Raw genomic sequence first — 72,089 nt, 5'->3', positions numbered from 1 at the left:
GTTTCCCTTCTCTTGAATGCTATAGGAAAGGTGCGGAATGTGGGGAAATGGGTTCCGCATCAACTGAATGAAAGACAGAAAGCAAATCGAAAGACCAATTGTGAAATGCTACTATCCAGGTACAAAAGAAAGTCGTTTCTTCATCGAATAGTCGTCGTCGTCGGCGGCGGCGGCTGATACTCGTATCCGAGTTTTCATTTCTCTCCTGAGATTTCCTTTGTCACGGTTCAGGCGTGGAAGTGTCGTTGATGGCTTAGCAATCCAATCCTAGAGTGGAACAGGCGGCCACAGACATTACAGCTGATGGAAGGTGGAGGGCGTGGCTGAGCCTGGAGGAGTTTAAGTCTCCGCCGTTTGTCGTTCTCCATTATTCGACGTTCCAGCTCAAAGTTTTAAAGAGCGTTTGAGGCAACCGAGCGCCAGCGACTTCGATCTTCTGCTATTGCGGACCAGTTACTCGGATCGATGTTCAAGTTTTTCAGATTTTTCTTGTACTGATCCTTATAACGTTTGAGAGGGGCACCTCGTGGCCTTTTACCTGTGCTCACTTCGCTGTACAGCATTTGGCGTGGAAGTCTGTCATTTTTCATCCGCTGGACATGTCCGACCCATCTGAGTTGATGCCCAATGATAAGAGCTTCCATGCTATGCATTTTTGCTTTCTCAAGAACAGCCGTGTTCGATATGAAGTCATCCCATTTCAGGCTCATGATATATCTTAGCTTCTGTTGGTTGAAGCGTTCTAGTTTCTTCAGATCACAGCAATATAATGTCCAGGTTTCGCAACCATATAGCAGGGTGGAAATGACTACAGCTTTGTACACCATCAGTTTGTTGTACGGTGTTAGGTCTTCATTCAGGAAGACGCGCTTTGTAAGACGTCCAAATGCTACATGGGCAGGACGTAATCTATTCTCCACATCTTTTCAAGATGAGCAGTTAGATGACAGTATACTTCCTAGGTAGAGGAAATGGTCCACTTGTTCCAAGGGTGTATCATAAATGGATATGCTGGAATCAGGAACGGAGGAGCCAGGAGTTGGCTGTGCCATCGCCTTTGTCTTTGGAATATTGATGGAGAGACCAAATCGTTCGTACGCCCTGCTGAAGCAATCAACTGACAGCTGCAACTCTGCAGGTGAATGAGCTGGAGAAGCATTGTCATCAGCATACTGCAGCTCTGCCACACGAGTGGTACTGGTGAACCTTTTTGAATGGAGTCTGGACTGGTTGAAGAATCCTCCATCGAACTTGTACTTTAGTTCTATTCCTGCATGACTCGTAAAGCATAGCTGCCAGATACAATGCAAATAATGTAGGTGCAAGAACGCATCCCTGTTTAAGCCCACTTGTTATTGGGAATTCACGTGACAAAAACTGGATATATTTTGAGAATCCTAAGCATCGTAAATCATGGTTGAATCCCGACAAAGCATCGACATCCACTGCAAGACGAAATCGCCTTGGAAAGAAGATAATGCTCCGTGTTTGATGGGATCAGAAGGGGGTCATTTATTGTGAGCTACTAAAACCTGGTGAAACCGTCAACACTGATCGCTACCAACAGCAAATGATCGATTTAAATCGGGCATTAAGTGAAAAAAGGCCGGAATAAGGAAGAATGCAACTCAAAGTCATATTGCTCATGATAACGTCCCATCACGCACAGCAAAACAACTCCAGAAAACCATCGAGGAGTTCAGTTGGGAAGTACTACGGCATGCAGCTTATTATCCAGACCCGGCTCTGTCCAGTTATCATCTGTTTGCATCACTGGGACGCGCTGTGGCTGAACAACGCTTCAATTGGTATGAAAATGTACGAAAATGGTTCACTGACTGCCTCGCTTCAAAAGAAGAACTTTTTTCGCGTGGCATTTATAGCCTGTCGGACAGGCAGGGGAATTGTATAAATAGCAATGAAGATTATTTTGAATAAAATATTGTTCATCACTTTCAAAAAACAGACGTTTAATTATTGCAACCAAATTCCGGTTTCATACATCGACACCCGGTATATACAATTCGAGACACTAAGCATCTTTTGACAATGTTGACTGGAGTACTCTCTTTCAAATTCTCAAGATGGCAGGGGTAAAATACAGGGAGTGAAAAGCTATTTGCAATCTGTACAGAAAGCAGATGGCAGTTATAAGAGTTGAGGGACATGAAAGGGAAGCAGTGGTTGTGAATGGAGTGAGACAGGGTTGTAGCCTCTCCCAGATGCTGTATATTGAGCAAGCAGTAAAGGAAACAAAAGAAAAGTTCGGAGTTGGCATTAGAATCCACGGAGAAGAAATAAAAACTTTGAGGTTTGCCGATGACATTGTAATTCTGTCAGAGGCAGCAAAGGACTTGGAAGAGCAATTGAACGGAATGGACAGTGTCTTGAAAGGAGGGTATAAGATCAACATCAACAAAAGCAAAACGAGGATAATGGAACGTAAACGAATTAAGTCGGGTGATGCTGAGGGGATTAGATCAGGAAACGAGACACTTAAAGTAGTAAAGGAGTTTTGATATTTGGGGAGCAAAATAACTGATGATGGTCGAAGTAGAGAGGATATGAAATGCAGACTGGGAAAGGCAAGGAAAGCGTTTCTGAAGAAGAGAAATTTGTTAACATCGAGTATTGATTTAAGTGTCAGGAAGTCGTTTCTGAAAGTATTTGTATGGATGTAGCCATGTATGGAAGTGAAACATGGACGATAACTAGTTTGGACAAGAAGAGAATAGATGCTTTCGAAATGTGGTGCTACAAAAGAATGCTGAAGATTAGATGGGTAGATTACATAACTAATGAGGAGGTATTGAATAGAACTGGGGAGGAGTTTGTGGCACAACTTAACTAGAAGAAGGGATCGGTTGGTAGGACATGTCTTGAGGCATCAAGGGATCACAAATTTAGCATTGGAGGGCAGCGTGGAGTGTAAAAATCGTAGAGGCAGACCAAGAGATGAATACACTAAGCAGATTCAGAAGGATGTAGGTTGCAGTAGGTGCTGGGAGATTAAGAAGCTTGCACAGGATAGAGTAGCATGGAGAGCTGCATCAAACCAGTCTCAGGACTGAAGACCACAACAACAACAAAAAGCATCATGGACTTCAAAGCAGTGCAAAAGTGTCTCACCGCTGGGGCCTAGACCATCCCCATGATACTTCTGTACAGTAGTTACATCGTCTTTACTGGAGTCAGAGTTCATATAGTTTATAGATAGATAGTTGAAACTGCATGCAAACATAACATAGATGATGAGCCTTTCTCGGGCTGCAGTATGTGGAAGACTTACATGTACACCTGTCAATTTTCGGATATTCTTATTACCCCAGTCCACAAACTGCAGAACACAACAATTGTTCTGTAAGTTATCCGTTAACTGGTGCTACGTGCAAACAAATGGAACAGATTAAAGTGGAACATATTCTAGTCCGCAGCTCGTGGTTGTGCGGTAGCGTTCTCGCTTCCCGCCCCGTGTCCCCGGTTTGGTTCCCAGCGGGGTCAGAGAGTTTCTCTGCCTCGTGATGACTGGGTGTTGTGTGATGTCCTTAGGTTAGTTAGGTTTAAGTAGTTCTAAGTTCTAGGGGACTGATGACCATAGATGTTAAGTCCCATAGTGCTCCGAGCCATTTTTGGAACATATTGTAAATACTGTTTGTTGACATCTAATACATGTAAACACTGCAGCACAGGGTCGAATATACGACCCATTCTGTCGTCGTTCACATAATAGTGCTTTGTCTTCGACTATGTTGGCGAGTCACTTGCTTACCGCTTGTAGTAAAGTACTGATGTCTCACCTCCGTGCGCGTTTGTCTACCTGAAAGGAACTATGAATCACACGAACGCCCAAAAAGGGCTTGAAATGTTATGTGATGTGGTTGGGGTTTGTGATAGTACTTGCTTTAGTATATCTGTGCAGGCAGTCAATTGTCTCTATCTGATCAGCGGTAGAGGAACACCATCTAGACCCATGCTGCTTGATGTATGCTGCATCAATTACACAGTCTGCAATGTATAAGGAACATATGGCAAGTGGTCGGAGGAAAAGTCGTTCATCAGCGCCACCTATCACGGAAACGATGCGTCTCCACATCTTTCTTCCTCCACTTGCAGTCAGGAATCTGTCCCTGAAATTTGTCGGTTTTATTAATGTTGGCCAAGTAACTATCTCTCTCTCTCTAAGTGTATATGTGTGTGTGTGTGTGTACTTTCTTTCTTGCGCACCATATGCATGAATAATTTTTATTGTGCACCATGTGTGTATTAGGTGTATTAGCTGTACAGTAGGGCAAGTTTCACTGCTGCAGGCCACATCATCAGTTTGGTGTCATGCCTCACGGGGAAGCTATGAATGAATATTTCATGTCAAGTATAGTTAAAAAGTATAACTCATTCACCTGCGCTGCAAGTATTCCAAGCTACTGGAAGGGGGAGTTGTAAATAAATATTTTATGTCAAGTGTAGTTAAAATGTATGTATCTGTCAACTGTGTTATGAGTATTGCAAGCTACTGCAAGAGTCAAAGTGCATCAACTGCTTGTAAACTGTGTTACAACTATTCCACGCTGTTGGAAAGCATATCACCTGAAGATGAATACATAACCTGCGAGATACACTTTGGATACTGTAAACTGTAACTTTAATTTTCGTAAATATTTTTTATGAACAGTTTTTGTGCCTGGAAAGAAATATATCATCGAAAGGTCAGACATGTGAGGCATATTTTTTTCTGATTGGAAAAAATGTATTATGAGCTAGTCCAACATGTAGGCCACATTTTTTGTAAGAAAAAAACAACATTATCTCCAATTAATTTTGAAGAACAAATAAATAAATTTGGTAAACTGTACTCATTTGCTTTTTTTCATTCTGCCCTGTCATATACAAAATGGTTTACAATGTGCAGTTACATCTGTATTACACGTATCCTGCCTATCAAGAGAGATGCATTCACACTTCGTTGAAACTGTTGAAATATGGAAGCCTACACCTAACTGTCAGACAGACAGAGGAGTGGGCATGGCACTATCTCTGTAAAGCAAGTCACACGTGAATTGGTCCCCTGATGGCTTGGCCCTGTCGTAGCCGACAGCGCCACACATCACTCTGTTGCCTGGCCCATGGCAGGCACCAGTTGACACTGCGGCAGCCCTGCAGCACGTGTTCAGCTACTGCAAATGTTGGAGGGTCCTTACCCTCTCGATGCTATGTTAAAGATGTAAAGCGAAAACATTGAAACTTAGCCATAGGTGAAGCAGTATGCAGGAACTGTGTGAGTAACCATATATCTCTGAGTAAAGAGCAGCCTGGCAAAACATGTTATCAGCTGATTGGCATGTTTTGTCTACCAGACAGGCCTGGACCAGTAGGAGGAACAAATGGCCTCTGTCTTATGTGGGAATCTGGCATCATAGTGTCAGTATTCCAGGACCTTGTCTCTGACATCGTAGAGCTAGTGCCAGTATTTCAGGAATCATCATGGATTCTGATATTGTAGCGCCTATACCAGTCTTCCACATCCGCCATCTTGAATTCTATACTTAGGATAACAGCCCTACTTTCAAAGTGACGTTGGAGTGGTGGGAAAACCCATTAGTGAAATTTGGCAATTTTTTTTAATTTCCTACAAATTTTTAAATTTGCCATCATTTTTTTATACAAAGGGCAATTGGCCTTGTCAAAAACCTGGCAGCAATGTACTGTGTATTCGAACACCCATAGTCTACCTATTAATATGTTTCCAGAGGAGCACACACTGTGCCTGGGCATAAATCTAGCAGTAAAGTTGTAACATTCCCTCATCAGTCGAACAGATGTTGACAAACATAGTTTGGCGGACTGCCAGCTTCTAAGGTGAGAGTGCTGTCGGCAGTGGCACCTGTCCGGCCATCACTGATGCATCCGTGTGTTCTGTGGTGATCGACAGAAGGCAAATGTGAAAGGTCCGATAATTAGCTGTGGCACCCTGTAATATCAGAGTGAACATGCAAATTACAAGACAATGCTAATGTCTTTCGCAACACTAGCATTAAATCTTTGTGATAACATAATGATTGCGGGTGCATCTTTGATTGTCTAATTAAAGATAAATGGATGATAGATGAGTTTTTGACTCTCTGATTAAAGGTAAACTGATAGTACACTATGTGCTCAAAAGTATTCGGACACATCCAAAAACATACGTCTTTCATATTAGGTGCACTGTGCTGCCACCTACTTTTATTAAGTACATAATGTAGAGTGAATACTGCTCAAAATGTCACACTGTAGTAGTAATTTCATAAAACATTACAAGTGCCCATGGGTTTTACTCCATCACAGTGGAGTATGACACATGTCTCATGTCATATGACTGCACTAATTTGTAACATTCCACCATCAATTGTAGAGTTGATGAGAGATGTATTTCGGCAGATTGACAGCTTGAATGGTTAGACTGCTACCAGCAGCAGGTCCTATCTGGCCAGACTCGATATTTGAGGTGTTCTGTGGTGGCCCATACTGGCATTCTGCTGGTATGACATCTATGCAAAAAGCGGAGATCGACAGAAGGGAAATGCGGAATATGGGACAATATCCCGTGGCATTCTATAAGATCAGAGCGAACATGCACATTACACGACAGATGCCAGTGTGTTTGGCAACATCAGCATTAAACCTTCGTCGGAAAGCTATCATTAGAGGTTAGTTTTTGACTCTCTAATTAAAGGTAAACTGATAGTACACTATATGCTCAAAAGTATCCTGACACAACGAAAAACATACGTGTTTCATATTAGGTGCATTGTGCTGCCACCTACTGTCAGGTACTCCATATCAGCGACCTCAGTAGTCATCAGACATCGTGAGAGAGCTGAATGGGGAGCTCTGCGGAACTCACGGACTTCGACTGTGGTCGTCTGATTGGGTGTCACTCGTGTTGTACGCCTGTACGCGAGATTTCCACACTTCTAAACATCCCTAGATCCACTGTTTCCGATGTGACAGTGAAGTGGAAACGTGAAGGGACACGTGCAGCATAATAGCGAACAGGACGACCTCGTCTGTTAACTGACAAAGACTGCCGACAGTTGAAGAGGGTCTTAATGGATAATAGGCACACATCTACACTGACCATCACACGGGAATTCCAAACTGCATCAGGATCCACTGTCTAAGACGTATGCGTTGCCGGCGATGGGCAAGGCATAGGAGAGTCTCTGACCAGAGAGCAGTATGTAGTTAGTTGTTGCTTGTCGCTAGTCGGCAGTATAGTCTGGGAGACGAGTCTTTGGTATTGACAGCTCGGTAGCGTCTTTCCATTGCCTAGCGACCGCAGGCAGGCAGCCAATGACGGCCTGACTTTGAGCGGGTAGCAAGGGCCACGTTGTCGCTCTGAAACCCGGTCGCGCGCGCTTATGAAACTTACCAGTGCCTCGCGTGCAGGCGGTGCGGTCGTTCGTCGTTTGTCTGAAGCTGAATTCGCAGTTTATTTCATTTTTGTTGTTTTTAGTGTTTCTTTGTTTATGTTTCGTTGTAAACAATGTCTAGTGCTGCGGGTAGTACCAGCCCAACACAAGAAGTGAAACGGAGGAAGAAAAGTGTGCTACACACCTAGGCCCGTGAATTGGTGTGCTCTGTGAGGGATTACTTTGAGAAAGAAAAGGACAAGGGTGGGCCCTTAATTCCTATTGTTCAGGTTGTGAAGAGAACTGCAGCAGCATTGAAAATAAGTAAGAACACTGTTGTAAAGATTGGGAAAGAACAGTATAGTGTAGATTGTGACGAGAGTGGCACAACAAAGCTGCACACACCAGGAAAGAAGCGACCGAGAAATAAGCAGGTGGCAGCTTTGGACGATTTTCAGAAAGACGCTATTCGTCGTCATATATACAGCTAATATAAGAGAAGGGAACATCCCACTCTATCTAAATTACAGGTGTCGCTTCAGAAAGACGATCTTTTTAAAGGGAGCAAATTTTCATTGTGTACAGTGTTGAAAGACATAGGCTTCAGCTATTCACTGTTTAACGGACGCAAAATATTAATGGAAAGGACAGATGTAGTTGCATGGCGGTGCAGATTTCTGCGCAGGATCATGGGTGTGGAATTAAAAAGTATAGTGTGGTTAGATGAAACTTGGGTCAATGCCAGCCATTCTTTACGCAGAGGCTGGAATGATGGAACGCCCGAGGAGACAATGGCAGTGCCTGTTGGCAAAGGAGGGCGTATTATTGTCTTACATGCAGGAACATCGAAAGGTTTTGTGCCAAACTAGTTGAAAATGTTTCGGTCAAAAAAGACGGGAGATTACCATGAAGAAATGAACAGTGTAGTATTTCAAGAATGGTTCGAGACATCGCTTATGACGAATCTGACAAGTCCATCAGTGATTGTTATGGACAATGCGCCTTATCATTCCGTTGTTGACGATAAGGCACCAACCTTGGCAACAAAAAAAGACGATATCATTCAGTGGTTGAAACGGCGAAAAGTAGATTTCAGAGAAGATTTAAGGAAGGCGGAACTGCTCGAAATTGTGGAACAAAAGAAACCCCAATTTCCAACATATATAATTGACGAGATTGCTAAAAGGCACGGGCATGAAATCGTTCGGCTTCCTCCATACCAAGGTCACTTCAATGCAATTGAAGGAGTGTGGGCGCAGATAAAAAATTACATTGCTGCAAACAATAAAAAATTCACGATCTCTAAAGTGGAAACTCTCCTTCCAGCAGCTATCAATAAAGTGACAAGCGAGACGTGGGCTAAAATTGTAAACAGCACTGCAAGTGCCATCAGAGAGGCGGCCAAAACCGAAGGGGTTGTGGAAGAATGCATCGAAAATTTAATTATACATCTGGGAGACAGCAGTGATAGTTCGAGTAGTGCTGAGGAAGACAATGTCAAATCAGATTCTGACAGTGATGTGAGTGGTGTTTTTTCATTACAGTAACTACAACGTATTCAGGAATGTAAGGAGGGAGTTTGCTATCGATCTACAACCAGATCATCATATTGTGAGTACTTTCTTCAGATTATAACTCTTAATACACTGACCAATTATTCTGTAGCTTGTAGTAGAACAAATTAATAATGCTAATACTTAACAATGGAAACAAAAACTGCTAATGTTCAACAACTTGCGAAAATAGTTTTCATTTCAGTTGTGAAGTTTAACAAATAATGTTTCAGCATCTTAGATACTTGTACTAAATAGCTTTTATCAGTTTTCGAGTTATTTCAACCATCAACTTTAAATAAATTCACGCGTACCAATACGACTTGCATTTTGTCTCGCTTTTATTTCTGCTGCTAGAGAATGCGTGTAGCAGATAGGGCGCCGCGTGCTGTGAGCCACGTTCGGCAACAGCGCCGTCTCCCCGCCGGAACTGTCAGTACCAATCACTCGCCTCACGGACTATAGTCTTGTGTAGTCTGCGTGGGTGGGCAGTAGTCGGCAGTTGTGTGTGCGTGTCGGCGCGTGTCGGCAGTCTGCTCTGGTCGGGACTCTGGAGGATGAGTACTATTGTAGGAGGTAAAGAAGCAGCCTCGCGCATATCTAGTAATGTATGTTAAATGTCATCAATTTCTTTTAAAAAATGCCCCATAATAATTTTTATAATATAAAGTAATTTTTTAAAAAAAGCATTCATTTCAATTTAAAGATTTTATCCAATGAATAATTAATTCCTTTCACGAGTCACAAAGCATAGGCCAGCATTGCACGGAGCTGTGCAGTTTTTACTGAGGTAAGAATTTTTTCCTTTTTTTTAATTCAGAATACAGGGCCGTGGCGCAGCACTGCTGTCGTCATAAAATTTACCAGGTTACTGAATTTTTTTTATTATTTCCGGCTTTAGGAATTGAATTTTGTGGTTACATTAAATGTGAATGCATTTCTGCACGGAGACTATAAATGGGAACCAATTTTTGTTCAGAGGTTACAATATTTAAAATTCATTTAATTATTATTGTGTGGAGGTTACACTTGGTTCATGGTTCATCATTCATTTAATTAATATTTTTTTTGTGGGGAGGTTACACTTGGCGACATCCGGCCAGGATCGTATTTCTTTGTGAATCTTCTGAGAAGTGGTCATATATCTGCTCTTATTTACTTAAATGTAGTTTGCATCTGGTGCAACGCATTTACTAATTTGTCATTCTTTTTTTCACAGATCATCGGCAATTTGTTGCTCTTTCTTGTAATTGTGTTTGTTGCATTTTTTGCATTGTCCTTGTTTCATTTGTGCTTAAGTTTGATTTGTGAAAAATGCCGCGAAAAACTGTTAACAGTACATCGCGATGTGCAATGAGTGAAATAGCCGACTCGAATAATTTGACCGATAATACTTGCGACACTCAGTGTCTTAATGATAGTCCTCCATTTACTGACAATCCGTGCCTACCGACCACTAGTAATGATTTTGATCCTAATGATGAGCAAATAAATTCAATTGTGTCCTCTGTTAATTTAACGACAATTGATGATGCGGGACGTTCTATTACTATGAACGCTGCCCAGTTTAACACACCTGATTTGCAAAATTTGAATTGTGAACAGATAAATTTTTCTAACGAAAATGAACAGTGTACTCAAATTACGACAGATTTATTTGATTCCGATTTAGTGAGCAACAGTGCACATTCGATTGGCAAACCTTTTCAAGAATTACAGAATAACCAAATGGTTACACAAAACGTGACAATTGCAGGTATGCCATCAAACAGCACAGAGAATAGAGTAGGTAATATTGGCCTGGATATTGCAGTATTGCTACAAATTAATGAAACTCTCAAACAGCGGAATGAAAATTTCGACAACCATTTCAAACAACTTAATGAACTAATTAATGAAAGTTTCGGACAGTTGAATGAAAACTTAAACAACAATTTCAAACAGTTTACTGAAAGTTTCAAACAGTCGAACGAAAAACACGACAACCTTAATGAACAGAACAAACAACTTAGTGAACATATTACAGCCGTTACCGTGCAACGTCATGATACTAAAGAACAATTACGTGAGGATACTAAGACTTGTGCTAGGAAAAGTAGTGAAGAAATTAGATCTGTTGCTCAAGAATTAAGGAATACGCAAGCAGCTACAACAGAATCACTTAGAGACGAAATTAGTGCAGTCGGTAAACAATGTTCTGAAAACGCAACACAGTTACGCGACGAGTTTAAATTAATGTCAGCAGAACTTTCACGCACACTGGATGCAAAAGTAGACGTGAAATTCGACCAACAGAACAGTCAAATTGACGAACGTTTTAATCACCACCTACAAAACAGTGAAACGCGTTACCGTAAATTTATACAGGAACAGAATAAAGTAAAGCGACAAGTGATGGAAACAATTACCGCACAGAGACAGGGAGATAAACGTAAATTGTTTACGAAAGCAAAAACATACGTAGACAACAATATTGTTACAGTATCAGACGAAATTAATACTATCAAACAGTTGAACACCGGATTGCGTGATGAAATTTCCGATATTAAAATCAGAAACAGATACACACACAGTAGACATTCAGACAGTGACCGACAGACTTGAACAGTTAGAACTAATACAGGATTCCGATGTCATCAAAGCAGATGTTAAGAAATTGAACGAAACCATACGTAAAATACAAAAACAAATTAATGCTTGTGACACTAAAAACGATGATCAGGTAAAATACTGACTGAAAAATATGATGAATTGGCCAGTCGTATTGACGTTATTGAAAGCAATAATGACAGCAAATCAGACGATACTTCACCGATTTCGTTTAATCAAAAACCTGAATTCCAAAATTTACAGCAGACGATCAGTGAGATAGATTCGTCCAATAATACATTATGTAGAAAATTGTCAACTTTACAGCAAGAAGTGACAGAGATGAAAAATGTTTCAGTCAATAACACGTCACAGCATACGGCACATTCTGAACATTTGTCACACTCACACAGCCAGTATAATTTAGGTAATTTACGGAGACTACGTGACTTAGATTCCGAACAATCACAGACAGATAGATTCTCACATAATCCTGAACCTGTTCAGACGTACAGAGACGATAATTTTGATTACAAACATTTTCTATCAGTGAGAAAATTTAGAGTATTTAATAATGACAGAACACAGAGTCACGCTTTGGACTGGGTATGACAATTTGCTTTTGTATTTTCATCAGCTTGGCCTATAATGCAGAAACTAGAATTGGCATGGATACAGCAAATTGCTTTTGAATTTTCACCGGCATTACTTGTAATGCAGAAGCTAAAATTTATTTGTAGCGCGTAATTGACCTCAGGGGATTCATTACTCTTTAATGAATATGTGCCGTCGCATGCACAGGGCCCCGAGCCGTAGTAGTGCTATTTCATCCTTAGTTTTCTGCACTGCTGCCTTCTCTTTTACTATCCTTTATATCTATTAAAACAACTCTTTAACTATCGATATATCTACAATTATGAACGTGTGAAGAAAACCTGATAAGACAAGTTTTACCGAAAATGACAATTTTTTATTAGACACTCCAGAAATGACAACCACGAGAACTTTAATAACAGACAAAAATTTAAGTATCAGTATCGTCAAAATTATCAGCAACAGGAGCCACATTTTGGTAACAATAGACGTTTTTCACCGCAACAGCATGAAAGCCAACCGGTTAGCATACCTAACCAACAATGCGGTCTGCAAGGTCAACCAAGCTTTAATGTTTCGCCGCCTACGCGTATAGCATCAGCTCCAACAAATAGTAACGCACAGCAACAAGGAAACCAGTACGTACAGAAAACACACCATTTCAATTCCTATCGCAATGCACCGTATGGTAATGGCTATCATGACAGACGTAAAAGTAATGAACACAATTTTCAGCGTATGTTTAATAACAGTCGGTCTTACCAACAGCAAAATCATCCGCAACAACATATTATCATGAATGAACCAGACAGTATATATCATCCCGAACGTAATACGTCAGGAAGAAATAACAGAACAGTACAAATAGTTGAAATGCCACAGCATCCTCCCGAAAATAATAGCACGTCAGATAGAATTTGACTAAATACAGTACAGGTTGCATCTTCCAGTAAGGCAAGCAATACTTTTGACCCAGAGAATCTTGTTCACGAAAATGTTATTACTTTTGACGACATCGGAGACACTCTTTTGCAGGAAAGACCAGTTATTCAAAAAACCATTTCACACCCTGTCATCGAAGTAAAAATTGGATCATCCAAATTTTCAGCAGTAATCGATTCTGGATCTCCTATGTCAGTCATAAATGAAGAAACTTTCAACGAATGTAACAAAGAGAATAGCTATCCTACGTTACCATTAGGCAAAACTAAAGTAAAGGGAGCAGTATCTGGTAAAGGAGTAGATGTAAAATTACAGACACATTTATCATTTTGTGTTGCAGGTCATACATTTCACTCAAATTTTTGGATTGTTCCCTTATTGACGACAGACATTATTTTAGGTACGAATTTTCTGGTACAACACGACGCAATTATTGACTTTCAAAATTCCTATTTAATGTTAAAGGATGAAAATGCACAACCGGCTTTAGAATTTCAGCACTCTTTATCTGCAGAAGAACAAACAATTAATCGTACAGAGGTTATTTTCGCATCACGTAACACAGACTGTCATTCCACATTGTTAACAGATACGTACGTACACAACTATAATACTCCAGACGAAGCCGACTATGACGTTATACAGATGATTTCTGATAAGGTTAAACAGAGCAGTGCAAATACAGACGACGAACGCACGCAACTACGCAAAATTCTTTTACAGCAAGCTCCAGTTTTTGACAACGTTCCTGGTACCATGTCCGGTTTTATGTATGAATTTCAAGTTAAACAGCACGACACATTTAAAGCCAAACATTATCCCATTCCGTATATTCACAGAGAACAAGTTAAGAAAGAATTGCAAGCTATGCTTGACCAAGGAATTATTGAACCGGCAGTTAGTCCGTACATAAACCCGCTCCATATTGTTAAGAAAAAGGATGGTTCACTTCGCCTCGTACTTGATTCGCGGCACATCAATTACATTATTATTAATGAAACAGATCGCCCACAGACACTAGAAGAACTTCTACAGAAAATTCATGGTACTGCTATTTATTCCACATTAGATTTGAAATCGGGATTTTGGCAAATTCAACTCCATCCGGACTGCAGAAAGTACACGGCTTTTCTCTGTTTTGGTGACTGTTATCAATTTTGTAAATTACCGTTCGGTTTAACTATTTCTTCAGCAGCATTTATTCGCGGTTTGAATACAATACTTCCGACAGAACTTAAAGACAGAATCACAACGTATGTAGACGACATTCTTATTGCAGAAGGTAACTGGTCTGAATACGATCTGATTCTTGAACAACTGTTGCAAACTTCTCGTGCACAAGGACTCACAGTTAATCTCAATAAATCGCACTTTGGCAAAACTGCTATAAAATATCTTGGACATGTAATTTCAGCAGAAGGCATTACGCCTGACCCGGAAAAACTTCAACCTTTACGTGACATTACAGTTCCTACAACGAAGAAACAACTGCGCAGCTTTTTGGGTTTAATTAACTTTTTTCGTAAATTTATTTATTCCTGTGCTTTAGACACCCCTAGATTGTGTCAATTGATAGGTAAAAACACTATTTGGTCCTGGGATAGCCAAGCACATTCTGAATTTATGAACCTGAGACATGCTTTGTTGAATGCACCACTTTTATCGCACCCAGATCTTACTAGAAATTTTTGCATTGCCACCGACAGTTCTAACACCGCTTTAGGCGTACACATTTTTCAGGAAATTGTAGAAGATGGCACTACAGTAATTAAAAACATAGCCTTTCCGAGTCGCATTCTGTCACCTGCTGAACGCAATTATTCTGTTACAGAACTTGAAACACTATGTGTTGTTTGGGCATTTACGAGATTTCGACATTTTCTTTATGGAAGACACACTACCGTTTACACAGATCATAGAGCGATACAGTTTTTACTTTCGGCTAAATTTACACACGACAGATTAAGCAGATGGAAACTTTATTTGCAGGAATTTAATTTTACAATTGTTCACATTCCCGGTACACAAAATATTGTAGCAGACGCACTATCCCGTTCTCTCAGCAACAATCAGCAAGACATCGCAACCAACTTCTGCAAAGCAAATTTCAGCGTCATGACAATCAACAAGTTGCATTTGAAAATTTCATTTCGCCGTCATTACAAGACATAGCACAAGAGCAGAGTAAAGACAACGTGTGGAAAGAAATTAAACACCTTTGGCAAGATAGGAATACTGTTACCATTAGAAACCATTACACTGTACGCAATAACATTCTGTTTCGCCGCTCTCACCCTGACAGCAACAATTGGTTATTATTCATTCCTGACGAGTTTGTTAACAAATTAATCTGGTATACTCATTTAAGTTACGCACATTACGGAGCCAGAAAATGTTTCCTTATACTGAGACATAACTGTTATTTTACCAACATGGAGAAATGTATTCGACGAGTTTTAGCGTCATGTAAAATCTGCCAGAAAGCTAAGCCAGATACGACTTCACATATTCCTCCATTACATTCCATTGTACCTGTTAAATTGAGACACATGGCCGCTGTAGACATTTTTGGTCCGATTCCCAGAACTAATAGAGGTTTTTGCTACATCTTTGTCGCTGTTGAACACACTTCAAAATTTGTTACCTTCACTCCGTTACGCAAAGCTACTGCTAAAACTGTTTCGAAAGCATTTGTAAAACATTTTCTATTTCATGTAGGGCATGTATTGAAAGTAATTTCCGATAATGGACCACAGTTTCGATCTGCTATTTGGACACGTATGTTACGAGCTAGAAACATTTCTCCGATCTATATATCCAGGTACCATGCTTTTTCGAACCCTTGTGAACGATTAATGAAAGAAATTAGTAAACTGTGTAGAATATACTGCCATAAAAAACATATGTAACCTTTCCTACATCTCGTCGACTACGACACCATGAAATAATTGACATTGCGCTGAACAACATCAAACGTGCCGCAGAGCGCCGGAGAAGACAGCAAAAACAGGTTTGTACACGCCGTGACTTTCACATTGGACAGAAGATATTAGTACGTACACATTATTTATCTAATAGAGGAAAGGTAGATGTAGTAAATTTGAGCTTCTATATGCAGGTCCATATCGAATTCGCAGTATTCCTCACCCCAATGTAATACACGTCGAAACTCGAGAACCACAAAAACCGAAGGGCATCACCACGTCTCCAACATCAAACCCTTTATTGAATGAACATACTTTATGATTTATCACACTGTAATGCCATTTCCTGATTTTTTTTATAACCACTTATGCAATTATATTCACATGAACACTTACTGATGATTATCGTATTTTTTTTGGCAAGTGCCCGGCAAGGTAAGGTTAGCAGGTCGCTCTTCTTGTCGTTACACATCAGACCATGCACATTTTTCCGGATAAACTTACACATTTTATGACCACTTATGCAATTATATTTATGTGACTACTTACTGATGATTATTATATTTTTTCTTGGCAAGTGCCTGACAAGGTAAGGTTAGCAGGTCGCTCTTCTTGTCGTTACACATCAGACCGTGCACATTTTTCCAGATGAACTTACACTTTTTATGACCACTTATGCAATTATATTTATGTGACTACTTACTGATGATTATCGTATTTTTTCCTGGCAAGTGCTCGGTAAGGTATGGTTAGCAGGTCGCTCTTCTTGTCGTTACATATCAGACTGTGCACATTTTCCATTCTTCATGTATGTATGATTGTTTTCCTGTTTTGTTTGTATGCACTATGAAGTATTTAAGATGTAACAAACACCAGTTGATTTTGACATTTTTGCCTTGTGATATTTCAACATCGTGACTATTTTACATTTTTTTTGATGCTACATTGTGATACTCTGTGTGCATTTTTTGCATCTGAACACTGTCTATGTTTTTGACATATTACGTTTTCTGTCATGCTATGCTGTATGCTCAATTATATCACTAGAAACCAGCTTTTATTTAATGGGTATATGATTTAAATGCAAGACATTAATCATTGTTCATCATTTTCAGAAAGAAATAACGTGTAAAAGAAATAAATTAAACAGAAATGGGAATTTCATCTCCGGAATGAACGAAAGAAGATGCAATACCTCGTCACGAAGAGTAAATGGATCAGAGTTAACAAGCATTAACAAGAATATACTATACACATCGTATGATAGCAGTCTTAACTAATTTTTTCTTTCAGAATACGAGGCGATTGATGCAGACTGTCAGACAGAACTACACATCTTAGTTTTAGTGATGAAATATGCTAGAAATAAGGAACTCTATACTATGAATAGTTGTATAATGAATAATGAAGTGACTTTTTTGCAGATGACAATGAGTGATGATGAATAGTGATGAAGAATATAGTGATATGGATAATGAAGTTTTTCTTTATAGGTGATGATAATAATGGAATTATGTTGATATGGATAATGAAGTTTTTCTTTGCAGGTGATGCTAGTAATGATAATGAAGTTTTTTTTTGCAGATGAGGATAATGTTGAAGTTTATGTATTTATGCTATGTAGTTATTTAAGTATTTGTTGCATTTCGTTTTGACAGTATGTCTTATGTCGCATGGTATGATGACTGAGGGTTTTGGAAAGGACAGCTAGAGAACACATATATTTAATACACATTCCATTACCTGTTAATTCGAAGTTCACTACTTTTCAGCATAATATGCACTTCTTCTTTCAGCTTAATAATCCATTTTGTATTTTTTTGCAGGAGAAATTATTCATGAAATTAATGTGCTATAAGCAGTTGGTCATTAAACCTGTGTCATTCATGAATGTGATTACATATACTCTATTTGTTTCATAACCTTGCTACAGCTGACTCATGACGAATGACGTTACCCATCTTCATTTGCAGCAATAAGTCAAAAGCAAATATTGTTATGCCCCAGCAATTAATTATCGATCCCAATGCAATGCATTGCTAGCACAAAAATTGTATTACCAGTCCCAAATAATGATACCAATTTAAAAGAGTTATGAGTAATACTGAATAATTTTTTTCCAACCACAGACTTTGAGTAATAGCTACAGAGTGTTACATTTTAAATATGTTATATGTCACTTGAATGATGAAAAACGTTTTGTAATATTCAATACTTGCTGGCCAACGAATGCCACTGTTTCTTATACTTTAAATTTGTATTATGTCACTTTCATGCTATATATATGAATACCAGTAGCTTGATGCTACACTCATTAGTTCATGTTTTGAATGATGACTTCTGATGATTTGTAACTGACCACTGAGTGCCAGTAATTATTTTTAAATATGTAATATGTCACTTGAATGATGAAAAATGTTTGTAATATTTAATATTTGCTGGCCAATGAATGCCACTGTTTCTTATACTTTAAATTTGTATTATGTCACTTTCATGCTATATATATGAATACCAGTAGCTTGATGGTACACTCATTAGCTCCTGTTTTGACTGATGACTTCTGATGATTTGTAACTGACCACTGAGTGCCAGTAATTATTTTTAAATATGTAATATGTCACTTGAATGATGAAAAATGTTTTGTAATATTTAATATTTGCTGACCAACGAATGCCACTGTTTCTTATACTTTAAATTTGTATTATGTCACTTTCATGCTATATATATGAATACCAGTAGCTTGATGCTACACTCATTAGTTCATGTTTTGAATGATGACTTCTGATGATTTGTAACTGACCACTGAGTGCCAGTAATTATTTTTAAATATGTAATATGTCACTTGAATGATGAAAAATGTTTTGTAATATTTAATATTTGCTGGCCAATGAATGCCACTGTTTCTTATACTTTAAATTTGTATTATGTCACTTTCATGCTATATATATGAATACCAGTAGCTTGATGCTACACTCATTAGCTCCTGTTTTGACTGATGACTTCTGATGGTTTTAACTGTTCAATGAGTGCCAATGTTCTCTGTAAAAAAATGACTTATGAACATTATTCTGTAATACTTCATACATGGTACAGAAATGTTCAATAACTGGGCGATGAGTGCCACAAATTACTGAAATTAGTTGTTAGACTACTGTAATTCTCAATGAAGACTAGCATGTGACTTCATGTCCTTCACCTTGTGACCTAATTACCAGAAATTACTGTAATATCCGTTTGTCCTGTCTATCCTCATGCTCATGGAGCACTATATTTGGTTTTTGCGCTAATTCTACGTTGGTGTACCTTACAAGAATGTGGTGTTGACACGTCATGCTGCCCACCACTTCGAGTGATGGAGATGTTATTATGGTCCCACTGTTTGGTGTATGTAATGTACTGCCAAAATGATAACATGAAATATTAATACGACATTTCAGTGTCTTGGCTACACTGATTAATACTTCAGGGAACAGAACTTCAGATTGTCTCACTTGGTGTTGTGCTTCTGCAGAAAGAAATGGACTTTCAGTGCAGCTGCGTGCAACCTTATGTGCTACAACCATGATGCAATCCTTCCCTTTCCTAGCCTAGTTCTCGTAAAATATGTCATTTGTTAATATGATTTGTACTCATTCCGTATACATTTTGCGATTTCCTGATATATTCTGAGCTACTGTGCGTGTGCACTTTATGTCATTTATTAATATGATTTGTATTCATTGCGTATACATTTTGTGATTTGCTGATATATTCTCAGCTACTGTGCATGTGCACTTTATGTCATTCTGTTAATATGATTTGTATTCATTGCATATACATTTTGTGATTTGCTGATATATTCTCAGCTACTGTGCGTGTGCACTTTATGTCATTTTGTTAATATGATTTGTATTCATTGCATATACATTTTGTGATTTGCTGATATATTCTGAACTACAGTGTGTATGCCCCTTATGTCATTTCTTAATATGATTTATATTCATTACATATGTACTACAGTGCGTGTGCACTTTATGTCATTTGTTAATATGATTTGTACTCATTGCCTATACATTTTGTGATTTCCTGATATGTTCTGTATTACAGTGCGTGTGCACTTTTGCCATTTGTTAATATATTTTGTACTCATTGTGCATACATTTTGTCATTGCTTGATATGTTCTGTACTCAGTGCATGTGCACTATAATTTATTTCATGTTCTGCACTTATATATATGTATATATTCTGTGATTGTAAACTTAGTTAATTAAGAAAAATTTGTTGCTCATGGCAAGTCCAATTGACTCACCATCGCTGCCATATTTTTGCCCACCCCCAGTGGAGGGTTATGTAAGACGTATGCGTTGCCGGCGATGGGCAAGGCATAGGAGAGTCTCTGACCAGAGAGCAATATGTAGTTAGTTGTTGCTTGTCGCTAGTCGACAGTAGTCTTGTGTAGTCTGCGTGAGTGGGCAGTAGTCGGCAGTTGTGTGCGCGTGTCGGCGCGTGTCGGGAATCTGCTCTGGTCGAGACTCTGGAGGATGAGTATTATTGTAGAAGGTAAAGAAGCAGCCTCGCGTATATCTAGTAATGTATGTTAAATGTCATCAATTTCTTTTAAAAATGCCCCAAAAATAATTTTTATAATATAAAGTAATTTAAAAAAAAAGCATTCATTTCAATTTAAAGATTTAATCCAGTGAATAATTAATTCCTTTCACGAGTCACAAAGCATAGGCCAGCATTGCACGGAGCTGTGCTGAAAATTTTTTTATGTAAGAGCAGATGTATTCGCAGTTTTTACTGAGGTAAGAATTTTTTCTTTTTTTTAAATTCAGAATACAGGGCCATGGCGCAGCACTGCTGTCGTCATAAAATTTGCTAGGTTACTGAATTTTTTTTATTACTTCTGGGTTTAGGAATTGAATTTTGTGGTTACATTAAATGTGAATGTATTTCTGCACGGAGACTATAAATGGGAACCAATTTTTGTTCAGAGGTTACAATATTTAAAATTCATTTTATTATTATTATTGTGCGGAGGTTACACTTGGTTCGTGGTTCATCATTCATTTATTTAATATTCTTTTTGTGGGGAGGTTACAACTGCAAGTACTATGACAGTTAGGTGGGGGGTGATAAAACTTCGACTTCATGGTCGAGCAACTGCTCAGAAGCCACACATCACGCCGGTAAATGCCAAACGACGCCTCGCTTGATGTAAGGACGGTAAACATTCGACGATTGAACAGTGGAAAGACGTTGTGTGGAGTGACGAATCATGGTACAGAATGTGGCGAACCGATGGCAGGGTGTGGGTACGGCGAATGCCCGCTGAACGTCATCTGCCAGCGTGTGTAGTGCCAACAGTAAAATTCGGAGGCGTTGGTGTTATGGTGTCGTCGTGTTTTTCATGGAGGGGGCTTGCACCCCTTGTTGTTTTGTGTGGCACTATCACAGCACAGGACTACATTCATTTTTTAACCACCTTCTTGCTTCCCACTGTTGAAGAGCAATTCCGGATATGGCGATTGCATCTTTCATCACGATTGAGCAGTTGTTCATAATGCAAAGAATGTGGCGGAGTGGTTACACGACAATAACATCCCTGTAATGGACTGGCCTGTACGGTGTCCTGACCTGAATAGCATAGAACACCTTTGGGATGTTTCGGATCGCCGACTTCGTGCCAGGCATCACCGACCGACATCGATACCTCTACTCAGTGCAGCACTCCGTGAAGAATGGGCTGCTTTTCGCCAAGAAACCTTCCAGCTCCTGACTGAACATATGGCTGCGGGAGTGGAATCTGTCATTAAGGGTAAGTGTGGGGCAACACCATACTGAATTCCAGCATTATCGATGGAGGATGCTAAGAACTTCCAAGTCATTCTCTGCCAGGTGTCCAGATACCTTTGATCACATACTGTACAACTGCTGATGTTAGGTGTATGATGTGGCCTTCTCCACCAGACATCACGGCGCCTTGAGTATCGGCGACCAAACTGACAGCCTGCAGCCGCGGGTCGCCCGCTTCGCAGGCACACCGAAGCACTACACAACCGATAGGAAATATTGATGAACGGCCACAGCAACAACAACAACAACACAGAAAATACACCAGCGGCCACCAGGGGTCACTACCGGCCCACATAAACATGAGGAAGAGGTCGCTGCAGACCCCGAAACTATTTTCACACGTCGACCACGTGATGGAAAATAGTTGCGAGGTACTCATCCGCCGAAGCGCTATGAAGGCCGGCGCTCGGCCGCACGTCGGCAGTTCATCGACCGCCAGCAGACTTCGATAGCTGCCGCCCCGGCAGCACGGCTCGGGTCTTCTCGCTGGTCTCTGGATTAGGCTGGGTATATCGGAGAAGTCTCTGGCGGACACTAGTAGGAAATTATTCGTCTTGTTTTCTATATTACTCTTGTATGTAGTTGTGATTCGAAGACGGATCACTATTTTGTGTTGGTGTTATACTTGGAGAAGTTGTTTTGATTAATTGAACAGTCCAATAAATTGTTTTGGACTTTGATCGTTAATTTCTTCTGCTTACGCAGACATATCAATAACAAACGCCATTGTTTCATTCTTGCAGAGTGGAGTAGCATTCATGTCTCATGTGACATATATAGTTGTGTGTTATGATTGCACAAATTTGTAACATTCTCCCATGAGTTGTAGAGTTGATGAGGTACGTTTTCTGGCAGACTGGATGCTGAGATGGTCAGGATACAGTCGGCAGTGACTGTGGTGACTCCTGCCACTTCACTGCTAGTATGAGAACTAGGGAAAAGCAGAGGTCGACAGAAGTGAACAGTGGAAGGTGTGCCATGCCTGTTGTATCAGAGTGAACACTCACCTTACATCACAGTTGCTAGTGTGTTTGCCATCACCAGCATTAAAGCTTTCTGGGATAGTATTGGTTAGAGTTGGTTCTTTGACTGTCAAATTAAAGATAAATTGATAATACAATTGCAGATGTAAGGTTCATACATGTGTGATTATTGCTTACGGCGAGACATTGTAATTAAATGGGGAAGGTATTCCACCATCTACAGTGAAGTTAGTTTTGTCTGATATTTCATACTCAAGATTCTTTCTAACCATTCGGCTTAAATGATATTAATCTGTATAGTTCGTAGTTTGTGCTTGTTCGCATAGCATCGTATATGCTCCCACCAAGGACATATTAATAATCAAATATTGTGGAACATTAGTTCAAACAACTCATAGGCTTTGAGCCAGATGACTTCCTTGACAGCCACCATGTAACCATCTGTGCACTGAAAAAAAAGACTGTGTTCTTCTCCCAAAATGTTAGCGGCTGATGAAGAAACCACATAACTGCATTTGCATCAGCTATTTGAGCAATGAATGCACCAGGTGAAACTTGAGTTTCGGAGAGAGAACTGCTGTCTTTTATTATTGAAGGCAATATTTATCAGTTGCTGTTGAGTTCCTAAAGTTAGCTCAGGAAATATTTTTTTGAACTGTTTCGTCTAAAGAAAGGTTTGTTATATTGGTTTATTGTTATCATTCTCGTTGCGTTATTAGATCAGTTCTACTTGCTATGTAACGATAGGTGCAAATGAATGAAAGTAGGACTAATTTTTTATATTCTTTATTTTAAAAGAAAGGGAAAATAATATATGGAGCTAACGTTGTTACACATCTGTAGAACTACAGAACTGGTAGCTTCATGTTAGCAACTGTACCAGTTGCTCATGGTGGTTCTTCCTGGCAAGCTCACGGGGGATATTCCCCTCATCGTCCCTGGCCTCCTTGTTGGCTCCAAACTCCAGCAGCTCAGTTGCCACTTCTAATCGGCCGTCTTCTGCCGCATAGTGCAGCGGCGTATATCCCCATACATTTCTGGCGTTGGCGTCAGCAGAGGATCTCAAAAGAAGCCGCACCACAGCTGCAAGGCCATTTTTTGCAGGTGAATGCAGGGGCGTGTTGTGCCTGATATTCCGGGCATTCACCTCTGCTCCACTCTCCAGTAGACACCTCATCGCTTCCACGTGTCCCTCCCACGCTGCCCAGTGCAGGGCAGTGCTCCTGTCGCCGTCCATCGACCCCACGTCTGCCCCCGCTGCTAGCAGAGCCCTCAGCTCTTCCATTTCACCGGCCCGAGCCGCCTGGATAAGCCTCTTGCCTTTCTCGTCACGAGAAAGGCTCCTGCACAAGTCACAGACATTATTACACTCTATTAGACACACACACACACACACACACACACACACACACACACAAACATACATGTCCCTGGTGATGAAAAAGTCAGTATAAATTTGAAAACTCAATAAAGCACGGAATAATGTAGACAGAGAGGTAAAAATTGACACACGTGCTTGGAATGACATGGAGTTTTATTAGAACAAAAAAAAAAAACGAAGTTCAGAAGTTCACAAAATGTCCGACAGATGGCGCTGGACCGCAAAACGTCAGTGACTGCGCATGACGATCGTGTATAAAAGGAGCTCCAATGAGAGAGAGAATCAGTGCGCCAGCAGTCGCAGCATGTTGACGTTACCTGAAAATGTGCTTTTAGTGAAGCTGTACTATCAGAATGGGGAATGTGCTACATCAGCGTTACGATGCTATCGCCATAGGAAGGGGATTCCAACGGGTAAATGTCCGTTGACAAATGCAGCTGTGGCGAGAATGATTTCAAAGTTCGAAGCCACGGGTTGTTTAGACGATAGACCCCGTAGTGGCCGACCGAGCACAAGGCGTAATACTGCTGAGACAGTTCAGGAAGAAATGGAGACTGTAGCGGGTTCGTCTCTGCACGGGGAAGTCGGCGTTCGTGCAGTCGCACGTCGGACCGGCATTCCATACATTACTGTTTGGGTGGACCTGAGGCGTACCCTCCGATGCTATCCGTACAAAATCCATCGGCATCATGAACTGTTAACTGTCAATTTAGTGAAGCAGAGGGCATTTGCGGTGTGGGAGTTTCAAAAGATGGCGGAAGATGACGATTGGTTGAGTAACGTGTTGTGGACCGACGAAGCTCATTTCACCCTCCGAGGGTCTGTCAACTCCCACAACTGCAGAATTTGGGCTACTGAAAATTCTATAGCTGTCGTGGAAACTCCATTGCACGACGAGAAAGTCACGGTACGGGTTGGATTTACCACATCTACCGTTATCGGGCCTTTTTTCTTCGAGGGAATGCGTGATTCTGGTTTTGTAGCTGCTACCGTGACGGGCGAGAGTACGCCGAAATGTTACAGAATCGCATCATCCCCAGCCTGGCTGATAAACACCTGCTGGAACGTACGATGTTTATGCAGGATGGAGCTCCACCCCATATTGCTACACGCGTGAAAGATCTCTTACGCGCGTCGTTTGGTGATGATCGTGTGCTCAGCCGCCACTTTCGTCATGCTTGGCCTCCCAGGTCCCCAGACCTCAGTCCGTGCCATTATTGGCTTTGGGGTTACCTGAAGTCGCAAGTGTATCGTGATCGACCGACATCTCTCGGGATGCTGAAAGACAACATCCAACGCCAATGCCTCACCATAACTCTGGACATGCTTTACAGTGCTGATCACAACATTATTCCTCGACTACAGCCATTGTTGCGGAATGATGGACAAGGTGGTGGTTCTTTGCACCTACATCAGTGGCTTGGGGTATACATTGATTTCAGGATAAGATTTGATTATGGAAATCCACAAAACATTGGTTTACTAACATATTCCATACGTTTTGCTGATGGCTTGATATACAGGGTGAGTCACCTAACATTACCGCTGGATATATTTCGTAAACCACATCAAATACTGACGAATCGATTCCACAGACCGAACGTGAGGAGAGGGGCTAGTGTAGTTGGTTAATACGGGAGAGAGTAGTGTTCACCCGCACTTTAAATGTGCGCTCTGCCATAAATTCACGAAGAAAAGGGGGCAGCTGACCTCGAAAGCCCCAAGAGAACAGTGTGCGGAGGATGCCTGTACTCCAACAGGTATCGTAAGCTCTCCCCAGATCAAAAAATATTGCTACTATTTGGCGTTTCCGGAGAAAATTGTTCATGATGTAAGTGGAGAGAGCAACAAGATGGTCAACTGCAGAACGATGCTTTCGGCAACCGCATTGGGCAGGTGTTAAAAGACTGCGGGACTCCAGTCACCAGGCTAAACGGCAATTCACCATACGCTCCAAAACCCTACATACACTACTCGTGAGAGAAATGGGGCGATGGCTAGAGGGTAGATGTTTGTCCTTTCCAGGTTTCGGGACAGGAACGACGATAGCTGCCCGCCATCGTCTGGGAAAAGTACTGCGGTCCAAATTCGATTATAAAGGTGAAGGAGGGAACGCAGAGTATGGTATGATAAATGTAGCAACATTTGGAGGTGGATATAATGCGGTCCTGGGGCGGAAGAGCGAGAGGAAGAGTGTGCATGGTGGAGTTCCCGCATGGAGAAAACAGTATTATAGCTTTCGCGATTTTGAAAGGAGAAAGCAAGAGGTTGCACTTCCGCTGCACGTTTCTTCGGGAGAAACGCTGGCGGGTAATTTGAAGAGTTCGAAATCTCAGCAAAGTGGTGACCCAATGAGTTAGAAATTGCGACGGGGTCCACTAATTTATCATGCGTGACATTGGGCCCAAAGACCAGGGAGAAACTAGGCGCGCCAGATAACCGTCGAATCCGACTCCAAACTTCCGAGGAGGGAGTGAAGGTGTTAAATGAGCTAGTAAAGAAGTCCCAACTTGCCTTCTTGCTATCGTGGATGACGCGACGGCATCGCGCACGGAACTGCTTATAGTGGATACAGTTGGCCAAAGGAGGATGGTGGCGGAAAACACGAAGAGCACGTCGCCGCTCACGTATTGCGTCACGGCATGCTTCGTTCAACCAAGGAACTGGGAAGCGCCGGGGCAATTCGGAGGTGCGAGGTATTGAACGTTTCGCAGCTGTAAGAATAACTTCTGTAATATGAGTGACCTCATCATCGACGCTAGAAAAGTGACGGACATCGAATGTCGCTAGAGACGAAAAAAGTGTCCAATCGGCTTGGGCAAACTTCCAGCATCTCGGACGCATATATGGCAGCTGTGGCTGCAATCTAAGGACACATGGAAAGTGGTCACTCGAGTGTGTATCAGCAAGAGCGAACAATTCGAGGCGCCGAGCTAGCGGAACAGTACCGACCTAAAGGTCCAAATGAAAGAAATTTGTTGTGGAGGCAGACAAAAATGTAGGGTTCCCAGTGTTGAGGCAAACAAGATCCGCTTGGTGGAAGATATCTATGAATAAAGAGCCACGCGGACAGAGATGCGGAGATCCCCAAAGTGGGTGGTGGGCATTGAAGTCCCCAACCATCAAATATGGGGGCGGAAGCTGACCAAGAAGATGAAGGAAATCAGCTCATGCCATTGGTGTGGACGATGGAATGTATACAGTACAAAGAGGGAAGGTGTATCCAGAAAGAGAAAGACGGACAGCGACAGCTTGGAAGGAAGTGTTTAAGTGGATTGGATGATAATGGAAAGTATCATGGAGAAGAATCATGAATCCTCCACGTGCTGGAGTGCCTTCAACAGAGATCAAATGGGACTGACTGAAAATGGGAGGAAAACAAAGCGATCGCAGGGACGCAGCTTTGTTTCCTGAAAACAGAAGATGACTGGCGAGTAGGATCGTAAGCGTATCGACAATTAATCCCGATTGGCTCGAATGCCGCGGATATTCCAATGGATAATGGACATAGGGTGGACAGAAAATGGAAGAATGTGAGCAAGGTTGCCCTCAACTCAACGACTGCTCAGAGCTAGCGACCGACAGCGTGGAATGGCAGTCAGCTGAAGGCAAAAGATCCTGATCCATAGGTTGTTCAGGAGCAGCTCCTTCCATCAGCGATCGGCCAGTTGATCGGTGCCAGCAGTGCGCCTCGGCGTCACAGAAGACGGCCAAAGGCGGTTACCGCTAGGTGGTGCTGTAGATGAGACACGCCGTGGCGGAGAAGGAGAGGAACTGTGTTTCTTATTAGCCTTCTTGGAGACAAGACGTTGAGACGAAGGAGGAACTGATGGTTGTGAAGCTGGGATATGTCAAAAATCTTCACGAGTAGGCTCTTTTTTGGAAGTCCGGGTGTCTGACTTTGGGGATCGAGATTTAGCACAACCCGCTGAAGGGTGAGCCATAGAGTGAGCAGGCGAGAGTGGGGAGGTTGAATGGGCGATCTTTGTGCTGCCCGATCTGACAACCGTGGCACTAAAGGTGAGATCACAAGTCTGCGTGGCTGCCTCTTTTGTTGGCCGAGGAGAGGCAAGGACAGTGCTGTATTTACCTGTGTGAGGCACAGTGGGCTTTCGACTGGCGAATAACTCTCGAGCCTTTTCCTTCACTCTGATTTCCTGAATGAGCCGTTCGTCTTTAAAAATGGTGCAATCTCTAGAGGAAGCAGAGTGGTCACCCATACAGTTGATGCAACGATGGGATGGAGGTGGACAAGCATCCTCATAGGCATCCTTGCCACACGTAACGCATTTCGCCGGATTTGAACAGGACTGGCTGGTTGATTGAACCGCTGACACTGATAGCAACGCGTAGCGTTTGGGATGTAAGGGCGGACGGAAATTATCTCATAGCCCACTTTTATGGTCGATGGGAGATGAACTCTGTCAAATGTCAAGAAGACAGTACAGGTTGGAACGATGTTCGTGTCAACCCTTTTCACGAGTCGATGAACAGCCGTTATGCCCTGGTCGGACAGGTAGTTTTGAATTTCCTCGTCAGACAGTCCGTCGAGGGAGTGTGTATAAACCACCCCAGGTGATGAATTTACAGTGTGGTGCGCTTCCACCCGGACAGGGGAGGTGTTTAGCAGTGAAGCACGCAGCAATTTTTGTGTCTGGAGGGCAGCGACTATTTCTAACAACAAGGTGCCATTTCGTAATCTGGAACAAGACTTTGCAGGACCTGTAATTGCGTCGACACCTTTCTGAATAATGGAAGGGTTGACCGTGGAGAAGTCGTGACCTTCATCCGACCGAGAAACATCAAGGAACTGTGGCATCGATGGAAGAACTGTCCGTGGCTGAGACTCCTAGAACTTAGGCTTGTGAGCAGACATAGTAGATGATGAGGAAACCATTGCAAAAGTATCCCCCATGATTACCGGCGTCTCCGATGGCGCGTTCCTTCCTTGTGGGGGCCCTCTCTGAGGACACTCCCGCCTTAGGTGATTCTTCACACCTCAGGTCACACCTCCCGAGAAACAGACAGAGGGACCAATCGGCACTTTTGGAAGGTATCAGCTCGGGTAATCACCCCTCCCTGGGCCTGGCCGTTACCAGGGGCGTACGTGTCCTACCTGTCTACCTGGGGTGGGGAATTACGCGTTACCCCGTCACCGGCTACGCATGGTAATGCGTGGATCTGCCTTCAGACACACACACGGAGGATAAAAGAGAAAGGGAGGAACAAGACAGGAAAGAAGACAGGTCTCAAACGCCGCAGCGGAGAAATGGGTAAAGAGAAGAGGTAAGGAAAAGAGAAGGACAAAGGAAGGACAAAGACTTTCCAGCAGAAAAAGCGAAGAAGAGAGACTGTGGTGCAGTTTCGAGTGTCCGTCTCCAGACGTAGGCACTGAACATATTCCCAGAGGGGAAAAAGGGAATAATGTATTAATGGCTCTGAGCACTATGCGACTTAACTTCTGAGGTCATCAGTCGCCTAGAACTTAGAACTAATTAAACCTAACTAACCTAAGGTCATCACACACATCCATGCCCGAGGCAGGAATCGAACCTGCGACCGTAGCGGTCGCTCGGCTCCAGACTGTAGCGCCTAGAACCGCACGGCCACTCCGGCCGGCTGAAAAAGGGAAGGAAAGAGGCGGAGGTGAGAAGGGGGCGAGGATGGGGGATGGGGAATGATGCAGAAAAGGAAGGTATGCAGCCCGGAAAGGAAGGAGGGCCACATTAGCTCGGGGTCCCGTGCTCGCTACGCACGTATCCACAAAAGAGTTCGGACCTCCTGGGGGGACAGTAATATATCAGGTATGCAATTACAGATATGATGAACGTCAGCAACGAGCCGCTATTTTTTATATTTTTAATTTTAATGAGTCTAATAGATACATGTTCACACTTACTTACTTACCTTCAAGGACATCAATAAAAAGAATTAGAAATCGTATGCTTATTCACTCCATTCATGCCGGATGCACGCCTGATGTCCAGCCTTATTTTATTATTGACTTTCTGGCGTCCCCAGTAAGGTCTTACAGTGTTTCGGCAATTTTCTATGTATTATATTTGGTTCGCTATGGCATTTGATATGAGGATCTATTGGAGGACACCAGCACCTGTGATATTAATATACTTGTATGGGTAACATTATGTTTTGTTTAGATAACTCCATAGCTCAGACAACTCATGCCAACAACTGAAAGTAAACAACACAGCAGACAAAAACTTTCTGTACTACTAGCACCAAACCAAAGAGGACCGTGAACTTTTGTTAATGGTTGGCTGAAAGACCGACAGCCAGTCAAACATGAGCAAACACAAGGGCAAGTGAATGCAAACTGAACGCGATTGAATAAAGTTTGCCCACACACATCAAATTGACACTGGAGAGAATTTTCCATCACTGTTGCACATTTGCCTGTACGCATGCCACTATGAAGGTGGCATTTTGTTATTTATGTGAATAGAACTGCAGCATTACTTAAGATAAAGTAAACAGTAAAACATCAACGTGTTTAAAATATGTGAGACGTATAATGGCGCAGCTCAAGATTGTGTTTTTAGTGAGTATTATTGCGCTCTCTCGACTGGAAAGTAGAGTAAGTGGGAACAGTGTCTTTAGACAATACATAGTTCATTTTTGTGCTCATATTAAAGATGTTTTGGTTGTTTGAATTTCAAATTGCACCAGGAATTTGAGTGAGTAGTTAATAACTACACTCCTGGAAATGGAAAAAAGAACACATTGACACCGGTGTGTCAGACCCACCATACTTGCTCCGGACACTGCGAGAGGGCTGTACAAGCAATGATCACACGCACGGCACACCGGACACACCAGGAACCGCGGTGTTGGCCGTCGAATGGCGCTAGCTGCGCAGCATTTGTGCACCGCCGCCGTCAGTGTCAGCCAGTTTGCCGTGGCATACGGAGCTCCATCGCAGTCTTTAACACTGGTAGCATGCCGCGACAGCGTGGACGTGAACCGTATGTGCAGTTGACGGACTTTGAGCGAGGGCGTATAGTGGGCATGCGGGAGGCCGGGTGGACGTACCGCCGAATTGCTCAACACGTGGGGCGTGAGGTCTCCACAGTACATCGATGTTGTCGCCAGTGGTCGGCGGAAGGTGCACGTGCCCGTCGACCTGGGACCGGACCGCAGCGACGCACGGATGCACGCCAAGACCGTAGGATCTTACGCAGTGCCGTAGGGGACCGCACCGCCACTTCCCAGCAAATTAGGGACACTGTTGCTCCTGGGGTATCGGCGAGGACCATTCGCAACCGTCTCCATGAAGCTGGGCTACGGTCCCGCACACCGTTAGGCCGTCTTCCGCTCACGCCCCAACATCGTGCAGCCCGCCTCCAGTGGTGTCGCGACAGGCGTGAATGGAGGGACGAATGGAGACGTGTCGTCTTCAGCGATGAGAGTCGCTTCTGCCTTGGTGCCAATGATGGTCGTATGCGTGTTTGGCGCCGTGCAGGTGAGCGCCACAATCAGGACTGCATACGACCGAGGCACACAGGGCCAACACCCGGCATCATGGTGTGGGGAGCGATCTCCTACACTGGCCGCACACCACTGGTGATCGTCGAGGGGACACTGAATAGTGCACGGTACATCCAAACCGTCATCGAACCCATCGTTCTACCATTCCTAGACCGGCAAGGGAACTTGCTGTTCCAACAGGAGAATGCACGTCCGCATGTATCCCGTGCCACCCAACGTGCTCTAGAAGGTGTTAGTCAACTACCCTGGCCAGCAAGATCTCCGGATCTGTCCCCCATTGAGCATGTTTGGGACTGGATGAAGCGTCGTCTCACACGGTCTGCACGTCCAGCACGAACGCTGGTCCAACTGAGGCGCCAGGTGGAAATGGCATGGCAAGCCGTTACACAGGACTACATCCAGCATCTCTACGATCGTCTCCATGGGAGAATAGCAGCCTGCATTGCTGCGAAAGGTGGATATACACTGTACTAGTGCCGACATTGTGCATGCTCTGTTGCCTGTGTCTATGTGGCTGTGGATCTGTCAGTGTGATCATGTGATGTATCTGACCCCAGGAATGTGTCAATAAAGTTTCCCCTTCCTGGGACAATGAATTCACGGTGTTCTTATTTCAATTTCCAGGAGTGTATTCTTAATGGGTTGTACATGGCCATTACACTTACATGTATGTCCAAGGCAGGAGTACATTGCATAGAATATATATATAAACTGAGGAACCAAAGCATGACCACTGGCCACCAGTAGACTGTATGCTAGTTGGCTGTGTTGTGGGCACATGACACGGTAGTGAAAGTGTATAAGCAGATCAGAGGCGAGTGGGTCATCATTTTAGTGGTGGTATGGGCCTGAAAAGGAGAGGTCCACTGATCTAAATAACTTTGACAAATGGCAGATTCTTATAACCTGGCGCGTGTGAATGGGAATTTCGGAGATGTCGAAGCTCATCGACTATATGCATGGTGCTATCCTGAGCATCTATGGAGAGTATCTAAAGGATAGCGAAGACATGAGTGAATTAAAAGCTGTTCAGTGCATATGTCTCGTCACAGAATGTGGAGGTTGGAGGCTTGTCCACTCAGTCAAGTATGATAGGTGGTGATCTGTGGCAGATTTGTTGACTAGAGTACACTACTGGAGCAGGCACAAATGTTTTGGAGCACATTGTTCAATGCACGTTGTTTAACATGGGACTCAGCAGGAGATGATATCAACGTATTCACATGTTGACCGAATGAAGTCTTCAGTTAAAATTGCTTTGGGCATAGGTTTATAGAGACTGGACAATATGTCAACGCGAATGTATCAAATGGGCGAATGAACCACACTTCATGTTACCACTTCATTGATGGTTGTGTCTGGATATGCCATTGGTCAGTAAGGCAGCTGCTGTAAACACGCAGTGTTTGTGAATGTAGCCAGTGGGGGCAATATGCAATGCGGGACATTTCTTAAGTTTCTATGGGGGACTTGTCGTGAACTCTGCCGGCAGGAGTGGCGGAGCGGTTCTAGGCGCTACAGTCTAGAACCGCGCGGTCGCCACGGTGGCAAGTTCGATCCTGCCTCGGGCATGGATGTGTGTGATGTCCTTAGTCAGCTCTCGGCATGACCTGTAAAGCATTTATCCACATATTTCCATATTCAATACTTATATTATAATTAAAACTACGCTTATTTTGGTGAACTATGACAACAATGCTGCATGCACGGGTTAAAGAATACATCTAATTGCTACTACTGTATGAAAATTATTTGTACGTGTTATACATTTACTTTTAAAGTAGCCCTGTTAATTGCTTCACTTACCTTACATAATGTGAAATAAATGTCCTGCGAGAACGCTTCTAAGGCTGCTATTAATGTTCAGTGTATTTATCTGCGGTCGAATCGAGGTGACCGGTTGTGCACGTAAATGGCCCATTAGTAGCTCACTGTATTCGGGCTTGTTGGAATGTGTCAAAAAGCTCATTGTTATACTCTGCCTATATGTATCCCTGTAAGAAGGTTGTTTTCTATTTTAAGAATTTCTTTCTTTATGTTTGACATATGATGGTTTCCTCTCGAGTTTTTTGTTCTGGGTGTCTCAGTGTGTACTACATTAGCGTGCGGAATATTTCGAAATCTGTACGGTCCTGCGTATAGAAGTTCAAATTTTTTGCATCGTTTCTTCCCTTTGTGTGACAGATAATGGGTACGAACTAGTACCTTATCGTCAATCTCGTACTTGCTTAATCTACTTACCTGCATCTGCTGTCTCTTCCGACGATCTGCAGCTCGTTTAATGTTCGCTAGTGCCATGTCTATTATCTCACAATGACGAAGTCTACGCTTCTTTGGAAAAGTGATCATTTCAGTAGGTTTATTCGGTGGGTCTTTATTCCTCAGTATTACAGTTGGTGAGAGCGTCGTTGACTCATTAGGTATTGCATTTATTACTTCCTGCAACTGTGAAATGTATTCGTCCCATGTTGTGTGCTTTCTGTGGCAATAAATTCTACAAAGTTTCCCGATCTCTTTCATTATTCTTTCTGATGGGTTAGAAGAACAGTGATATCTTGATATGTAAATTGGTGTTATGTTCTTACTCTCTAACATTTGTTTCCATATGTCTGACCTAAACTGCGGTCCGTTATCTGAAATAACCTTCTGTACATGTCCTACTATTGATAGAAAATCTCTTACAATTGCTCTTGATACTGATCTAGCCCGTCGCTTTCCTTAGTGGAGAAAATGTTACAAATTTGGATGTCAGTTCTACGGCTACTAGAATATAACTATAACCTTTACTTGTTCTGGGGATTTGACCGAAAAGATCTACTGCTGCCATGTGTCTTAACTTACCCGGTATGATGGGATACAGTGGTGGAATATGTGATACTGTAGATGATTTAGCTTTCTGACATATCTTACAGGAATGTGTTTTTCCATATTGTTGAAGTGACAATTTTGTCGAAGAATTAGAAAGCATTTCCTAGCTCCGTAATGAGCATAGCTTAGGTGCGTATACCATATCAATTTGTTTCTGATCCCTTCTGGAATGCGTAAAAGCCAATTGTTGCCGTCTGGGTACGAGCGAATAAACAAAATATTTTGATTTATAGTGTAATTATGCCTGATTTTTGCGTTGCTCTTGTCTCGCCAAAGCGTTAAAATCTCTTTTAATGTTTCATTTTTCTGCTGTTCTCTCTCTATGTCCTGTAATGCTGATGATATAAAATTTTCGAAAGCTACTTGTTTGATATACATAATGCTATGGTTGTTGTAGCAGAAGGTATTTTCTTTCTCTAGTCGTTTATGCTGAATAGATCTCGATAGTGCGTCGGCGACAATATTCTGCGTGCCTGGAATGTGTACAATAGTAAAATCGAACTCTTGTAGATATAATTTCCAATGGCTTAATCTATCATGCGTAAGTTTTGCTGATTATAAAAACTGCATTGCTCGGTGATCGGTATATACTGTGGTGTGTCTTCCATATAGATAATGACGGAATCTCTTAAATGCCCATACTACACATAGCGTCTCTAATTCTGTTACAGAGTAATTGCGCTCTGCTGGATAAAGTATCCTGTTTGCAAACGCAATATGTTTAACGATTGTCTTACCGCCCTCCTCTACTTCCTGGAAAATATGTACTCCTAATGCTGTAGTTGAACTATCTGTTGCAATGGAAAAGTTTTGTGTTGGGTCAGGATGCGATAACAAAGGTGCCCCTAGTAAAGCTTTCAGATTCTCGAATTCAGCTTCAGCGTCTTCATTCCATGACCAAACTGTGTTTTTACTTGTGAGCTGGTATAGCAAGGGTGTGTCTAATGCTTTATAATGAATGAATTTTCTAAAATAATTAATAAGACCTAAAAAGCTCCGAAGTGCCTTCTTATTTGTTGGCACGTCGATATCTTTCAATGCTTGCAGTTTGTCAGAGTCTGGTGCGATACCTGTTTGTGAAAATATGACCTACAAATTTTATTGAGGCTTTTCCAAATTCAGATTTACGGAGGTTTATAGTTATACCATTTTGCTCGAATGTATTCAGTAATTGCTGAAGGGTGTAGTTGTGCTGTTCCCAGTTTTCTGCTGCGATTAGAATGTCATCTACATATGTAGTAATTTTGTTTTTAAGATCCTGTGGGAGAACTGTATTCATGCATCGTATAAAGGCTGCAGACGAAATCGTTAGTCCAAACGGAAGTTTACAAAATTGGTAACATTCACCAAAGCAAAGGAATGCCGTATACTTTCGGCAGTTTGGATGCAACTGAATTTGCCAAAATCCTGATTTGAGATGGAGGGTGGTATATATGGAAGTGCCATGAAACTTTTGCAGTAACTCTTCTAACGTCTATGGTCGGTCAGTTTCTGTAATGATTATTTTATTAACCTCACGTGAATCTAAAATAAACGGAGTGATCCATCCTTCTTTTCAACGATGTGTAATGGATTTATATACTGGCTTGCTGCTGGTTCAATTATACCCTGATCAATCATTGCTCGTAACTCTCTCTTAATTGCTTCTGTGTATATATGCGGGATTGGGTTGTGTTTTGCTTTGAAAGTCTCATGTGGTTTCACCTGAAATTCGGACATAAATCCTGTCATCTTTCCTGGAACATTGTTAAAACCAGTTTCATGTTGCACAAGAATATTTTCTAATTCTGTGCGCTCTGTGTCGTCTTTTGCTATACTGTCTCCAACCTTGCGTGTAATTGTCTCTAATACATTATACTCCTGTTCCTCTGCCATGTCGTTATTATGTGTATTCGTGTATAGTGTGAGATTCAATCGTTATCTTTACAATCTGCAATAATCTCGATCCTGTGCATATTTTGTTCTTCTGAGGATACTGTGTTTTGAAATCTCACTACCACTTCACTGTCTTCCTTCTGTAATGTTAGGTACGACGATTTAAAGTCAATCTTTGCGTCATATTGTACGAGAAAATTCATTCCTAATATTATATCAGTTGTTAAATGTGGAACTATCCAACAATTGCTCTGGAAAGCTTGCCCTGCAAAAACAAACTTTAATTATGTCTGTCTTTTGACTTCATTGATTTTTCCCGTAAATGCTCCCTTAACTTAGTTTTGTGTAACGGGATACTGGATACTGGATAATCATTATCGCTATTGCATCTGTTAAATGTGTCTTCGTTAATTATGCACATTGGTAGGCCTGAATCAATTATTGCTAAAATATTTTGTGACTTTAATTTGTCTGGATTATTGGGTGCCATATAGTTTTTTTGCATGGTAAGTTTTTCTTGTAACAATGTGTCTCGCATGTCGTCTTGAGTTTCTCAAAAAATTAATTCAATAATATTAGTTCCTCTTATTATAATAGTTAGCTGATGTCTCTGTACATCTCTTTATAATCTCTTGCTAATCATAGCTAGCGGCTGGCAGGCACACCGCTCCTCTCAACCTCTCGCTTCAGACCTGCTACCGACTCGCTTCACTTCTCGCTTACTACTGACTTCGAACGCTAAAGTGCCGTTTCTCCTGCCAACAATGCTTTCTGGTGCAGACATTCCCTGCTACCACAATTATTTCCAACATGACAAATATTAATTATTCCTACTTAATCCTATTAATAAAATATAAACATCTTTCATAAATTGTGATTTGACAATAAACAATAGAAATATACACGTCTTACAAGGCGAATTAGACGCACAGAAGTACATTTAGAAACATCCCAACACACAAAATGTAGACACCCAGTAACTCATCCTTCCAGAACATGAGCCGATCATGGGGTCCTTTCATTGAAAAAAATGATGAGGCAATGAGCTGCTAATTTAAGTTCAGAGCAAAGAAAATTTACAATAATAGTGAATGAACATGAAGGACAAAGTGTCTACCAACGTCACTGATCCCAACTACTTTGCAACTCATGACCATTAGAACAGCAGTGGTGGTAGACACAGACACGGATGTCTGTGTGTAAATTACCTTTGTTGCTCCATCTGAGAGTGTCCGATTCCATAACTCACTCTGACGCGCACTTGTAGGATCATTACACGTGGCTTTCACATCTGTCACCAGTTGTGTGTTTTAAAATGAAATACTACCTTTGTTATCACTCCACGTCATGTTGTGCCTCCATGTCATGTTGTGTGTAAACTGGTGCACACACCAGAGGAAGCCAAAGTTGCATCGCCCCCACAAAGGCCACACCTAGGAGAGGACTGTGGGGGTTAAAAGCACCTATAGTCATGACCGCTGTAGAGTCCTTCAAAATTCACAATGACTGTCTCGCCACTTGATAAGGAACATTAAGAACCCTCTCACATAATTCTCAGAACTCTAATACCCGTTTTGAATATGTGAACTGTATGAGGACATAATCAGTTTGTTTGTACTAACTCATTTCCAGATGAATTAGTGACATCAGTATCTATAGTTAGTTATGAAATTTACAGTAAGAGAACTGAGTGTTTGGTTGGTATATGTAGGATTTATCAGCTGTAACATCCCTCTTGGCAGAATGACTTTGTTCTTAACTGCCTTTGGTTTACCTATAATTTGCTGCACTTTATTTCTCATCACATGCAACACACTATTCGTAATGTCACAATGTAGATAGTGTCTGTTAGGCTCGCTGCAGTTATTTGTCACATGGCTGTGACTATGAGGGGTGAGGTAGACGTTCAATGGGCGTTTCATTGGACGTGGAGAACGCATAAATTGGCCAGCCCGTTCTCCTGATCTTACAGCTCTGGACTTCTTTCTGAGGGGTACGTTAAAGGAGAATGTGTACCGTGATGTGCCTACAACCCCAGAGGATATGAAACAACGTATTGTGGCAGCGTGCGGCGACATTACACCAGATGTACTGCTGTGTGTACGATATTCATTACGCCAGATATTGCAATTGTGTGCAGCAAATAATGACCACCACATTGAACATCTATTGGCCTTACATGTCGGGACACTATTCCACTCCGTAATTGAAAACGGAAACCACGTGTGTACGTGTACCTCACCCCTCATGGTAGTGTACATGTGCGTCAGTGAAAAAGACCAATTAAAAGGTGTTAGCATGTGGATGTAATGTGCTGTTACAGTCTCTTCTGTACCTAAGGTCCATCACCGTTCCCTTTGGATCCCTACATAATTCGATGCTCTCCGATACACACGATCGAACAGCGCAGGAGTGGTACTCAAGCGTCAACTTTAGGTTACAATATATCCGGATTTAATTAACATTTTACAATGCAACAAACGGCACTGATTACGTATTTGTTTATATGTTCAGATGTGCTAACAAAACTAACGGGGTTCCATTTAAAAAAACGTAGGTTTGTGTTAATGATTCAAATGGCTCTGAGCACTATGGACTTAACAGCTATGGTCATCAGTCCCGCACGCGTTAGTGCGCTCGAAATTGGATTATGGAAGCATAGTTTACTCCCTTGCTCGGCCGTCTATTCTTCGGTGTCTCGACTCTATCCACCACCGTGGATTACGTTTAGTGTCTGGGGCTTTATACACCAGCCCTGTGGAAAGTCTTTATGCTACTGAATCTCCGCTGTCCAATCGGCGAGCTGTCCTGAGTCGTTGTGCTAGCCATCTGTCTTCCACGCCTGCTAATCCTGCCCATGACATTTTTTTCGATGCCTCCTTGGATTTAGGGTATTCAGGCCGCCCTTCCACCCTACTACCACTGGGAGTCCACTTCCGTCAACTGCTCCATTCTCCTTCCTTCCACTTTCCTAAAACTTTCTTCACAACTTGGGGTACAGCACCGCCTTGGCTCCAGCCCCGGACCTGCCTGCTCCGTTACCTTTGTCAGTTTCCCAAGGATGGTACCCCTTCTCTTGTTTATCGTTGGGCATTTGGTGCTCTATGCGCAAAAATGAAGGATGCCACATTTATTTACACTGATGGCTCCAAAACATCGTTTGGTGCTGGGAGTGCCCCCAATCGATTTCGGCTTCCCGACCAGTGTTCGGTTTTTACTGCGGAGCTTTATGCAATTCTCCAGGCTGTCCAATATATCCGTCGCCATCAGCGGATACAGTATGTTATCTGCTCAGATTCTCTCAGCTCTCTCCTCAGTCTCCAAGCTCTCTACCCTGTCCACCCTCTGGTACACCGGATTCAGGACTGGCTCCACTTGGGGGTCGTCTCTGTGGCGTTCCTCTGCATACCAGGACATATTGGTATCTGTGGAAATGAGGCGGTCGATATAGCGGCCAAGGCTGCAGTCTCTCTTCTTTGGCCAGCTATTCGCATGATTCCCTTCGCCGATCTACGGAGCGTTTTATGTCGTCGTGTTGCTCTTTTATGGCACGCACATTGGTCGACACTTCCGAATAATAAATTGCTAGGACCTCTTCCTCCCAAACTCGTCGTCGGGAGGAGGTAATTTTAACTAGACTCCAGATAGGGCAGTGTCTTTTTAGCCATAGACATCTTTTAAGCGGCGATCCTCCCCCACTCTGTCCCCACTGCTCTCAGCTGTGGACGGTAAGACACATTTTACTTGAGTGCCCCTATTTTACTCCGTTACGCGCCCGTCTACAGCTTTCGACTGATATATCTTCCATTTTAGCAGATGACACGCGCTCAGCTGTTCGCGTCCTTGAGTTTATTAGTGCCAGTGAGATGACGTCAGTCATTTGAAGCTATTTTTTGGGGACAAACAACCCCTCTTTGTAGTGGTTTTTTAAGCTTTCCTTCTGATTTTGGTTTTCCCTTTTTTTGAGTTTCGCTCCCATTGCTGCCGGTTTCCAGTTTCGTTTGTTTACCATTTCCTAAGTCACAGACCGGGCGCTAATGACCGTAGCAGTTTTGCGCCCTAAAATCATAACAAAAAAAAATCACTGTTTCATTAGAGATATATGATGATCAATAAAAGCTCCTTATCTAGGCTCTCCCTATCTGCCCTCTCATGAACTATATAGCAGATTTTATTCAGCAAGCTATGTGACAGGTCCTATGTATATTTCAAATGTAATTTACAGTATTTTAGTGATATTATCTCCGTTACGCATTAATAAACATTTTAAGTACTTCACATATGTCACTGCAGGTCTCAGAAACTATGTCATGTATGGCAACTACCAAATTACATAATAGTTCCAGAATGAGCTTCTGTAAAGTTTGGAAGGTAGGAGACGAGGTACTGGCAGAAGTAAAGCTGTGAGTACCGGGCGTGAGTCGTGCTTCGGTAGCTCAGTTGGTAGAGCACTTGCCCGCGAAAGGCAAAGGTCCCGAGTTCGAGTCTCGGTCGGGCACACAGTTTTAATCTGCCAGGAAGTTTTACATAATAGTTATTATAACTGTGGCAGTACTAGCCGTGGAAAGTGCAAAGCTGGAGATAATGCCAGGGCCACTGTAACCACTGGAGGTAGTGTGGCTAGCTAAGATATACAGAGTGTTACAAAAAGGTATGCCAAACTTTCAGAAAACATTCCTCACACACAAAGAAAGAAAAATATGTTATGTGGACACTTGTCCGGAAACTCTTAATTTCCATGTCAAAGCTCATTTTAGTTTCGTCAGTATGTTCTTCTACCTACGCCCAATGAAGCACGTTATCGTGATTTCATATGAGGTACTCTACCTGTGCTGCTAGAACAAGTACGACACAACATGTGGTTCATGCACGATGGAGCTCCTGCACATTTCAGTCGAAGTGTTCATACACTTCTCAACAACAGATTCGGTGAGCGATGGATTGGTAGAGGCGGACCAATTCCATAGCCTCCACGCTCTCCTGACTTCAACCCTCTTGACTTTCATTTATGGGTGCATTTGAAAGCTCTTGTCTACGCAACCCCGGTACCAAATGTAGAGGCTCTTCGTGCTCGTATTTTGGACGGCCGTGATACAATACGCCATTCTCCAGGGCTGCAAAAGCGCATCAGGGATTCCATGCGATGGAGGGTGAATGCATGTATCCTCGCTAACGGAGGACATTTTGAACATTTCCTGTAACAAAGTGTTTGAAGTCACGCTGGTACGTTCTGTTGCTGTGTGTTTCCATTCGACGATTAATGTGATTTGAAGAGAGTAATAAAATGAACTCTAACATGGAAAGGATGCGTTTCCGGACACATGTCCACATAACATATTTTCTTTCTTTGTGTGTGAGGAATGTTTCCCGAAAGTTTGGCCATACCTTTTTGTAACACTCTGTATTTGTAACTAGTAATTGGGGAGAAACTATTGTGGTCGTGGCTGATTAGTTTTATAACTTACAACCTGTGTGCAGTCAAACAGCCACTGATGGCTTCAAGACTATGTGTGCAGCTTCTGTTGTTTTGAACTCGACGATCAGTAACTCGTGTTTATAGTTGCGGTTGTGTTTCAAAACTGAGGATATTTTATTAATGCAAAGCATGGATTTTCCCTCCCATCCACAAAAATTCCTTGACAGTAATTGAGCAAATTTGTTATTTATTGTGGAGGAGTCGTATTTGCATTGTGCACCTTGCACCAAGCGCTTCAGGTGCACTTAACCATGTGTTGTTTATTCTCAAAATGCAGGAGTGTCCGTTAGTGGCTTGAAGTACCGATTGCAGGTGGTATGAAACGTTGTGTGATTCTAATAATAGCTCAACCTTTAGTCTGACTAGCGTTTATGCTCTTGAATTAAATATAGCAGGGACCGATGACCTGAGCAGTTTGGTCCCATAGTCCTTACCACAAATTTCCAAATTTCCTAAACCTAGTATCGATTTCTAGTGACTAAACGTTAAGAATTTTGGTACCTTAAGTACCACTCAAATAATAAATGAAGCTGGAGATTGATCAGTGTTTGTGCCTTTAATTAAATCTTGCATTGATGATGGGCAACTGAACTTGAACTTCAGAGCTGCAGTATGTAATAATTGAGGCGGGAACTCCACCAGTGTTTGTGCTTTTGATTTAAATCTTCGACTGGTTCAATCGCTCTTTTGCTTCAGCATTTTGGTATGCACCTTAAGTTTCATTTAAGTAATATCTACCGCTAAGCTTGACTACCTGTTGGCCCTATGGGCTAAAGTCTGAATTGATTTATGAGTATTATAAATGTTGGAATTGTGCCTTTTGCTACCTTATAAGTGACTGCTGAGATTTGAAATTTTTTTATGAATAGTGTTACTACTAAAATTTAGATGAAGAATGTGGTTATATTGTGGAACAATTGTGTGTATAATCGTAACTGGGTTCCCACCCCCTGGGAGTGGGAATTTTTGTGTCTATTCATGAAATAATCATGGTCACAAAATGTGTACACGTCTCTCAGTCCAGCAGTACCACTCCCGAATGACCAGTTCCGCAGCACTTGGATAGCAGAACTTGGTTCTGGGTGGTGGGAGGTGTATACAGTGCAGTTAGGAAAAAAATATCTTTTGAATTCTTCAAAGATCTTTTCTTTATAAGTTTAGCATTCAGTAATTTTGGAGGGTTATTTATTCTTCCACATTTGGATTGTTTTGTGTTTTAGGACAGCAGCATGGAAGATGGCAGGTGTTGCAGAACTCCTCATGGACAAGCTCCACTATGGTCTTGAGATTAGAGGGTGCAAGTAGACTGGGAAAACAGGCGACTTGGCGTGATGACTGCAGGAGGCAGTGGACTGTGCAGTCATGCCATCAGCCCTCAGTAAGGATGAGGTCAGTAGCACTGCCTCCAGCAGTGCAAAAGCCTTAATTAAACGTTGATGGGGCTGAGTCTTCCAGCACACGACTCAGAAGAATTAGGATGTATGCGGTAAATTATGCAAATGGGATTTGTGTATCAATGATACATCTGGAGGAGTTTGCAAATTGTTACAGAGGCAAGTAGATGTGTTGATGGTAAGATACAGGAACTGAAAGAGAAGGTAACAGGGTCGGATTGCATGAAGTTGCAAGGACAAATAAATGAGTCTGTATTACTGGTTCAGAAAGTGAACTGTCATTCATACGACCGATAATAGGGTAGCGAGGGGGAATACCTTTGTCCCCACATGCAACAACCAATGAACATATTAGGCGAGACATGAGGGAAAGGTTCTCAGAGACCTTTGTCAAAATACCAAACTGCTTGGCCAGCCTGCTGTGGGCAGGGGGAGGGTTGTTGGTCACATTTTTCGAGGAGGTTGAGAGAGCACTAGTTTTTCCTGTGGAACTACAAGATCAAGGTGAAATTTTGAGCCCTATGGCGTCTGGTCAGCGGGAACAATTGATGAGACAGGCTATATGTTATTGAATTCTATTTGTTAATTTTAGGTGTTGAGTCAGTAGCAACATCTTATTGGTGCATACACGCCATCAGTTGACTGAGAAGCAGTATTTTAGTGTGCAGGGTGACAATTAAATGTTTGTGGATAACATGAAGAGGTTATGAGACTTAGCACGGGTTAGTGTTTCGAATTTACTGAACAGGAAATCGTACTGAACGTCTTGGAAGGCATTCACCCCAGTTATCGTTATAGTGTTACCTTCAGCTAGAAAGCGGTCAATTTTGAGCAATTAGTGAGAGTAATTACGGAGGTAGAGGTTGTTAGACATGCTGACTGCATGTGAATGAGCGCCAAGGCGGGCAATAGGAAGTGGCACAAAAAACAACAGGATGGTCGAGCTGGACCAAAGCTGGATGTTACAGGTACCAAAATAAAGGTATGCTAGACAAGAACTGTACTCAGCTTCAGAGTAGGGAAGGCATGTGACACAATGGGAAGGATCAGTTCAACGTGAATAGTGCACATCAGGGTCAAATGTACTGTGTATATACTGGCAGGTTTCAATAAAGAGCCTGTCTATGCACTTTTAGATTTGTTGAGTTCATGCAATCTGATTAGTTTAGCTTGGAACAGGATTTGTGGACTTCCAGAGTTTGGGGGTGGCAAGACACAAGTGTAGATTGGGAATGCCGAAGAACTGTATTCACTCTATCCGGCGCCCATCTTTGTAGCATCAAAAGGAGAGGATTAGTGCATGCAGTAGCGGATTAAAGCTACTTAAACAGATAGTGGTTCAGTCTATTCCACTGTCCGACCTTCATTCATGTTTTGCGTGCTTTAAGAAGATGACCCTAGTCACACATACTAACAAATGTTTTTGGCCAAGGCCTTGAAAGCAGTAACAGCTTTTACTACAAATTGTAACCTTTATGAATACAATTGGGTTCCATCCAGATTGTCGACAGGAGCCACTATGTTATCCAGAGTATTGGGGACAAGGTGCTTTCCATACTCAAAGGCCACTGTATTTACCTTGACCATATTGTCTAATTTAGTGAGAGCTCTGACGAACACTTAGTGCATTTTGTGGAGGTCCTACAGCGGCTCAGTAAAACTGGTTTCCCAATCAAAAGTACGATTTTCTCAGATGAAGATATCTTTCTGAGAGCACCCAGTTTATGAATGGTGGTCAAAACTGACCAGCAACATACTTAACCCATTCACTCCTGACACCCCCTCCCCTCTCACCCAATAAATGTGAAGAAGCCAGTTCACTTTATCGGGATGACAAACTTTCTTCAGTGATTCGTGCTGAACTTTGCGCAATTGTCAGTGCCACTTAATCATATGAGACAGGAAGGGAAGAAATTCGAGGGGGGGGCCTCTCATTAATTAGCCTTTGGGAGGCTAAGTAGCCTTGGTGAGAGCACCATTCTTCTCTGTGCCACATTTTAACAGGGATGTCATAGTGCAAACTAATGCATCGATGTCTGAAATCTGAAATGGCTGTAATCCTGGTACAGGAACGCTGGGGGGGGGGGGGGGGGGGGCAGCTACACTGCAACATATGTATCGATGGCATTGTTATGTCAGTATGTATATGTATATGTATATGTATATGTATACAAGCATATGTATTGTTGGCATTCATTGATATGATCTTGTAAACAATGGAGAAATTGTACATTGATTATCTGGACCCATTCCCATGCCCAGAAGAGTAAAACTGCTACATACTGGTGTGTGTAGACCCCCTTACACGGTTGACCTGGTTGATCACGACACGAGGTATGATGTCACACAATAACATCAATCTTGAGCACATTCGGGTCCTGTGAGGTAGTGGTTACCGACAATGAACCGGATTTCACTTCCATGCGATTTAGGAAATTTCGCTTCAAAGTGAGAGAATGACCACCTTGTGTTTTCTGAATCTGGGATACTCAGAGAATTAATCGCAACCTGCTGGCAGCTCTTATCACATACCACCGTGAGGACTATACATGGAGGGATTCGTTATTGTCTTGGTTGGGATACGCCTTCTATACAGCAGCACACAAAGCTCATAAGCAGGCTCCAGTCGTCATCATATTAGCGTTTAAACTCAACAGAGCACCCTCTTGAATTTTTTGTCACTGAATGCTTTACTGCTGATCAGATCGATGTTGAGCAAATTAGAGACAAATGGAAAAGCGTGCATAAAAAATTTTTAAGTCCACCCATGATAGGATGGTGCAGAAAAACTATGCTGGAAGACTGCCAACCTCACTCCATGGAGCAGGGTGTGGTTAAAAAATTCAGTACAGTGAGCAGGGGATCAGCTAAAGTGATGGGGAAGCTGTTGCCCAGATCTGTGGAACTGACATAGATCTTGCCTTTAATGGCACCTTTTTCATGGGGGATATGCATACCAAGTAAACACTGAAAGTACCTCTATCTCAAGTAAGACCAATCCAGGAGGGACCAATAACACAAAAAGCATATTGGCTATAAATGCCAAATGGGGCACAAGAGTTATGTTTAAGAGCGTGTCTCAGTAACTGTTTAGATTGTATACCTGTGTTTTGTGTGCAACACTTGACAAGGCTACTATTTTAGGTTTTCATCTCTTACCTCTGTCACTGTCCTTGGGGTCTAGTAGAAGGGACGGTGACGGTACTTGCTCTGTTCAGGTGCACAACAGTTTGAAAACACCGCAGCCAACCACAGTGTCGCAAGAGCACGCAGCTGGAGGTAGCACCTAGGCTACTGCAACAAGCGGGGACGCTGCAGCAACTGAACAGTGGTGTCATCATGACAGATGGAGTCTCTGTGTGCGGCAGTGAACGAGTAAACTTGACCACCTGAGATGGAGGTCGCAAGAGGCAGCTCGGCAGGGCAATCAAATGATGTTCATGTCATTGGCTGTGCTGACGTTCACTGAGAATTGATCTCTTGGGATTGTTACCGATTTGAATGAGGAAGCATTAAAGACGCATGGACCTGGGAATCTTGTGGTCCCAAACAATTCTGAGTATTGATTAGGTAGTGTGTGTGCTCACTGACATCTCCCTGTTCCTTCGTCCCACAGTTAATCGCTGACGTCTCCACTGGTTGTGTAGTTGTGACCTGATGCCAGCCTGCCAGCTATCTCTGGGCAAGACACTTTTGCAGCTGAACACAAGAGGGGAGAAACCGTTGCGCTCGTGGCTGGTCAGGTTCAGAGGGTATGGCTTCTACATCTAGATCTACATACACATCCATATTCCGAAAGCCACCTGACGGTGGGTGGCGGAAGGTACCTTGAGCACCTCTATCGGTTCTCCCTTCTATTCCAGTCTCGTATTGTTCGTGTAAAGAAGGATTGTCGGTATGCCTCTGTGTGGGCTCTAATCTCTCTCATTTTATCCTCTTGGTCTCTTCGCGAGATATACGTAGGAGGGAGCAATATACTGCTTGACTCTTCGGTGAAGGTATGTTCTCGAAACTTCGACAAAAGCCCGTACCGAGCGTCTCTCCTGCAGAGTCTTCCACTCGAGTTTACCTATCATCTCCGTAACACTTTCGCGATGACTAAATGTTCCTGTAACGAAGCGCGCTGCTCACCGTTGGATCTACTCTATCTCTTCTGTCAACCCTGTCTGGTACGGCCCCCACACAGCTGAGCAGCATTCAAGCAGTGGGCAAACATGTGCACTGTAACCTACTTCCTTTGTTTTCGGATTGCATTTCCTTAGGATTCTTCCAATGAATCTCAGTCTGGCATCTGCTTTACCAACGATCAACTTTATATGATCATTCCATTTTAAATCACTCCTAATGCGTACTCCCAGATAATTTATGGAATTAACTGCTTCCAGTTGCTGACCTGCTATATTGTACCTAAATGATAAGGGATCTTCCTTTCTATGTATTCGTAGCACATTACACTTTTCTACATTGAGATTCAATTGCCATTCCCTGCACCATGCGCCAATTCGCTGCAGATCCTCCTTCATTTGAGTACAATTTTCCAGTGTTACAACGTCTCGATATACCACAGCATCATCCGCAAAAAGCCTCAGTGAACTTCCGATGTCATTCACAAGGTCATTTACGTATATTGCGAATAGCAACGGTCCTACGACACTCCCCTGCGGCACACCTGAAATCACTCTTACTTCGGAAGACTTCTCTCCATTGAGAATGACATGCTCCGTTCTGTTATCTAGGAACTCTTCAATCCAATCACACAATTGGTCTGATAGTCCATATGCTCTTACTTTGTTCATTAAACGACTGTGGGGAACTGTATCGAACGCCTTGGGCAAGTCAAGAAACACAGCATCTACCTGTGAAGCCGTGTTTATGTCCCTCTGAGTCTCGTGGACGAATAGCGCGAGATGGGTTTCACACGATCGTCTTTTTCGAAACCCGTGCTGATTCTTACAGAGTAGATTTCTAGTCTCCAGAAAAGTCATTATACTCTAACATAACATGTGTTCCAAAATTCTGCAACTGATAGACGTTAGAGATATAGGTCTATAGTTCTGCACATCTGTTCGACGTCCCTTCTTGAAAACGGGGATGACCTGTGCCCTTTTCCAATCCTTTGGAACGCTACGCTGTTCTAGAGACCTACGGTACACCGTTGCAAGAAGGGGGGCAAGTTCCTTCGCGTACTCTGTGTAAAATCGAACTGGTATCCCATCAGGTCCAGCGACCTTTCCTCTTTTGAGCGATTTTAATTGTTTCTCTATCCCTCTGTCGTCTGTTTCGGTATCTACCATTTTGTCATCTGTGCTTGTATACAGTCACGCAGCCACTGCTCGGTTATCGTCTTTGTTCAGGGCTGCTACTGTTTTGAGCTCAAAGGGCAGTGGGACCTGTGAATGGTTCCTGTTGTATTTGACATCTGGGCATATCTTCTTTACATATAACACCTTGCCCGTGACCCACCCACCTCATTCCTTGATGGTAGTTGACCAAATTTGTCTTTTATTGTGGAGCAGTTGTATGTGTCTCGTGTACCTAGTCACCACGGTCTCAGGGCACCTTAACTACATCCTGTTTATTCTTAAAATGCAGGAGTGGCAAATGGCGGTGAGAAGAGATGATTGGTAGTTGTACGAGACTGGGACGTTCTTCAGATAACAACTGAATCTGGAGCTTGACCAGAGTTTGTGCTTTTGAATTAAGTCTTGGAGAAATTCTAGTTATTTGCAGTTTTACTTGAGACTTTTGATATCTAGCTTCAGTGCAATTCAAGTAATAACTGTGGCTGGAGCTTGAGCAGCATTTAGCCCAGTGAGCTAAGCCTCATGTTGATTTCCGAATATTATAAAAGTTGAAACTGTGCTTTGTAATCTTCTGGCTGACCACTGCGTTTTAAAATTTTTTAATAAGTAGCGTTACTATTAAAATTTAGATTAAGCAGGTGCCCATTTTATGGAACAATTGTGTGTATAATTGGAGCTGTGTTTTTTGCGAAGTAAAGATGATCTTAAAACGTGTACGTGTCTCTCAGCCAGCCGGTGTGGCCGAGCGGTTCTAGGCGCTTCAGTCTGGAACCGCGCGACCACTACGGTCGCAGGTTCGAATGCTGCCTCTTGCATGGATGTGTGTGATGTGCTTAGGATAGTTAGGTTTAACTAGTTCTAAGTTCTGGGGGACTGATGACTTCAGATGTTACGTCCCACAGTGCTCAGAGCCATTTTTGTCTCTCAACCTAGGACTACCGCTCCCCAACGACCACATCTCCTATGAAATTGAGTATCTACGATTGCTAATAACAAGAGTGTTTCGTTTTTCATCCTACTTCAGAGGTACCTTCAGTAGTTGCCGTATGAGTAAGTGCTACGCGAGTATGTATGTTGCTCTGTAATCTTACATATCCAGGTATTTTTCTTTCTTTTTTTTTTACAAACTTTTCTTCACTGTTCATTGCTTCTAATATGTTTCCCGATGGTTTGTTCTCATTGGTTTTTTGCTTCTACTTGTTGTGTCAGTTGTTCCTGTGTGCAAATTTGGCAAATTTCTGTTGACTGCTTTCCTGATGTAAGTTCAGCATAAGCGTTGTGTGTCTTACATGACCGTCGGTCGAGGTGGGTCTACTTCTGTTGTCTACCTATGCTGCAAGAGGCTTTTAAATGTACAGTAGATTCACAGGTTGCAGATGTCCGCAGCTGACCATCCTAGGTAAGCAGACTATGAATTCATTGATCACTACATCAGTAGGACTGTACTCTTAAGCCCGTTCATACCCTTCTTATACTATTATCAACATTAAATTGCTTGAATTGCAGCAGTGTGCCCCCATCTCGTGGTCGTGCGGTAGCGTTCTCGCTTCCCACGCCCGGGTTCCCGGGTTCGATTCCCGGCGGGGTCAGGGATTTTCTCTGCCTCGTGATGGCTGGGTGTTATGTGCTGTCTTTAGGTTAGTTAGGTTTAAGTAGTTCTAAGGTCTAGGGGACTGATGACCATAGCTGTTAAGTCCCATAGTGCTCAGAGCCATTTGAACTTTTGCTGCAGTGTCTCTTCTTGTTACTCCTGTGTTACACACACAATGACTTGATGCATTCTGCTCTGATTAATTTCAAAACGCATGTTGAATAGTGTCTCTGTTGTTAGTCATTGGTCTGTATAATTATTGATCGGGTACAAATTGCACAGCATTTGACTTCGAAATGTATTGACTTAATAAAGAAGTCATGTGGGAAACATAGCAATTCACTATCTGATCGATATCGGTGAATGAATTTTTCACTCTGCAGCACATTGTGCGCGTATATGCAAGAAGCTGGCAGATTAAAACTGTGTACCAGACCAGCATTCGAAACCAGGACCTTTGTCTTCCACAGACGAGTTCTCTACAGGCTGAGCTACACAAGCGCAACTCACGCCCCCTCCTCACAGCTCTACTTTCGTCAGTACCTCATTTCCTATCTTTGAAACTTCACAGAACTTTTCCTGCATAAGTAGCAGGATTAGCACTCCTGGAAGAACAGTTACTGCAGAGACATGGCTCAGCCACAGCCTACGGGATGTTTCCAAAATGAAGACGTCCCCCAGGCTTTGGCTAATCCATGTGCACGCAATATCCTTTCTTCCAAGAGTGCTAGTCTTTCAAGCTACGCAGGAGAATTTCTGTGAAGGTTGGGAGGTATGAGATGAGTTACTGACGGAAGTAAAGCTGTGAGGCGGCTCGTGAGTCGTCGTTGCATAGCTTGGTTGTTAGAGCAATCGTCTCTGGAAGGCAAAGGTCCTGCTTTCGAATGCTGGTCTGGTACAAAGTCTGAATTGGTGAGGAAGTCTCTGCCTCTCCTATCACCAGTCTCTGATTTCCAAAAATAAAAGTGAACTTCAGGATGCATTTACACAAGAAACGCCACATGATGCCCAATATACATGACGCTCGCGCGCCAACGAAGCTCGATCCACTGCAGGGGCTCACTTAGAGTTGCTGAAGCCTGAAATTCAGTCTCCACTCAATCATGTCCACAACAGGATTTGCTGGATTCCCTGCTTCTTATGAGCACGAGTATGACTGCCACGCAGCAGGTCCGGGTTCAATTCCCGGGCAGGTCACAGATTTTCTCTGCTCGGGGACTAGGTGTTGTGTTGCCCTCTTCATTGTGATTTTTGGGCTAAGTTCCAATGGGACGAAACTGCTGAGGTCATCGCTCCCTAGGCCTAAACACTACTTAATCTACACTCCTGGAAATGGAAAAAAGAACACATTGACACCGGTGTGTCAGACCCACCATACTTGCTCCGGACACTGCGAGAGGGCTGTACAAGCAATGATCACACGCACGGCACAACGGACACACCAGGAACCGCGGTGTTGGCCGTCGAATGGCGCTAGCTGCGCAGCATTTGTGCGCCGTCGCCGTCAGTGTCAGCCAGTTTGCCGTGGCATAAGGAGCTCCATCGCAGTCTTTAACACTGGCAGCATGCCGCGACAGCGTGGACGTGAACCGTATGTGCAGTTGACGGACTTTGAACGAGGGCGTATAGTGGGCATGCGGGAGGCTGGGTGGACGTACCGCCGAATTGCTCAACACGTGGGGCGTGAGGTCTCCACAGTACATCGATGTTGTCGCCAGTGGTCGGCGGAAGGTGCACGTGCCCGTCGACCTGGGACCGGACCGCAGCGACGCACGGATGCACGCCAAGACCGTAGGATCCTACGCAGTGCCGTAGGGGACCGCACCGCCACTTCCCAGCAAATCAGGGACACTGTTGCTCCTGGGGTATCGGCGAGGACCATTCGCAACCGTCTCCATGAAGCTGGGCTACGGTCCTGCACACCGTTAGGCCGTCTTCCGCTCACGCCCCAACATCGTGCAGCCCGCCTCCAGTGGTGTCGCGACAGGCGTGAATGGAGGGACGAATGGAGATGTGTCGTCTTCAGCGATGAGAGTCGCTTCTGCCTTGGTGCCAATGATGGTCGTATGCGTGTTTGGCGCCGTGCAGGTGAGCGCCACAATCAGGACTGCATACGACCGAGGCACACAGGGCCAACACCTGGCATCATGGTGTGGGGAGCAATCTCCTACACTGGCCGTACACCACTGGTGATCGTCGAGGGGACACTGAATAGTGCACGGTACATCCAAACCGCCATCGAACCCATCGTTCTACCATTCCTAGGCCGGCAAGGGAACTTGCTGTTCCAACAGGACAATGCACGTCCGCATGTATTCCGTGCCACCCAACGTGCTCTAGAAGGTGTACGTCAACTACCCTGGCCAGCAAGATCTCCGGATCTGTCCCCCATTGAGCATGTTTGGGACTGGATGAAGCGTCGTCTCACGCGGTCTGCACGTCCAGCACGAACGCTGGTCCAACTGAGGCGCCAGGTGGAAATGGCATGGCAAGCCGTTCCACAGGACTACATCCAGCATCTCTACGATCGTCTCCATGGGAGAATAGCAGCCTGCATTGCTGCGAAAGGTGGATATACACTGTACTAGTGCCGACATTGTGCATGCTCTGTTGCCTGTGTCTATGTGCCTGTGGTTCTGTCAGTGTGATCATGTGATGTATCTGACCCCAGGAATGTGTCAATAAAGTTTCCCCTTCCTGGGACAATGAATTCACGGTGTTCTTATTTCAATTTCCAGGAGTGTAACTTAAACCAGCCTGCGCTAAGGACACGCATGCCCAAGGGAGGATTCGAACCTCCAATGGGGTGAGCCGCAAGAACCGTGGCAAGGCGCCTCATCATTGACGTGAAAGTTGCCCGGTGTGGTGTCGACTGAAGAGACTTGCAACTCTCTGGCCGAATTTCCGCAACTGCGGACTTTCGACCGTCAACACCGTATAATTATTTCGTTTCATTTTTCGTCCTTTCATCCATGATTTTCGAACTCAGCCACCAGAGCTTCTCATACGCATTCCTTGTACTAAGACAACCAACAGTCCTCCAGTCACTACACTTCCCCAGTGATGTTATTCCTACATTCCACAATTCTTCATTTGTATAACTTATGAGATGTGTTGAATAACAGTGTAACAAACCCATTATTCCATACCCATTTTCTAAAGACAATTTTCTAAAATACATAACCATGAACTAAAGGAGAAACTGTATTAGACATATGAATGAAAAAGCTTTGGGAAAGGATACGGTCCTGTATAATACAGGGTGCTACAAAAAGGTACGGCCAAACTTTCAGGAAACATTCCCCACACACAAATAAAGAAAAGATGTTATGCGGACATGTGTCCGGAAAGGCTTAATTTCCATGTTAGAGCTCATTTTAGTTTCGTCAGTATGTACTGTACTTCCTCGATTCACCGCCATGATTTCATACGTGATGCTCTACCTGTGCTGCTAGAACATGTGCCTTTACAAGTACGACACAACATGTGGTTCATGCACGACAAGGCTCCTGTACATTTCAGTCGAAGAGTTAGTACGCTTGCTCAACAACAGATTCGGTTACCGACGGATTGGTAGAGGCAGAACAATTCAATGGCCTCCACGCTCTCCTGACCTCAACCCTCTTGACTTTCACTTATGGGGGCATTTGAAAGCTCTTGTCTACGCAACCCCGGTACCAAATGTAGAGACTCTTCGTGCTCGTATTGTGGACGGCCGTGATACAATACGCCATTCTCCAGGGCTGCATCAGCGCATCAGGGATTCCATGCGACGGAGGGTGAATGCATGTATCCTTGCTAACGGAGGACATTTTGAACATTTCCTGTAACAAAGTGGTTGAAGTCACGCTGGTACGTTCTGTTGCTGTGTGTTTCCATTCCATGATTAATGTGATTTGAAGAGAAGTAATAAAATGAGCTCTAACATGGAAAGTAAGCGTTTCCGGACACATGTCCACGTAACATATTTTCTTTGTTTGTGTGTGAGGAATGTTTACTGAAAGTTTGGCCGTACCGTTTTGTAACACCCCGTATATTTCCCATACAAGTGCGACTGAGTGATTAAGAACTGAATATAATTCTCACTGGATCCACCTTCTCCGATTTTAGTTTTTTCCACATTATAACTTAAAAACTACAAAAAAGCAGTAATTTTTCGTGAGAAACGTTACGTCTTTTGTGGAAAAATTGAGAGAAAGTTGAATTAGTTTTTTACCGTAAGTATTCGTTAACGCACCAGTTGTGCACATACACTCCTGGAAATGGAAAAAAGAACACATTGACACCGGTGTGTCAGACCCACCATACTTGCTCCGGACACTGCGAGAGGGCTGTACAAGCAATGATCACACGCACGGCACAGCGGACACACCAGGAACCGCGGTGTTAGCCGTCGAATGGCGCTAGCTGCGCAGCATTTGTGCACCGCCGCCGTCAGTGTCAGCCAGTTTGCCGTGGCATACGGAGCTCCATCGCAGTCTTTAACACTGGTAGCATGCCGCGACAGCGTGGACGTGAACCGTATGTGCAGTTGACGAACTTTGAGCGAGGGCGTATAGTGGGCATGCGGGAGGCCGGGTGGACGTACCGCCGAATTGCTCAACACGTGGGGCGTGAGGTCTCCACAGTACATCGATGTCGTCGCCAGTGGTCGGCGGAAGGTGCACGTGCCCGTCGACCTGGGACCGGACCGCAGCGACGCACGGATGCACGCCAAGACTGTAGGATCCTACGCAGTGCCGTAGGGGACCGCACCGCCACTTCCCAGCAAATTAGGGACACTGTTGCTCCTGGGGTATCGGCGAGGACCATTCGCAACCGTCTCCATGAAGCTGGGCTACGGTCCCGCACACCGTTAGGCCGTCTTCCGCTCACGCCCCAACATCGTGCAGCCCGCCTCCAGTGGTGTCGCGACAGGCGTGAATGGAGGGACGAATGGAGACGTGTCGTCTTCAGCGATGAGAGTCGCTTCTGCCTTGGTGCCAATGATGGTCGTATGCGTGTTTGGCGCCGTGCAGGTGAGCGCCACAATCAGGACTGCATACGACCGAGGCACACAGGGCCAACATCCGGCATCATGGTGTGGGGAGCGATCTCCTACACTGGCCGTACATCACTGGTGATCGTCGAGGGGACACTGAATAGTGCACGGTACATCCAAACCGTCATCGATCCCATCGTTCTACCATTCCTAGACCGGCAAGGGAACTTGCTGTTCCAACAGGACAATGTACGTCCGCATGTATCCCGTGCCACCCAACGTGCTCTAGAAGGTGTAAGTCAACTACCCTGGCCAGCAAGATCTCCGGATCTGTCCCCCATTGAGCATGTTTGGGACTGGATGAAGCGTCGTCTCACGCGGTCTGCACGTCCAGCACGAACGCTGGTCCAACTGAGGCGCCAGGTGGAAATGGCATGGCAAGCCGTTCCACTGGACTACATCCAGCATCTCTACGATCGTCTCCATGGGAGAATAGCAGCCTGCATTGCTGCGAAAGGTGGATATACACTGTACTAGTGCCGACATTGTGCATGCTCTGTTGCCTGTGTCTATGTACCTGTGGTTCTGTCAGTGTGATCATGTGATGTATCTGACCCCAGGAATGTGTCAATAAAGTTTCCCCTTCCTGGGACAATGAATTCACGGTGTTCTTATTTCAATTTCCAGGAGTGTACATTGGTGCAACTCACCGTAAGCGAGACACAGCGGCGTCGTCAGGTGGAGGGGTGTGCTGGGAAGACGTGACTGGTGCAGCTGTGGCAGGTGTCTGAGCACTGGTGGCGGGCCCCTCCTCTGTAGTCGCTGGTGTGCTGCAAAGAGAGAGGGGCAGTGTAGGCGGGCGTGTTCTCATGGTGGCCAGAGGGCAGCATACCACAAGTAATACTGATGAGCAGTTGTCTACATACATACACTATTGGTCATTAAAACTGCTACACCACGAAGATGACGTGCTACAGACGCGAAATTTAACCGACAGGAAGAAGATGCCGTGATATGCAAATGATTAGTTTTTCAGAGCATTCACACAATGTTGGTGCCGGTGGCGACACCTACAACCTGCGGACATGAGGAACGTTTCCAACCGATTTCTTATTTACAAACAGCAGTTGACCGGCGTTGTCTGGTTAAACGTTGTTGTGATGCCTCGTGTAAGGAGGAGAAATGCGTACTATCACGTTTCCGACTTGGATAAAGGTCACATTGTAGCCTATCGCTATTGCGGTTTATCGTATCGCGACATTGCTGCTCGCATTGGTCGAGATCCAATGACTGCTAGCAGAATATGGGATCGGTGAGTTCAGGAGGGTAATACGGAACGCCGTGCTGGAACCCAGCGGCCTCGTATCACTAGCAGTCGAGATGACAGGCATCTTATCCGCATGGCTGTAACGGATCGTGCAGCCACGTCTCGATCCCTGTGTCATAAGATGGGGACGTTTGCAAGAGAACAACCATCTGCACGAACAGTTCGACGACGTTTGCAGCAGCATGGACTATCAGCTCGGAGACCATGGCTGTGGTTACCCTTGACGCTGCATCACAGACAGGGGCGCATGTGATGGTGTACTCAACGACGAACCTGGGTGCACGAATGGCAAAACGTCATTTTTTTCGGTTGAATCCAGGTTCTGTTTACAGCATAATGATGGTCGCATCCGTGTTTGACGACATCGCGGTGAACGCACATTGGATGCATGTATTAGTCATTGCCATACTGGCGTATCACCCGGCGTGATGGTATGGGGTGCCATTGGTTACACGTCTCGGTCACGTCTTGTTCGCATTGACGGCACTTTGAACAGTGGACGTTACATTTCAGATGTGTTACGACCCGTCGCTCTACCCTTCATTCGATCCCTGCGAAACCCTTTATTTCAGCAGGATAATGCACGACCGCATGTTGCAGATCCATTACATTCTCCAGATCTCTCACGAATTGAACAATTGAAAACGTCTGGTCAATGGTGGCCGAGCAACTGGCTCGTCACAATACGCCAGTCACTACTCTTGATGAACTGTGGTATCTTGTGTGAAGCTGCATGGGCAGCTGTACCTGTACACGCCATCCAAACTCTGTTTGACTTAATGTCCAGACGTATCAAGACCGTTATTACAGCCAGAGTTGGTTGTTCTGGGTACTGATTTCTCACGATCTATGCACCAAAATTGCATGAAAATGTAATCACATGTCAGTTCTAGTATAATATATTTGTCCAACGAATACCTGTTTATCATCGGCATTTCTTCTTGGTGTAGCAATTTTAATAGCCACTAGTGTATGACAGAGCACACTCCACCAACAAAGGTAGTCAGTCACTCAACATGAACCACTTGGGGCTCCAAAAAGACTAATCAGTTTCTACAGCCATAGCTTAGTATGATAAATAAGAAATTGTTCCAAATGAAGCGCAAACTAAAAACAAATATAAGGACAAAGTAGTTGCTGGAATGAGAGCAGAGTTATTAGGCAGGAAAGGTCAAATATGTCACTTCAGCCAATGATCAATCAGGAGTTAGCAGTGCAGTAATCAGGCTGTCCCACGTATTTGAATGTACATAATATAAACAGCACTACGTGGTCTAGGTTTAGCGCCTTTGATTAACAATCAAAATGTCCTCGGTCCTGCGTTCGAAACCCGCCTGTCTTTAAATTTGGATTAATAATCAGCATTGACGGCCAACGACTTCTGGCATAAAAAGTAACCCTCACTCTGCCAGCGGCCTTATAAAAGGGGACAGAGAAGCAAATAGAGGTTAAGGTGGGAAACTGTCCCTAAAGGAGGAAGAATCAGCAATGATCAACGGTCTGAGGATGGAGACGGCAACGGAAATCTCTTCAGTAAGGACACACAATGTGTATCCACAGGACATGTGGCCTGTAACTGAAAAATTTTCATGATGATCTCTCCACTGGCAGGAGATTCCAGAAAAGTCCCCCATTTGGATCTTCTGGAGGGGACTGCCAACGGGAAGCTGATCATGAGAAAAGACATGAATAACCAACGGATGGAAACGTTCTACGAGTGAGGGGGTGGAATCTCAGAAGCTTTAAAGTGGTAGGGAAGCTTGAAAATCTGAAGAGGGAAATGCAAAGGCTTGAGCTAGGTACAGTAGGGATCAGTGAAGTGAAATGGAAAGGACAAGGATTTCTGATCAGATCAATATAGGGTAATATCAACAGCACCGCAAATGGTAAAATGGGACTAGGATTTGTTATGAATACGATGGTGGGGCAGAGAGTGTTTCCTGAGAACAGTCCAGTGATAGGTCTATTCTTATCAGAATCGACAGCAAACCAACACCGACAACCATAGTTCAAATATACATGCAGATGTCACATCCTCAAGAGCTATAGAGTATATATGAGGATATTGGAAAGATAATACGGTACATAAAGGGAGATGAAAGTCTAATAGTCAAGGATAATTGGAATGCAGTTCTAGGGAAGGAGTAGAAGAAAGTTTTACAGGAGAATGTGGGCTTGGGACAAGGAATGAGAAGGAGAAAGACTAAGTGAGTTGTGTTTCATCTAGTAATAGCGAATATTCTGTTCAAGAATCACAAGAGGAGAAGGTATATTTGGAGAAGGCCGAATGATACTGGAATATTTCAGTTAGAATACATCATGGTCAGAAAGAGGTTCCAAAATCAGATACTGGATTATAAGGCTTACCCAGGATCTGGTATAGACTCAAATCACAATGTAGTGAAGAGTAGGCGGAAGTTTGAGTGATTAGTCAGGAAGAATCAATATGAAAGAAATGGGATAGGGAAGTACTAAGGAATGACGAGATACGCCTGAAGTTCTCTCGGGCTATAGATACAGCAGTAAGGAATAGTTCAGTAGCCAGTACAGTTGAAGAGGAATGGACATGTATAAAAAGGGCAATCACAGAAGTTGGAAAGAAAAATATAGATACAACGAAGGGAACTGGGAAGAAACCATGGGTAACAGAAGAAATACTTCAGTTGACTGACGAAATAAGGAAGTGAATATTGTTTATGGAAATTCAGTGATACAGAAATACAAGTCGCTGAGGAATGGAATAAACAGGAAGTGCAGGGAAGCTAAGAGGAAATGGCTTCATGAAAAATGTGAAGAAATCGAAAAAGAAATGATTGTTGGAAGAACTGACTCAGCATATAGGAAAGTGAAAACAGTCTTCCGTGAAACTGAAAGCAAAGGTGGTACCTTTGAGAGTGCAACGCAGAGGAGAGAACGGATATGTGTAAAAAACAGAACACATTGAAGGCCTGTATCAGGGGGAAGATTTGTCTGATGTGATAGAAGAAGAAACAGGAGTCGATTTAGAAGAGATGGGGGATCCAATATGAGAATCAGAATTTAAGAGAGCTTTGGAGGACTTAAGATCAAATAAGGCACAAAAAATAGATAACATTCCATCAGAAATTCTAAAATCATTGGGAAAGTAGCATCAAACGACGTTTCACGTTGGTGTCTAGAATGTATGAGTCTGACGACATGCCATCTGACTTTCGAAAAAAATATCATCACAGTTCCGAAAACTGCAAGAGCTGATAAGTGCGGGAATTATGGCACAGTCAGCTTAAAATCTCATTCATCAATGTTACTTACAAGATTCAGATACATAACAATGGAAAATAAAATTGAGGATGCGTAAGATGACTCTTAGTTTGGCTTTAGGATGGTAAAGGCCCCAGAGAGGCAATTCTGGCATCGGGGTTGATAATGGAAGCGGGACTAAAGAAAAATCAAGACACATTCATAGAATTTTATGACTTGAAAAAGGCGGTCGACAATGTAAATGGTGCAAGATGTTCAAAATTCTGAGAAAAACAGGGCTAAGCTATCGAAAGAGACATGTAATATACAATTCGTACAAGAACCAAAAGGTTATAATAAGAGTATACAACCAAGAAATAAGTGATCGGATTAAAAAGAGGATATAGTCTTTCGCCGATAATGTTCAAACTGTACTTCGAAGAAGTAATGATGGAAATAAAAGAAACATTCAGGGGTGGAATTGAAAATCCGGGTGAAAGGATGTCAATGATATGATTCGCTGATGACATTGTTATTCTGAGTGAAAGTGAAGAAGAATTAGATGATCTGCTAAATGGTGTGAACAGTCTAATGGTTAGAGAAAACGGACTGGGAGTAAATCGAAGAAAGACGAAAGTAATGGCAGTGTCAGAAATGAGAACACCGAGAAACTTAACATAAGGATTGATGATCACGAAGTAGATGAAGTTAAAGAATTCTACTACTTAGGCAGCAAAATAACCAATGAAGGAAGGAGCAAGCAGAACAACAAAAACAAACTAGTAAAAAGAGCATTCCTGGCCAAGAGGTCTATTAGTATCAAACATAGGCTTCAATTTGATGAAAATGTTTCTGAGAATATACGTTTAAATCACAGCATTGTATGGCAGTGAAACATGGACTGTGGGAAAACCAACAGAAGAGAATCGAAGCATTTGAGATGTGGTGCTACAGACGAATGTTGAAAATTAGGTGGATAGATAAGGTAAGGAATGAGAAGGCTCTGTGCAGAATTGGAGAGGAATGGAATATCTGGAAAACACTGACAAGAAGAAAATATAGGATGATACGACATCTGTTAAGACGTCATGGAATGTGTTCCATGGTACTAGAGGGAACTGTAGAGGGCCAAAAATGTAGATGGAGGCAGATATTGAAATACATCCAGCAAATAATTGAGGCCATAGGTCGCGGCTGCTTCTCTGAGATGAATAGGTTGGCATGGGAGATGAGTTCGTGGCGGGCAGGATCAAACCAGTCAGAAGATTGATGACTCAAAAAAATCTAAACATATGATCATGAAATTGCGTTCAAAGTGTTCGTTGCTCATGGGTCACGGACAGGGCTATACGAAGCACAGACAGTACACAGGAGGACAACAAGTTTTGAACATGGCAGGAAAGGTAATTCGGAGAAGGTGCCGTGCAAAAAGGTGAGGATTCACGACAGAATGGAGCTAAGGCAATACGATATTTGACTGTCATAAAACTATTAAGACAGAAATTTAAATATTATTCAATAAATAGAGTTTATACATAAGGGCAAGAAGCACTAACTCAATAGGCGAACATTACGCATTGTCTGATTGCAGTGTTGGTTAGTGTGTGAGGAAGATCAGTAAAGAGAATCAATGAAAAAATGTGCTAAAACGTGGAATTTGATCAAACGTTGTCATTTCAGCAAAATTAAAAATTTTATTTAGTGGGGTACTCTGGTGTAGTCGGTATTCGTACTTACGAGATTTGGAATGGAAAAGCAGCTGTTGAATGGAGCAGTCGATGTTAGTGGAAATTATGACAAAGAGTCTACATAAGAAAATGACTAAGTTCATTTCTATGAAGACTCAAGAAAACTTTATTCTATAAATGTAATAATTAAAGTCAGCTAGCTATGTATTCTGCCTGTGAGGAGATAGCATGCTACCTAATGTCTGGAAGCTGAATAATAATCATTGGTGTGTGTGTGTGTGTGTGTGTGTGTGTGTGTGTGTGTGTGTGTGTGTGTGTGTGTGAGAGAGAGAGAGAGAGAGAGAGAGAGATTTATGGCAACATAACGTGTTGTTGTGGGGGTATTAATTTAGTACAGAAGCTTGAGATGGAAATGCAGGAGAGGTGCATGAGAAGTTTTATGGTATGTTGATGTTATCATGAGCAGATGCAGAACTACCAGGCGGTAGTGTGTGCATCCCAAGTGGATGAAGAAGGTAAAGGTTAGGAATTAAAATAAGTATTGTACAAAAATTATAAAGAGCGTTTCCAAAGGTTACTTTGAAGCATATGGAACTACATCTATGTGTAACGTTTCACTATTACGATTTATTCAAAGGCAGCAGTGGAGATATATTTCACTTTCACACATTAATTTTCATAGTAAATTACTTATATTTAAAGTTCTCCTGAGACATTTTAAGTCTCCTCTTTATCTGCGATAATGATAGAAGCAGACGAGGTGAATTAAAATTTGTGCCGCAGCCGGGACTCGAACGCGCGACTTCTTGCTTATTAGGAAGAACTGCTAACCAGTATGGTACCTAGTGCTGCGGTAGCGTAATTGTTAGCATTTGTGCCTAATAAGCAAGAAGAGATAGGTTTGAGCCCCGGCGCAGTGGAAATCTTAGTTAATGTCTTCTGCTTCCAAATTACGTTGAACTAGAGAGGCTGAGATTGAGAAAAGTGCAACAGAGGCTAAAAGTAGAAGTAAAAGAAGCCTAGCCGGTGCCATATTATCTGCGCAATGTTATCTCAAAGAGACTGTTTATAGTTTGGCAAGTAGCCCACTACTACTGTACATTATTTGAATGTATTCGAAAGAAAGTGACTAGACTTGAATGAAACGTAGGTACCTACGAAACAGTATGTAAGAAAGGATTGTTGGATCTACACTTCTCATCAGTAGTAAGTAGGTTGGAGATTTATTAGTGACTCCAATACATGGGATGTGGACGGTCACATGCTGTGCAAGAGTAGTAGGAAACTTGGTGGAATTCGCTTAATGTCCTTTAATAACGCAATAGATAACTTCAAACAAGAAAGGTTAGAGATCTGATACTATCTCCTCCAGAATGCAGTACAGACTGTCAGTCACTGTACATGGTCCCTTTTTGCATGTTGTACAAGGAAGTATACCTAAGTACAACAAATATTCTGAGCTACTGTTGGACTCAGGTGGCTAGGAATGTGAAGGGAAGGCTCAGAATCTACATCTGCATCTACATGTATACTCTGCAAACTATCGTGACGTGTACGGCAGAGGGTACGTCTCATTGTACAATTTATTAGGGTTTCTCCCTGTTCCATTCAGCATGGAGTGCGGCAATAATGATTGTCTTAATGCCTCTGTGCCTGCGGTAATTACTCTCATATTGTCCTCACGCTCCCTATGTGAACAATACATAAGGGCTCTACATCTACATCTACGTGGATACTCTGCAAATCACATTTATGTGGCTATTATTCCAATCTCGTATCGTGCGCGGAAAGAACGAACACCTATATCTTTCCGTGCGAGCTCCTATTTCCACAATTTTATCATGGTGATTGTTTCTCCCTACGTAGGTCGGCGTCATCAAAATATTTTCACATTCGGAGGAGAAAGTTGGTGATTGAATTTCGTGAGAAGATCCCGCCGCAACGAAAAACGGCTTTGTTTTAATGATGTGCACCCTAAATACTGTATCATTTCAACTACAATCTCTCCCCTATTTCGCCATAATACAAAACGTGCTGCACTTCTTTGAACTTTTTCCATGTGTTCCGTCAATTCTATCTGATAAGGATCCCACACCACGCAGCAGTATTCTAAAAGTGTAATGTGGGCAGTTTCCTTAGTAGATCTGTTAGATTTTCTAAGTGTCCTGCCAGTGAAACGCAGTCTTCGGTTAGTCATCCCCACAACATTTTCTGTGCGTTATTTCCAATTTAACCTGGCTAGCGGTGATACCCCTACAGCGCGGTAAGAAAGCACAGGCAGTGCTGAGTCAGAGACGGTGCAGGATGGAACTGTCGCGCCGCGACTTTCACGCCTTGATTTTTTACGATTATAAAAAGGGTTTAAGTGGCGAAGAATGCCATTCTTCTAGGCTGTGTGTTTTTGGTGAAGCTTTCCCTTCTAGGACCACAGTTGGAAATTGGTTTCGCGAGTTTTCGAGGGGTCGGCAGTCAATTGAAGATGAACCTCGTCCTGGTCGGCCAGCAGCAGCTGTGACTCCTGAAAACATAGATGCTGTGAGGAAAATGATCAAAGAAGATCCACACCTTACATTTTGCGACATTGAAGGGACCCTAAATATTGGATCAACAGCAGCACAGACCGTCGTTCATAGTCACTTAGGCCTTACTAGGAGATGTGCCCGTTGGGTTCCACATTTCATAACAGAAAGCCAAAAGGAGGCGAGAGTGGACTGGTGTCGTTTCATGCTCGAAAAATTCAATGGAGGGAAGTCCCAAGACACCTACAATATCGTCACAGGTGATGAAACGTGGGTCTACCATTACGACCCTGAAACGAAGAGACAGTCTTCTGTGTGGTGCTTTCCAGGGGAGGAACCACCCACAAAAGTTCGACGAAGTCGGAGCTCTGGGAAAAAGATGGTGGCAACTTTTTTCACAAAGATCGGGCATCTCACCTCTGTGACCTCGGACACACGTCGTACAGTCAATGCTGAATGGTACGTGAACGATTGTCTTCCAAAACTCATCGCCACATGGAAGTCACAGCATCGAAAGTCCAAGAGTGGGCACCTTCTGTTGCATCACGACAATGCATCTGTGCTGCCAGAACGATGGACTTTCTGGAGAAGGAAAAAGTGCGAGTGTTACCCCATCCCCTCTATTCACCTGACCTGACCCCCCTGTGCCTTCTTTCTGTTCCCTAAGACTAAGCAAAAAATTCGAGGGCAGCGGTTATCATCAGCTGAAGAGGCCATGTCAGTGTACAAGAGCGCACTAAGTGACATCCCAAAAGAAGCTTGGACTGACACATTTTGTAAGTGGTTTCAGAGAATGGAAAAATGTATACATGCTAATGGAGAGTATTTTGAAAAGTTGTAAACGTTTTTTTGCAAATAAAATTTTTTTCACACATTCTGCTAGAAACTTTCGGCATAGCCCTTGTATATGCTCTAATTTTTATGTTTTACATCCACTAGCCTTCCTCTGTAGCCTATATGAAGGGCTTATGTCAGTAGTGGGACAAGTCCATTACCTCCACTTTTCTGTCTATAATGCTTCTGAAATTAATGAGCCAACAAACAGAAAGTAAGGTTCATCTTTAGCAAGAAGCCATATGCTTGAATATTTCTGGTATCTCAACTGCAGACTTTTCAGCGCTCATTTAACTTTAGTACTCTGTATCTCAATATGAACAAAAATGGACTTGTACCACTATTGAAATACGCCCTTCATATGACACCACCAATCCATTCACACGTTCAGGAGTGACCAGTTACAGAGGCGCTTGAATGGTTCTTTGTTATTTGATGGGGAGTAGGAGATTGGTGTTTAATGTCCTGACAACAGTGAGGTCATTAGAGACGGGTTTGTTACTCGAGTCCAGGCACCGGCGAGTGTCTTATGCTTGTCAGACGTTGAGTTTTAGTGTCCTCCAGTGCGATCATCAATACTAATGCAAGGCTCCCTACTTGTGCCAGTATCTCATGAGAGACTCGTGAAAGCTGGCACTGTCAGGTCAGGCTGCTGAGGTGTGCAGCCATACATCTGTCAGCTCCACAGTGTAGGTGCCACATAATGCTTACTGTGAGATAGGATTGCGGGGATGATATTATAACACTGAGAGGCTTTAGTAAATCTAACAGTTTCGCCAAGTCATGATTTACTGCATGGCAGTATGAAATGTTGAATAATGTCGATATATCTCTTGCCTCCTTAAAGTGTGTTGCAGCATACTACAATGTTCCTAGTGTCGGTAAAGAGTGATATACTTATTCCTCATATTCTTGTAGAGTAACATCATTTATACATATCTTATTTTCAGCAGCAACAGCAGTGCAACTTAACTACTAGAGACTACATTTCTTAAAGAAATGCACTGTCATCCATACATCATTCAGAAGAAGGTATAGCTCTCGCCTGCCTAGCTGCAAACTGCACACATCACTGTGTCTGTTTGTGTACAATGCGGAACATCTTTGTGTGCACAGCAAGAATGACACAAGCTAAGTACACCATCAACACATCATTGGTTCAATGGATTGATGCCAAAAGTTAAATATCGATTTGCTGTAGACAAGCAGTGTAACATACCTAATGAATGCAAATGAGCTCGGATTGTTTAAGGGGACCACACCACGGTTCAGGTCGAAAAAAATTGATTTTCGGTTTTCATCATATTTCAATGTATTAAGGCTTTATTTAAGTACTCTGAAAATGATTTTGCTGAAAAAAAATGTTTTTCAAGCCTTTAAAGAGCATTTTCCTACCACATGTGTCTATGTGCCATGCCCACTTTTCTGTCACCAACATTTCAGCAAACATTTTAAATCTTTGTATCCCGTATTGCATGTTAGGGATTTTTTTTATGCCCGAGTGTGTTGGCTATCCTTGGAATGCAACAGTCGGTATTCTTTTGTTCCTGCTGTTTGTAAACAACACGCCTTCAAACACGGGGTTAGTTTTGTTCATGTGTGATTGCGAGTAGATGTTATACTTACCTTTGCATTGCCTGTTTACGTGTGTTTTGTTGTATTTGTTGAAGATGACGAAACTTAAAGGCATTTTCAAGAAACGACAATTTAGAGGAAACAAGTTTAGAAAGCTTTCTTTACAAGAGGTTATGTCGCCTGGCAACGATGTTTCTAATTGTAATTATTCAACAAGTGCATCATCAAAGACGCTCTCACCATTTCAAGAGAGTTACAACGAATTTGCTGTAAGTGACAAGGGGTGCAGTAACATTATTATAAATTTGAGAATATTATCAGATGTAATTTCTAAATTTGTTCAATGTAGACAGTGTGGTGAGTCACAGAGTATGAAAATTTGTAAGGGTGCAAGTGGGAGAAAAGGCCTAGCAATTGCTATGGATTTAATTTGCACTAAATGCTCAGCTGTCATTTCATTTATGAGTTCTTGAAAACCAGATGCAAGTCGCCCTTATGAAATCAATACTAGATTAGTTTATGCCTTACGATCCACTGGCAAGGGCATGGCTGGAGGGAGAACATTTTGTGCAGTGATGAACTTACATCAACTACCAAATAAATTTGAAAAACTGGCTGCAATATTAGAGAAAGCTGTATGTGAGGTCAGTGAGGAAAGCATGAAAATGGCTGCTAGGGAAGCAGTGGAAGAAAATGGTGGATGTATGGGTACTACAGTTGCAGTTGATGTAAATTGGCAGAAAAGAGGACATACTTCTCTGAATGGAGTAGTGACTGCCACGAGTGTAGACACTGGTAAAGTGTTAGATGTTGAGAAAATATCTAAATATTGCAAATGTTGGAAAGTCAATGAACATTAAGAACACAACTGTGTGGCTAATTTTACAGGAACAAATGGTGGTATGGAAATTCATGGAGTACAAAAAATATTTCATCGCTCCGTAGAAACAAGAGGCGCACGGTACACCAATATTTGGGCGATGGTGACAGCAAGGCATACAACAATGTGGTGAACTCTAAGCCATATAGATATGCCATTATTAGCAAAATAGAATATGTAGGCCATCTTCAAAAACGTTTGAGAACAAAGCTGAGAAAACTAACTGTTGATATGAGAGGAAAAAAATTAGAAGATGGAAAATTACTGACCGGAAAGGGTCGGTTATATAAAACTGAAATAGAAAACTTGCAGGTACATTATGAGCAGGCAATCAGGAGAAATAAAGAGAATTTGGAGGCAATTAAGAGAGACGTTTGGGGCATATTCTTCCATAAGTCCTCTACTGATGATAAGCCATGTGATGGATTGTGTCCATCAGGAGAAAATTCGTGGTGCAAATACTATAGCGTTCAGGAAACTGAAGAATCTTATTCTCGCCAGCATTCTCATCCTGCTGCTGTTATTACACCAATTAAACCTATTTTCAGAGATTTGGCTCATGCTGACCTTCTAAGGAAATGTCTGCGCGGGCAGACACAGAACCCAAATGAATGTTTCTGCAGCATAATTTGGAACCAGCTTGCTAAAACTGTATTTGTAGGTGTGCATACAATGAAACTTGGAGTTCATGATGCTGTTATTACATTCAATTGTGGTAATAGTGGAAAGTGTTGGGTACTGAAAAAGCTGGGAATTAATCTTGGTGAAAGTATGATCACTGGGCTGCAACATTGCGATAAAATGAGGATAGCCGACGCAGACAGGTCTGCATCTGATATGGCCAAGAAAGCAAGATAAACATCCAGGAAGGTGAAAAAGAAGCTGGAAGGCCTGCTAGAGGCCAAAGAAGGGCCATCATATGCAGCAGGACACTTTTAATTAACTGTGAGTAACATATTTCAGAAGTTTTTTCTTTAAAGTCAATTTCTTGAAAATTAAAATTTTCGGTAAATTAGGCCCCATTATATCAGAAACTATCATAGACGAATCAATTAAATTTTCAGAGACTCTGCATAACATAAAAAGCCACCTCTGGTACCACAATCATTAATATTCCCCCATTATGAAGTTCAGAAAAAAATATTTTCTGCAGAAAAAACTTATTATTTTTTGTTAATAAATTTTAAAAAGTATTCCTTAAAAACTATAAAATGGATAAAGTAGATTTTAGGATAGTTGACTCTATTAGCATCATGCAACATACAGTAGAAATATTAATGTTCTGCACCAAATAGTTTTTATCAGAAATGGCTCAGATACTTGCCTAAATTAACATGGGTTAGATAGGCAGGGTGTGGGTCCCCTTAAAAGCCCAAACAGTTTATGAGTCCATGAAAAATTTCAATCTTCCATGTTGTTTTCTTAGATAACTTGACTGCTAATAAACAGAATTCAGTTTTGCAGATTCGTAGAGGCTCTTATGAAAATTCAGTATAAACACTGTAAGCTGTTAGTAAATGTGCATCAATGATGATGTGTATTACAGCACACACACACGTCAAAGGAAACTCACTGGCAGACTATATAGGCGTGGCAACCAAAAACAAAATCATGTAGAGATGGGAAGCTCAAAGGAATGGCTTGTCTGGTGCTTACCTGATTTCCGCTGGTGGATCAGCGAGCAGCCGACTCACTTCGATCAGTTCTTGAGGGTGGCTGCACATGGCGTCGGCCCAGCCCTGCGTGGCCAACACCTGGAAGTTGTGGGCCTTTATGAAGGCGATGGCGGCCGCTGTAAGCTTCGGACACGAGTGTCTCACTGCCAGCACAGCTGCGGCCGCTGCGTTCTCAGTGGTCAGCTGAGCCGCCACCTGCTGCTCACAGGCATCCTTCAGGGCTGACAGGCCGTACTTGTCGGCTGCAGCCAACAGGTGTCGTGCCGTGCCGGACAGCTGGGGGGTCTGCAGGGTGTAGATGTAGGACAGCACCTGCCTCATCACTTCACCCTCCACGTCTGTAATGCTGACCCTTCCGCTGTTGGCTTCCAGCGTGTCATGCTGGAACATTGCCTGGAACACGGGGCTCCTGGCGGCCAGGACAGCGCGGTGCACCACCAGCTGCGTCTCGCCCGCCACCAGGGTGACGACGGCACCTTCCCCCGCGTCGAGAAGGGCACCCAGGTCCACGGCGCCAGCCACTTGAACGCCTTTAACTGCCGCCATTGTAGATAAACCTGAAACACAGCGCCGGTGAGCAGCCCTTCTCCCTTCTGCACCACCCGCAAGACCTTTACGATGCTTGTGCAGACTTGTTTGCGGCGAAAACTAGTAAAAGCTGTTCGTAACAAGTCAACTGCAACACCGTGGTACACTACGTGATCAAAAATATCCGGACACCCCTAAAAACATGCGTTTTCATGTTAGATGCATTGTGCTGCCACCTACTGCCAGGTACCCGGTATTAGCGACCTCAGTAGTCATTAGACATCTTGAGAAACCAGACTGGGGTGCTCCGCAGAACTCATCGACTTCGAACGTTGTCTGGTGATTGGGTGTCACTCGTGTCATACGTCTGCACGCGAGATTTCCACACTCCTAAACATCCCTAGGTCCACTGTTTCCGATGTGATAGTGAAGTAGAAACGTGAAGGGACACGTACAGCACCAAAGCTTACAGGCCGACCTCATCTGCTGACTGACAGAAACCACCTACAGTTGAAGAGGGTCCTAATGTGTTATAGGCAGGCATGTATTCAGACCATCACACAGGAATTCCAAACTGCATCAGGGTCCACTGCAAGTACTATGGAAAGTAGGTGGGAGGTGAGAAAGCTTGGATTTCATGGTCGAGCAGCTGCTCGTAAGCCACACATCACGCTGGTGAATGCCAAACGACGCCTCGCTTGGTGTAAGGAGAGTAAATATTGGACGATTGAACAGTGGAAAGGCGTTGTGTGGAGTGACGAATCACGATACACGTTGTGGCGATCCGATGTCAGGGTGTGGGTGTGGCGAATGCCCAGTTAACGTCATCTGCCAGCGTGTGTAGTGCCAACAATGGAATTCGGAGGCGGTGGTGTTACGGTGTGGTCGCATTTTTTATTGAGGGGGCTTGCATCCCTGTTTTGCGTGACACTATCACACTACACGTCTGCTTTGATATTTTAAGCACCTTCTTGCTTCTCACTGTTAAAGAGCAAAAAAAAAAAATGGTTCAAATGACTGAGCACTATGGGACTTAACTTCTGAGGTCATCAGTCCTCTAGAACTTAGAACTACTTAAACCTAACCTAAGGACATCACACACATCCATGCCCGAGGCAGGATTCGAACCTGCGACTGTAGCAGTCGCGCGGTTCCAGACTGTAGCGCCTAGAACCTCCCGGCTTTGAAGAGCAATTTTGGGATGGCGATTGCATAGCAATTTGGGGATGGCGATTGCATCTTTCAACACGATCGAGCACCTGTTCATAATGCACGGCCTGTTGCGGAGTGGTTACACGTCAACAACATCCTTGTAGTGGACTGGCCTGCACAGAGTCCTGACCTGAATCGTACAGAATACCTTTGGGATGTTTTGGAACGTCGACTTCGTGCCAGGCCTCTCCAACCGACATCCATAGCTCTCCACAGTTTAGTACTGCATGAAGAATGGGCTGCCATTCCCCAAGAAACCTTCCAGCACCTGGCTGAACGTATGCCTGCAAGAGTGGGAGCTGTCATCAAGGCTAAGGGTGGGCCAACACCATACTGAATTCCAGAATTACCGATGGAAGGCGCCACGAACTTGTAAGTCATTTTCAGCCGAGTGTCCGGATAAATTTGATCGAAAACTGCATTTTACCTGTGCAAAGCAGATGTCATAGGTGAATAGCTACAAATTTTTAACAACACAGCCCTGAAGAGTTTCTCTTCTCGTATTCTGCACTAAATCTACTCAGTATGTGTGGAGACATCATTTACTTAATTTATTTGCGGAGAACACTATCGGTTAATCACAAAGTGTTTCAAAACAGATATACTAACTAGGTCAGAAGGAAGTATAGTGCTAGTTCACTCCACCACTGGCCCCACTGACCTCCACTGTTGTTTACAAAAATGATATTTTGAGCCTGGAATCTGTTTTGCCCGCCCCCTTGACAGCTATTTTAGTATGTTGCCTTGTAAGAGGTGGTTCAGACAGTGGACTTGCCAACAGCTACCGCAATCTGGGGAGCCTTATTGGCAAACATTGCCTCAAACAATCATCTGCTGTCACACTGCAACTCCTTCTCGTATATCTGACAGATTCCAACAACACAACAGCAAAAGACGCTTAGGTGAAGCTTTGATCCCCTCAAAGAGAATACGTCTTCCATTTAACTTACAGGAATGCTATATTTTGTCTTGGTCACCGCCCGTCCCCATTGTCCGTGATACAAGTACTGTCAACAGTCCAGAAAACTCAAAAGCAGGGTTCCTTCACACTCCAAAATTCCTATTAAACCAAATAGGATCTGAGTCACTTCATTCATTGGCAGCACTAGGGTGCTCATGTTATGTGGAGAACTAAAAAGATGTCAAAAATTACGTATAGACGTTTATTAGGATTCGAAAGTAGTGATTCCATTTTCTAACGTTTTTCTCTCTTATTCATGAGATCGCTAAATTACATGACACAAAAATTGGTAAAGGAACACACTGACTGGATGTCTCAACGTATGTTTGATTGGACTGGAAGTAGCAACTGCTCTTTCTTTGCACGAAACATTAATGTAGAGATTTCAGATGATTCCGTGACATAGACGTTCCGCGCATGAGAATGTACTTACAGTCTGTGAATAGCAGCTGTTTTACTGGTTTATAACTTCCATGTCAATGA

At 43.1% G+C, this 72,089-nt stretch overlaps 1 protein-coding gene across 1 annotated transcript; it reads right to left on the bottom strand.

Annotated features, from left to right (window-relative positions):
- Nucleotides 1-23,674: 23,674 nt before the first annotated feature.
- Nucleotides 23,675-69,459, bottom strand: LOC124553214 (poly [ADP-ribose] polymerase tankyrase-like). Its single transcript, XM_047127106.1, has 3 exons — nucleotides 68,886-69,459; nucleotides 55,898-56,017; nucleotides 23,675-24,155 (listed from the first exon to the last, which is right to left on the bottom strand). Exons 1-3 carry the CDS (start codon nucleotides 69,449-69,451, stop codon nucleotides 23,675-23,677), a joined length of 1,167 nt encoding a protein of 388 aa, XP_046983062.1. The 5' UTR covers nucleotides 69,452-69,459.
- Nucleotides 69,460-72,089: the final 2,630 nt, after the last annotated feature.

This window comes from Schistocerca americana, chromosome 11 (assembly GCF_021461395.2).
Source record: "Schistocerca americana isolate TAMUIC-IGC-003095 chromosome 11, iqSchAmer2.1, whole genome shotgun sequence".
Classification (NCBI taxonomy): domain Eukaryota; kingdom Metazoa; phylum Arthropoda; class Insecta; order Orthoptera; family Acrididae; genus Schistocerca; species Schistocerca americana.
Note: the sequence above shows the minus strand (reverse complement) of the source record. Positions and strands in the feature narration are given on the sequence as shown.

Excerpts from the sequence above, each read along its gene's own strand:
- LOC124553214 (XM_047127106.1), bottom strand. The coding sequence starts at position 69,451 with ATGGCGGCAGTTAAAGGCGTTCAAGTGGCTGGCGCCGTGGACCTGGGT. Across the intron at positions 56,018-68,885 it reads GATCCACCAGCGGAAATCAG|CACACCAGCGACTACAGAGG; the intron begins GTAAGCACCAGA and ends CTCTCTTTGCAG. Across the intron at positions 24,156-55,897 it reads GCCGCTGTGTCTCGCTTACG|GAGCCTTTCTCGTGACGAGA; the intron begins GTGAGTTGCACC and ends TGACTTGTGCAG.